General features: G+C 48.6%; 3 protein-coding genes and 1 long non-coding RNA gene across 10 annotated transcripts; 2 read left to right on the top strand and 2 right to left on the bottom strand.

The window, feature by feature from the left end:
* Positions 1-19,000: 19,000 nt before the first annotated feature.
* LOC140579740 (uncharacterized) lies at positions 19,001-27,619 on the bottom strand. The gene is made up of 3 exons (XR_011983617.1): positions 26,723-27,619; positions 26,517-26,615; positions 19,001-21,543 (listed from the first exon to the last, which is right to left on the bottom strand). It is a non-coding gene; the product is annotated as an uncharacterized lncRNA (long non-coding RNA).
* Positions 27,620-27,648: 29 nt separating this feature from the next.
* nfe2 (nuclear factor, erythroid 2) lies at positions 27,649-35,921 on the top strand. 4 transcript variants are annotated; one of them, XM_023798852.2, is made up of 4 exons: positions 27,649-27,853; positions 30,737-30,815; positions 31,035-31,166; positions 34,146-35,921. In XM_023798852.2, exons 2-4 carry the CDS (start codon positions 30,768-30,770, stop codon positions 35,457-35,459), a joined length of 1,494 nt encoding a protein of 497 aa, XP_023654620.2. In that variant the 5' UTR covers positions 27,649-27,853; positions 30,737-30,767; the 3' UTR covers positions 35,460-35,921. The 4 variants fall into 4 exon arrangements, with proteins under 4 accessions (XP_023654620.2, XP_023654624.2, XP_023654625.2 ...); XM_023798856.2 differs by having other exon boundaries at positions 30,716-30,815; XM_023798857.2 differs by lacking the exon at positions 27,649-27,853 and adding an exon at positions 30,113-30,369.
* Positions 35,922-37,198: 1,277 nt separating this feature from the next.
* Positions 37,199-40,182, bottom strand: LOC111837071 (heterogeneous nuclear ribonucleoprotein A1-like). Of its 3 annotated transcripts, none has more exons than XM_023798859.2 (11): positions 40,029-40,182; positions 39,415-39,531; positions 39,181-39,327; positions 38,879-39,089; positions 38,699-38,791; positions 38,528-38,614; positions 38,377-38,430; positions 38,161-38,295; positions 37,951-38,067; positions 37,778-37,874; positions 37,199-37,500 (listed from the first exon to the last, which is right to left on the bottom strand). In XM_023798859.2, exons 1-10 carry the CDS (start codon positions 40,038-40,040, stop codon positions 37,789-37,791), a joined length of 1,059 nt encoding a protein of 352 aa, XP_023654627.1. In that variant the 5' UTR covers positions 40,041-40,182; the 3' UTR covers positions 37,199-37,500; positions 37,778-37,788. The 3 variants fall into 3 exon arrangements, with proteins under 3 accessions (XP_023654627.1, XP_023654628.1, XP_023654626.1); XM_023798860.2 differs by having other exon boundaries at positions 38,597-38,614; XM_023798858.2 differs by having other exon boundaries at positions 38,161-38,430.
* A 576-nt stretch (positions 40,183-40,758) lies between these two features.
* LOC111837072 (chromobox protein homolog 5-like) lies at positions 40,759-44,384 on the top strand. Of its 2 annotated transcripts, XM_023798861.2 has the most exons (6): positions 40,762-40,863; positions 41,762-41,853; positions 42,838-43,051; positions 43,377-43,605; positions 43,686-43,786; positions 44,178-44,384. In XM_023798861.2, exons 3-6 carry the CDS (start codon positions 42,912-42,914, stop codon positions 44,317-44,319), a joined length of 612 nt encoding a protein of 203 aa, XP_023654629.1. In that variant the 5' UTR covers positions 40,762-40,863; positions 41,762-41,853; positions 42,838-42,911; the 3' UTR covers positions 44,320-44,384. The 2 variants fall into 2 exon arrangements, with proteins under 2 accessions (XP_023654630.1, XP_023654629.1); XM_023798862.1 differs by lacking the exon at positions 41,762-41,853 and having other exon boundaries at positions 40,759-40,863.
* The last annotated feature ends 18,228 nt before the right edge of the window (positions 44,385-62,612 follow it).

Below are 62,612 nucleotides of genomic sequence, written 5' to 3'. Positions count from 1 at the left end.
TCTGAGCCGATGTGAGGGGCCGGATTTGGAAGGCGGCTATAGCGAGCTCAGTCGTGTCTGTGGGAATGTAAGGAATGCCATATACTGACATAACTGAGTAATAATAATAATAAGACTACTGCTACTATTACTACTACTAATAATAATGACTAGTATGAATAATTATTGTTATTGTTATTATTGTTGTGGCTTTTTTCCTTTCCATTTCCTATTAAAATTCTTTATAAATTGTGTAACTTATTCTGAATGGGTTCTCTAAAAGCACAGGTGAAAAGTAAAAAATACAGACATCATATCTATATTCAGTGGAAACATTTGAGTATTTTTCAACTGCATTAATTGCTAACAGCTGGAAGCAGGGATGATGAATGTTCTGCACCAGTGCGTCTCTGCCCTCTGCTAGCATAGCGGAAGCCATTTTGTGGACCGTCCCTCAGTGCTGCCACCTAGGGGACAAAATGGCTTCCAGCCAGCAGGGCTTAATGACTGAAGAAAGACAAAGGCGGCGAGGACAAAGGCGCAGGGCCACAAGCAGGCTGAACGATCAGCTGCGCTATAAAAAGAGCTACAATATGCAGTAAAACGTTGTTGTTTCCTAAAAATCACAACCGTGAACCACAGTTGCTGGTGATTTAATGAGTAGTTTGACTAATAAAATTCCTTTCAAGTGGGAAGTATAAAGCTGTGCTTTTAGCGTCGCTGCTCATCACCAAGTAAAACAAGCAGTGAGAAGTGTACCTCGTGACACCTCCATGAGAGGAAGAAGTCTGCCAAACTGTGCCGTTTCTCACAGAGCGGTGACCAGGCAGACAGGCTGCAGCGCAGGGAGAGCTTGCCAGTGTTCACTTCCACTGCTTTTAGGAGGCACTCAGGAAATTCCAGCAGATCTCCAGATGTTGAGCTCGGTGGGGAAACGCATTCCTTCACTGAACACACTGTCCTCTCAAGGCTCAGTCCACGCTGACCAGCCCAGCGCGCCGGCAGGGGAATGGCTGTGCCAAACAGCTCCGCTGTTGAAATGTGGGGCTCTTTCCCTGGGGGAGCTGAATTTCAGGGGTCTCTGCTCTGATGTCCTGAAGTAGGGTGTAAATAGAAGCTTCTTCAGCAGACTGATTCACGCACGAATCAGACAGCAGTTTTGAATCCACACTAAGAGGTGAGACTTATCGCTTTCACTCTGTTTGGACGCAGCGATTTATGGAGATTCTACCAGGCCAAATTCAAGGAAATACCTCTGCGCCCCCCCCCCAGCCCCCAGACTGAAAACAAAGTGAGTAAAATCACTTCACAATCATCTGCTCTGTCTGCTTTGCGATTCATTTTGTGCCTCAACTTGCCCTTATTTCAGGATGACTCTTCGCTCTTGTCTTGCTGGGAATGTTTGATCCCTGTAGACCAGCAGGGGCAGTGCTGAGGCATTTTGGACACATCCTCACACAGATTTGCTCATACCTCTTGAAGCAGCTCTGCAGCGTAAACCGGAGCCTGCATCAGTGACTGCAGCGCAGAGAGACTCTGAATGACACAGCAGCATAGTGGGACAGGCTGGTCTGCGTTCGAGTTCCTGCTGTACTGAGGAAAGTGCCATTAGGGTCACATTTGTTGAGAGCATCAATGTCCGAGCAGTAAATTTAATGTGCAGTAATGTGTATGAACTGTGACTAAAGGAGGAAGAGGAGGACCCTACAGGCCACCGAAGAGCCTTGCTTTGCTTCCATGAAGTTTAGTTAGAAGGTTTTTCGCTGAGTCTCCTGTTTTTTTCGTTTCTGTAACAGCCAATGACAGGCTACTGCCGAATGTTGGTGCCTAATTAAGCGTGATGGTGATGAATTAGCCAGCGTCTGAAATCCCAGCTCGCCCTCCCTACACAGAGCAGCCCACCTGACAGCAGCAGCGGGACTGGGACACACACATCGCCCCCAAAACCTGCCACACGTTACATATTCATGAGCCCCCCCCCCCCATAAAGTGAGTTGTATATTAAAAACACAAGTAGGTCAGGCCGTCGCTGTTAGAGCTTAATGAATGGTGCCCTAATTATCAGAGTGAGGCTCATGCTTTGTGTGAGTGACCGTGTAGGGCACGGCTGCAGCTCACGTGTGACCTCTGACCCGAGAGTGGATCCTGAACACGAAGCTGATTCTGAGGCCCTGGGTTAACGGTCTTGATGTTGGTCTGCAGAGACCCCCCCCGGCCCGGTGAGGATGCTGATGGTGCGGGGATCACCATGAGCAATGGCCGTGAGACATGCCAACCCCCCCCACCCCGAGCCATGCTGACGGTGCTGGGATCACTGTGAGTGACGACCACGTCGCCATGACTGATAGGTTAATGCGAGGAGGCCGCCCCCCATCAATCTGAAGCCAGTTGGGGCATCAGCAGTAGGCTACTGTCCCCCTGCCTCCACCCCCCCATCTCTGCCTCCTTCTCCCTGCCTCTGTCCTTCTGCCTTCACCCCTTTGCCTCCGTCTCCCTGCCCACAATCCTTCTGCCTCTGTTCCCTTACCTCCACCCCCTGCCTCTCTCCCTCTGCCTCCATCCACCTGCCTCTGTCGCTCTGCATCCTTCCCTTTGTCTCCATCCCCCTGCCTCCTTCCCTCTGCCTCCATCTCCCCCACCTCTGTCCCCCTGCCTCTGTCCCTCTGCTTCCTGATACAGGTCCTCAACCAAGCAGCCAACTGAAACATCGAATGATAAACAGACAAGGATTTCAGCTTAAGTGAGGATTTCGTCCTGGGGAGGACTGGGAGGTGAATGGAGAGACGCGGCCTGGCCTGTACCTGCTGTACCTGGATGTCACAGCCTTCCTGAAGATGCGTCTCCTCTGGGTTTGGTCTCTGTGGGACATGCAGGGTGTCCGTGTTCAGCCAGACAGGAACACGAAGTGCACAAGCGGCACATAAGCAGCGCAGATTGATGAATAACTAAAGCTCAGCCGCCACCATTTCGCTGTCGATCAGCCGTGGGGCTCAGTGATTTATTTCATGCAGTTAAGAGACGTTTGACGTGCGATACATCACACATCGCCTCGCTGATTCCCGGGACGCCGGGTGGGGGGGGGGGGGGGGCGGGGCTTATTTCAAAGCGGGTGGCAGCGCGGATCCGCGCAAGATCGCCTGACAGCGACACAAACAGATCCCCGCCTTGTGGGGAGAATTTAATCTCCCACCGTGTCATAAAATCCCACCCTGGCTGCTCACTTATGAAGCATGTAATGTGCTTTCATGTTATTTGACATATTAATAAGCTGCCATGTTGGGGCGGGGGTGACGCAGCCGGCTCGGGGGTAAAGAGGCAGCCGGGGGGGCAGATGAATGAAGTCAAGGCAATGACAATGGAAAGGCTTGGGGGATCCTGCCTGTCTGGTTAGTAGCTTGGGACCATTTGAAGGTGCTCAGAATTCACTGGGCTCGAGGTGGGCTGGCCTGGGGAGGCCATCATTTAGGCGTTTGGTGACACGCAGCCACACTTGACCTTGTCAAACCGCTGAGTCTGAGACGTAGCTGTGCGGCCTGATAATGCATTTTAATGACAAAAACCGTAAAGCACGTTTTTCATTATAAAGGATGTTTTCAAGCCTGTGCCTTAATTATTTGCATACATAATAGTACTTATTTATTTACATCATGTCATGCTCTACTCTCGTATGTATAAAGAATAATTCTGTATATGTAATTGTAAATATAAAGAATATTAATACATAATACAGTATTGCTGCGGTGGGCTGGCATCCCAACCTGGGTTATATCCTGCATCTGTTGTCTCTCGACCCCTGTGACCCTGAATAGGACAAGCGGGCATAGAAGATGGATGGAAAACAGCATAATAGTACAAGCTGAAGGAGGGCAGCTAGTTTGCCTGGACTGAAAATTTTCACTGAAATCCCAGTCATCTATACTGAAATAGGATTGACTCAGAGTGGCTATTAAACAGCAGGGGGTCCAGCTGATATTCACGTTTACGAATAGAGACACACGGGCACACAGATACACACAAGCTGTAACAAATGTAATCCTTGGTGACAATGAGGTGAAACATCATCCAGTCCATCACAGTCAGCTTCACTGGCATCGATTCACTGTTACTAAAGCACTTTAATACTTTATCACAAGCTACTCATCCTCCCTGTCTCTCTCCCTCCTCTTTGTCTTTCTTACACTCTTAAACCCTCTCTGTTACTCATGCATCCTCCCTCTCTCTCTTACACCCTCCCTGTCTCTCATATACCCTCTCTGCCTCTCTTATACATCCCCGTCTCTCGTACACCCTCTCTGTCTCTCTTACACCCTCCCTGTCTCTCATATACCCTCTCTGCCTCTCTTATACATCCCCGTCTCTCGTACACCCTCCCTCTCTCTCTTACACCCTCCCTGTCTCTCATATACCCTCTCTGCCTCTCTTATACATCCCCGTCTCTCGTACACCCTCTCTGTCTCTCTTACACCCTCCCTGTCTCTCATATACCCTCTCTGCCTCTCTTATACATCCCCGTCTCTCGTACACCCTCTCTGTCTCTCTTACACCCTCCCTGTCTCTCATATACCCTCTCTGCCTCTCTTATACATCCCCGTCTCTCGTGTACCCTCTCTGTCTCACTTATACCCTCCCTGTCTCTCATATACCCTCTCTGCCTCTCTTATACATCCCCGTCTCTCGTACACCCTCTCTGTCTCACTTATACCCTCCCTGTCTCTCATATACCCTCTCTGCCTCTCTTATACATCCCCGTCTCTCGTACACCCTCTCTGTCTCTCTTATACCCTCCCTGTCTCTCATATACCCTCTCTGCCTCTCTTATACATCCCCGTCTCTCGTACACCCTCTCTGTCTCTCTTATACCCTCCCTGTCTCTCATATACCCTCTCTGCCTCTCTTATACATCCCCGTCTCTCGTACACCCTCTCTGTCTCTCTTATACCCTCCCTGTCTCTCATATACCCTCTCTGCCTCTCTTATACATCCCCGTCTCTCGTACACCCTCTCTGTCTCTCTTACACCCTCCCTGTCTCTCATATACCCTCTCTGCCTCTCTTATACATCCCCGTCTCTCGTACACCCTCTCTGTCTCTCTTACACCCTCCTTGTATCTCTTACACTCTCCCTGTTTTTCGTTCACCCTCTCTCTCTCTCTTACACCCTCCTTGTATCTCTTACACTCTCCCTGTTTTTCATACACCCTCTCTCTCTCTTACACCCTCCTTGTATCTCTTACTCTCCCTGTTTTTCGTACACCCTCTCTGTCTCTCTTACACCCTCCTTGATGTCTCTCTTAAACCTTCTCTCTCTCTCTATCTTTCTCTCACTCTCCTTCTCTCTCGCTATTTCTCTGTCTCCCTGTCTCCTCCCCTTTTGCTCCATACCTGTATCTCTTTTCCCTAACCCTCTCTCTCTTCTCTCTCTCTCTCTCTCTCTCTCTCTCTCCCCTCCTTCATTTGTTCCCCAGCCTCCTCCTCCATGACATCAGGGCCGCAGTGGTCTCCTCCTTCAGAGGCAGAATTTTATGACCATAACGTGACGCTGTTTCTGTGTCCTATAAGCCACAGGGCCGTAATTCACATCAAAGTCAGCCAGCAGCCAATCACAGTGCAGCCATGAATTTTCCTGTCACAGCTGCACCAATGAAAACACTGCATTAAATCAGTGCTGTCACACTGCTGGCCAATGGCAGGGCGCTGGCTGTAAATCTGTCAGGTAGAGGTCTGTTAATGGGTGTCGCTTGGCTGCTGGGGAATCCGGGGAGGGGGGGGTTGATGGGGTGGGGGAAACAGGCCCAGGCTCACATTGGAAGATGAGAAACAGGCTGCCGATAAAGTGTATCTGTCTTTGTTACTGAAAAAGAGAAGCCAGTCCTAACCCAACCATAACCCAACCGTAACCCAACCATCAAAGACAGCACACAGCAGGGCGATGGTCACACTGCACCCAACCTGAGGTACATTAGCATGGTCAGAGGGCCCTGGGCTATTTCACTTGTCAGATGTGGAGGGGTGGCCATGGTCAAAGGCTTTTTGAGGCCCCTTCATAGAGGAAGCACTCCTGATCAAACCCCCCCACCCATAACCCAACCATAATAATGACCGTCGCAGACAGCAGGGTGGCCGGCAGGCGGTGACATGTTTGGAAACAGCGCGGGACCTTCTTATGTCCCCTGCATACGGCCTCACCGCTGTCTGCCACGTCTGCACACACGCTGGGCCGCGGGACCTGCCCCCTGCACACGGCCTCACCGCTATCCGCCACGTCTGCACACACGCTGGGCCGCGGGACCTGCCCTGTGACAGGAAGGCTTGGCCGCTTAGGGCAGCCAGGCTGCGCCTAGGCCTGTAAATCATAGGGGCCTCATGCTGCGCGAACCCCGTAAAAAAGGCCCGTAAAGTGCAGCGTGGCCACTCACCCGCTATCCCTGCCACTTAATAATGAAAGATGAACGTCTATAGATGACTGAGAGATGGGGGTGTCTCAGGGAAGCTGTGTGTCCTCTGCGGGATTTAGTAACCTCACTCAGCCTGGCCTGTCCACTCATTTCAAAATGGCCGCCTCACACTGTCGTCCTCTGCTGTTATATTTCATTCAGGCGAGCCAGAGAAAGGTCCGGAATGAGCCGTTAATGCTCTGCTTTCGGTTGTGCACACGCTCCCTCGCTAATGGACGAGCTGTAAATTACAGCCACTCATACAGCCACTTATGGGCGATTTGGCCGGGCTGGAACGGGTCGGATTGCGGGGAGCGGGTCGCCATGGGAACAGGGATTCAGCCAACATGACTACCACCAAGTGATCTTGCAGTGAATGAGGCTGAGGCATCACAGGGAGTGAGTCAGGGGGTATGTACTGTGCATGTGTACGTGTGTGCGTGCATTGTTTGTGTGCATATGTGCGTGCATGTGTGCGTTTGTGCATGCATGTGTACGTTTGTGTATGCACGTGCTGATATAGTCCGCTTTGAAAATTGTGCGAGTTGGAGTGACGCTGTCTTTCTAGAACCATTCACAAGGTGCTCTGTTGCGGTAAGCGTGACTGTAAAGCTGCCCCCTCCCGTAGGTCACCTGACTCCGCTCCTTCCCCCCCCCCGTACAAACACACAGTTGCTGTCACAGCCCCTCAGACTTCCCGCCTGTCTGCGTGTGTTTCCTCCAGCTACATATGGCCACCATTATTCACCGTTATCATCATGTCCGGCCATGTCCCGCTATCAGGGACGCCATCAGCAGCAGGTCGGGATTATTCACCGTTATCGCCACGTCCGGCCTCCCTCCGCTATCAGGGACGTTGTCCGCGGCGGGTCGGGATTATTCACCGATATCGCCACGTCCGGCCTCCCTCCGCTATCAGGGACGTTGTCCGCGGCGGGTCGGGATTATTCACCGTTATCGCCACGTCCGGCCTCCCTCCGCTATCAGGGACGTTGTCCGCGGCGGGTCGGGATTATTCACCGTTATCGCCACGTCCGGCCTCCCTCCGCTATCAGGGACGTCGTCCGCGGCGGGTCGGGATTATTCACCGTTATCGCCACGTCCGGCCTCCCTCCGCTATCAGGGACGTCGTCCGCGGCGGGTCGGGATTATTCACCGTTATCGCCACGTCCGGCCTCCCTCCGCTATCAGGGACGTCGTCCGCGGCGGGTCGGGATTATTCACCGTTATCGCCACGTCCGGCCTCCCTCCGCTATCAGGGACGTCGTCCGCGGCGGGTCGGGATTATTCACCGTTATCGCCACGTCCGGCCTCCCTCCGCTATCAGGGACGTCGTCCGCGGCGGGTCGGGATTATTCACCGTTATCGGCACGTCCGGCCTCCCTCCGCTATCAGGGACGTTGTCCGCGGCGGGTCGGGATTATTCACCGTTATCGCCACGTCCGGCCTCCCTCCGCTATCAGGGACGTTGTCCGCGGCGGGTCGGGATTATTCACCGTTATCGCCACGTCCGGCCTCCCTCCGCTATCAGGGACGTTGTCCGCGGCGGGTCGGGATTATTCTCCGTTATCGTCACGTCCGGCCTCCCTCCGCTATCAGGGACGTTGTCTGTGGCGGGTCGGGATTATTCACCGTTATCGCCACGGCTGACCTTGTTCCGCTATCAGGGGTGCCGTCTGCCACCACTAAACAGAAGCCGTAGCACGGTTACACTCTGAAATACTGGTTGTCACAAATGTGCGAACAATTACCTTCTGCCTCCTGTGAACTTTCTCTAACTTCAAAGAAGTTCAATAAGTTTTATTAAGACTCTGGAGGCAAAAGGTGGTAAAAGAAGGTAATTTATGGATTTTGGATTGCACCCCCACTCACAGGCACACGGGCACACGTATAAAGTCGCATGGGCACTTGCACACACACAGTAACCCACACTGAGTTTCATGCATGCGTCTCTCACAGGTTTCATGCATGCGTCTCTCACAGGTTTCATGCATGCGTCTCTCACAGGTTTCTCATTCACAGGCTTCCGACACTTTAATGGCACCTTATCATGTCATGTACGGCCACTGCAGACCGTTACACTCATTGCTCGATAATTGAAATCAATAAACCTGTTTATGGCTCTCTAATTAACAGATGGAGGCAGTTCCTTGGCTGCCCAAAGTGTCATTGTTTCCTTCCTGATGAAATGGTCAGAGTCTCCTGATGACTCTTCACTTTAACCCTTTCCGCCTGGTCTAGTGTCCCTGCTAGCTTGTTTCTGTCAGTCAGCTATATTTCACTTCTCACCCCATCGGAGCAGAGCTGAGACAGATTCCCCCAGAGGGCGATGATGGTCGACGTAGGTAGCAGGAAGAGGTAGAGCAGTCGATTCAGGGATGTTTGCTGGTTGTATTTTCTGTGTTTATTTGGGGACTGTTTCACCTCATTTCACTCTGCCCCCCCCCGTCACCGATCCCTTCTCTTTCCTGTCGTCTATGACACCGTCTCTCTGCTCTGCTCCTTCACTAAAGCAGCCCAATCGATAACCTGATGTTTTACCTGTTTTTTTTTTGTCTCTAAAAGTCTGCAATCCATTTACAGGTCAGGGACCCCCCTCCCGTCTTAAACTAACAGTGGGGGGGCTTAGGGGTCAACGCCATTGCTAATGAGCTCATACCGGCCTAATGAATCACTTCCTTTGGACAGAACCACTTCCCTCAATCTTTCAGATTAATTAGGGGCCGACCCTCAGCGATTCTCGGGAATCTCGCCCTGCTCATGAATCAAAATACACGTTCAGGTGACATTTACCTCATGACATGTGGCAGGATGATGAATGAAGCACATTTTATAAATATGACTGAAAAACGTTTAGCTACTTGTCCATGCAGGAGTAAGAGAACAGACTCCAGAAGAGTAAAGCTGAACTGAGTGTGTTTTTACCGTGGGCCAGGCACCCTTTAGGACAGACTCTGAACCACAAATAGTCGAGGCTATAAAGGCACCCTTTAGGACAGACTCTGAACCACAAATAGTCGAGGCTATGAAGGCACCCTTTAGGACAGACTCTGAACCACAAATAGTCGAGGCTATGAAGGCACCCTTTAGGACAGACTCTGAACCACAAATAGTCGAGGCTATGAAGGCACCCTTTAGGACAGACTCTGAACCACAAATAGTCGAGGCTATGAAGGCACCCTTTAGGACAGACTCAGAGCCGCAAATAGTCGAGGCTATGAAGGCACCCTATAGGACAGACTCAGAGTCATAGATAGTCAAGGCTACGAAGGCACCCTTTAGGACAGACTCTGAACCACAAATAGTCGAGGCTATGAAGGCACCCTTTAGGACAGACTCAGAGCCACAAATAGTTGAGGCTATGAAGGCACCCTTTAGGACAGACTCTGAACCACAAATAGTCGAGGCTATGAAGGCACCCTTTAGGACAGACTCTGAACCACAAATAGTCGAGGCTATGAAGGCACCCTTTAGGACAGACTCAGAGCCGCAAATAGTCGAGGCTATGAAGGCACCCTATAGGACAGACTCAGAGTCATAGATAGTCAAGGCTACGAAGGCACCCTTTAGGACAGACTCTGAACCACAAATAGTCGAGGCTATGAAGGCACCCTTTAGGACAGACTCAGAGCCACAAATAGTTGAGGCTACGAAGGCACCCTTTAGGACAGACTCTGAACCACAAATAGTCGAGGCTACGAAGGCACCCTTTAGGACAGACTCAGAGCCACAGATAGTCGAGGCTATGAAGGCAACCTTTAGGACAGACTCAGAGCCACAGATAGTCGAGGCTATGAAGGCACCTTTTTGGGCAGATTCAGAGTCACAGATACTCAAAGGCACCTTTAAGGCTCTTTCAGCATTTCAACCCATTTTCAAATATACTGTTCACTGTCAAAGTGACATCTTTATAGGCTCAGATTTTGCAAAAAAAAAATGCAGCATACTTCTTTAATGTTTATGTAAAAATGTGCTGGATCTTTTTCCAACGACCAGAAGATGGCACCATTGCTTATACTGCACATTATTATTTAAAAATGTTATTTCTGTTACTTGCCGCCACTTGAGGAGAAACCATGAACAAGACATAACCACTGGCGTGCAAAATTCACACATTAAATGCTAAATACAAATGATGAGCTACGACGATCAGTGTGCATTCAGCAGAGGGTCACACAACAGCTGCTGTGCCCTTGAGGAATTGGGAGATGCAGCCTTCCAGAACATTCTGTAACCTTTGACAAGAGATACCTGTGTTGAGCCGGCATGGTGCCCTTACTGGAAATCCCTGACTGAGCTTGACACACATTTTCATGCTTCCTCAGAATGTCTAAGCAGCCGGGGGTGCAGTGTGATTCTGGCTGGGAAAGTGGGCGGGTCCTGCCTGGGGGTGTGTCTGTTCAGCTTTCTATTTTTTTCTTGCCTTTACCTTGGAAAGTCAGTGCTTCCTCTGCTCCATTGTCCTGCTTCCTATTACTTTCGTGCACCAACCATCACGCCACATTCAAAACAGATCAAGTGATTTAGTCATTCTAAGGCTCAGTCACTGCTAACTGAACCTACTGCCCCTGCCTATATGTGTCATGTGTTCAGGTATAGCCGCGTGATTGGCTGTTTGGAGGATCAGACTGGACCCTGATGAACTGGTCACTGACCATATGGCTGTTGGCTTGTTGGCTGTATATTAAGCACTCTGGTACCATTTGTCAGGGGAGAGTGGGATGAAAACAAAGTGAAAAGTCATGGCTGCTCCAGAGTTGGTCTGCAGGGGTGGGTGGGTGTGAGAGCAGCTACCCTGGGACACAAAGTAGTACAAAGGAAAAACAGGGGGTCTTTGGGTGAGAGGGGGTCTTTGTCAGCCAAACAAACTTCTGATGCTAAAAACAAACCAGCCTACAAACAAAGAAACAAACAAACAAATAAGGAAGATGAAATATAACTGATATAATTAAACTTAAAGGAGCAGAGGATGAGTGATAATAGAAAAGGGAAATATCTACAAATTAATTAATCATTTTAATTCCTCAGATGAAAGGCAAACCATAACCGTAAAGTATGGGGACGCGGCCGGCAATTAATCACCCACACAGAAGGGAGACTCGCAGCCCGTCAGAAGAATCTTAAACGAGATCATTAATCAGGAGACACTCACAGCAAACGCTCACATCTGCCACCGGAGAGCGCTGGCGACCCATAATTAGCGATGATACCTCGCACATAAAGACAGGATCCTTCATTAAGCAGTAGAAAGTGTGTACACAGGCAGGAAACGGGAGGAGCCAGCGTTTTAGGGGGTCATGGGCAGTGCAACCTCAGGACAGCGCCCCTGCTGGGCTGGTGGGATCAGAGCAGAAACTATGTCACAAAGGGTATGTGTGTATGCACCTGTCTCCCGGCTGCGGTGAACTGGCATCCTGTTCAGGGTTTACTGTGTACTGTGCTGCCCAGGATGGGCTTGCAGCACTGACCCTTTCAGATAGAGGCTGCCTGTCCACCCCACTGCCATTTAAAGGGAATGACACACTGTGACTCTTAGGTGCAGCACTTACCCTTTCAGATAGAGGCTGCCTGTCCACCCCACTGCCATTTAAAGGGAATGACACACTGTGACTCTTAGGTGCAGCACTGACTCTTTCAGATAGAGGCTGCCTGTTCACCCCACTGCCATTTAAAGGGAATGACACACTGTGACTCTTAGGTGCAGCACTGACCCTTTCAGAGAGCGGCTGCCTCTCCACCCCACTGCCATTTAAAGGGAATGACACACTGTGACTCTTAGGTGCAGCACTGACCCTTTCAGAGAGAGGCTGCCTGTCCACCCCACTGCCATTTAAAGGGAATGACACACTGTGACTCTTAGGTGCGGTACTGACCCTTTCAGAGAGAGGCTGCCTGTCCACCCCACTGCCATTTAAAGGGAATGACACACTGTACATTTCCTGTCCACTAACTCTTTTGCATTGTGAATTTTTAGAGTAAATTCAGCTCAAGGCATTCATTTACTGTCTTGCTTGTCATTTTGTGTTTCTCCTGTAGAGGGTGGCACAGAGCTACTATACACACCAGCCTCATCAAATGAGTGGTTTTGCAATGTAGGAATAACAAGAACATTGATCTGCAGTGCTATCCTTGAGATGTATAGTGAGAATACTGTGTCTCCTCGAGGAAAGGCATGTAGATATTAGGTCATGTGATCTGTAGCCAATCACAGAGAAGTTTACATGTCAGCCAGAGAAATTTGAGATACACATTATTACTGACCACATTGTAGCTAACTCATCCATTATAATGGATCACACAGCAATCAGCTATATTTGTTTGGAAATCCATTTTTAAGATTTTTTAAAGTTTTTATGAATGTCATTCAAATGATTTAAATGAACAACTTAGTGGCTGAATGATTTAACTTCTTTGAGATGCTTTGTGCTGTATCAGACATACCTGACGGAACACTGGAGTTTTCTTTCCACTTTACCCCATTTTTTGTGTTCCATGGGGGTCACAGTGACGGGTCAGCCACCTTGTGGCACCGGGGGGCTGGGGGTTATGGGCCTTGCTCTAGGGCCCACGGTCATGTGACTGTTCTGATAGGTAACACTTAGTGCTTTATTTCCACATGCTGAACCTGTAGCTCTCTCTGCAAAAGTCAATAACTGTCATTAAATGGTGACATGGGTCATTTTATGATGACGTACTGGATCAGAACTGAGATGCACTAAAGCTGAAGCTGTGATCGTCTGAGAGGAGGCAGCAGGGGCTGTGATGCTGGGGGGGGGGGTAACCTGGTCCCGGAGGCCCTCTTCATGTCACGCAGTGATGTGCGTTTTCAGCACCGTATCACTAACAGCCCCAGCAAAGACGTGTGACACCGCACTGTTTCCTCCCCATTCCTGTCTACCCCTGAAGGGAATCCCCCAGGTAAAGTTCCACCCGTGCAGCATCCGGGGTCTTCCAGGGTTGGGGGCGCTGAGCTGAGGGTGGATGGATGGATCCTTCAGCTCCCAGGCTTTTGCCGCTTTCGTAGAAAAAGTCCAAACAGCCTCCGCAGGGCAGTAGGACCAGCCAAAGACCGCGTGTCACCGGCGGGGACTGTCACTAAGCACAGGGTGACAGGGATTCCGTAAACTCAGGGGGCGCGATGGCGAGGCGTTTGGAGCATAAACACCATAAAGCTGTGAGACTTTCGTGGCCTGACTCACCCCCTGCCTGTCTAACCCTAACAGCCACTGGAGATGAAGTTGATCAAGGCTTTCTGCTGGGCATCATTCACAGCAGAAGGGTGGGGTCTGGGGGGGGCTTGCCTGAGTGTTACTGCCCCACCTTTCCCTATGTCAGTGTGCGTCCTCTGGTTTGGACAGTAACCACAACACCTGTGACACTGACTGTTTGCCAGTTCTTCTTTTTAACTTCCTGAATTCTATGCTTTCCTCTTCTTTGAAGAAGAATCCGAGGTCATTCACAAGCTCCTCCTGGCCCTCGGCTCAGTGCCCCAAGCAGCTCAGGGACCCCCACCCCCACCCCCACCCCCCTGCTTGCAAACTCACATTTAGAAGCACTTGATAGATTTCCTTAAATGATTCTGAAGGCGTCCTGAACATCACTTCCTTCAAAGGTTTCCCCTCTAACTGCTGGAATCCAGACCAAGACTTTGTTCCAACTAACCAGTTGAGTTCTCTGTGACTGTGGCTAAGCTGGTTGGTTGAAACAAAGTCGTCGTCTGGATTTTAACTTTCTTGACCTGAACTACCCACCTCAGCCCGCTGGTCCACAGTAGTAGGTTTTTTTTACTCTCCCCTTCTACTGCTTTTTCTGCTCACACAAATGTGCTCTATATACATGTAAATGATAATAATTCAGGGTGAATTAGTCCATGGTGGTTATTAAAACCGAGCAACTAGAGTTCTTATAAGGGTTTTGGTGTTGGTGATTACATTTTCTTATGGAATTATTTAAACCAGGGGTCTCCAACTCCGGTCCTGGAGAGCTACTATCCAGTAGGTTTTCTGTCCCACTTGGCTTCTGATGAGTTGCACCTGTTCCTGGTATTTATCTGAGAACAGGTGTGGCTCATCAGAAGCCGGGTATGATAGAAAACCTACTGGACGGTAGCTCTCCCGGACCGGAGTTGGAGACCCCTGATTTAAAGAGTTTTTAGCTTCTGTCTAGTTAAAATAAAGATTTTCTTGTTTTCTTACTGGCCTTTGTTGAAGTCAGAAATGCCCTGAGGCCATGGCTAATAACACGTTTGTAGGGCCAAGCAATTACTGGGAAAGTCCCCTTGCCTTTGTGCTGTCAGCTGAAAGAAACCGGTATCAGTCCTCAGGTCTGGAGTTTGATGGGCTAGCCCTCATCAGGCCTGCTGAGGGTGTCAGGGTTTGGAAGATGATGGGCTAGCCCTCATCAGGCCTGCTGAGGGTGTCAGGGTTTGGAAGATGATGGGCTAGCCCTCATCAGGCCTGCTGCTGGGTGTCAGGGTTTAGAAGATGATGGGCTAGTCTTCATCCGGCCTGCTGAGGGTGTCAGGGTTTGGAAGATGATGGGCTAGTCCTCATCAGGCCTGCTGAGGGTGTCAGGGTTTGGAAGATGATGCGCTAGTCCTCATCAGGCCTGCTGCTGGGTGTCAGGCTTTGGAAGATGATGGGCTAGTCCTCATCAGGCCTGCTGCTGGGTGTCAGGCTTTGGAAGATGATGGGCTAGCCCTCATCAGGCCTGCTGAGGGTGTCAGGGTTTGGAAGATGATGGGCTAGTCCTCATCAGGCCTGCTGAGGGTGTCAGGGTTTGGAAGATGATGGGGTAGTCCTCATCAGGCCTGCTGCTGGGTGTCAGGGTTTAGAAGATGATGGGCTAGCCCTCATCAGGCCTGCTGCTGGGTGTCAGGCTTTGAAGTTTGATGGGCTAGTCCTCATCAGGCCTGCTGCTGGGTGTCAGGCTTTGGAAGATGATGGGCTAGCCCTCATCAGGCCTGCTGCTGGGTGTCAGGCTTTGAAGTTTGATGGGCTAGTCCTCATCAGGCCTCCTGCTGGGTGTCAGGCTTTGGAGTTGGATGGGCTAGCCCTCATCAGGCCTGCTGAGGGTGTCAGGGTTTGGAAGATGATGGGCTAGCCCTCATCAGGCCTGCTGCTGGGTGTCAGGCTTTGGAGTTTGATGGGCTAGTCCTCATCAGGCCTGCTGCTGGTTGTCAGGGTTTGGAAGATGATGGGCTAGCCCTCATCAGGCCTGCTGAGGGTGTCAGGGTTTGGAAGATGATGGGCTAGCCCTCATCAGACCTGCTGCTGGGTGTCAGGCTTTGGAGTTTGATGGGCTAGTCCTCATCAGGCCTGCTGCTGGGTGTCAGGGTTTGGAAGATGATGGGCTAGCCCTCATCAGGCCTGCTGCTGGGTGTTAGGCTTTGGAGTTGGATGGGCTAGCCCTCATCAGGCCTGCTGCTGGGTGTCAGGGTTTGGAAGATGATGGGCTAGCCCTCATCAGGCCTGCTGCTGGGTGTCAGGGTTTGGAAGATGATGGGCTAGCCCTCATCAGGCCTGCTGCTGGGTGTTAGGCTTTGGAGTTGGATGGGCTAGCCCTCATCAGGCCTGCTGCTGGGTGTCAGGGTTTGGAGTTTGATGGGCTAGCCCTCATCAGGCCTGCTGAGGGTGTCAGGCTTTGGAGTTGGATGGGCTAGCCCTCATCAGGCCTGCTGCTGGGTGTTAGGCTTTGGAGTTGGATGGGCTAGCCCTCATCAGGCCTGCTGCTGGGTGTCAGGGTTTGGAAGATGATGGGCTAGCCCTCATCAGGCCTGCTGCTGGGTGTCAGGGTTTGGAAGATGATGGGCTAGCCCTCATCAGGCCTGCTGCTGGGTGTTAGGCTTTGGAGTTGGATGGGCTAGCCCTCATCAGGCCTGCTGCTGGGTGTCAGGGTTTGGAGTTTGATGGGCTAGCCCTCATGAAGTGAACAGCATTGATAATGTCATTACAATGGCACCTGTCAAGGGTACCATTATATATTAGGCAAGTGAACAGTCAGTTCTTGAAGCTGATGTGTTGGAAGTAGGAAAAATGGGCAACGTAAGGATCTGAGCGCCTTTGACATAGGCCAAATTGTGATGGACCGACAACTGGGTCAGAGCATCTCCAAGCTGGCAGGTCTTGTGGGGTGTTCCCAGTATGCAGTGGTCAATACCCACCAAAAGTGGTCCAATGAAGGCCAAGGGGTGATCCAGCGACAGGGTCGTGGCACCTAAGGCTCATTGGCGTGCATGGGGAGCAGAGGCTAGGCCTTCTAGTCTAATCCCACAGGAAAGCTATTGTAGCACATATTGCTGAAAAAGTTAATGCTCACTATGATAGAGAGGGGTCAGATCACACAGTGCATCACAACTTGCTAAACCTAAAATTAGCTACATCAAAGTGTCTGGGTAGTTTGCAAACCCTAAAGACTATTTACAAGATAATAGAACTGTTACATACATGCAAATGCATTTGCAGATTTGTCTCAAATTGAAAATCTCACGCCAGCCAGCTGACCTAAGTTGGCAACTCTGATGTGGGATATACTGGACAAATAAGTCCGATCCATGAAGGCCCCACCTTGCAACGTGCAGGACTTAAAAGATCTGCTGCTGACGTCTTGGTGCCAGATACCACAGGACACCTTCAAAGGTCTTGTGGAGTCCATGCCTGGACTGCATGTTTTGGTAGCAGGAGGGGAACCTGCACAACATCAGGCAGGTGCTTTTCATGTTATGGCTGATCTGGGTATATATGGCACAAATCAGCATAGGAGCACAGTGTGACATACAAACAGCAGTGACGGGGAGGGTTTGCACAGGACTTATAGTGCAAAACAGGACAGTGTGAAAAGGCGGGGGGGGGAGGGGGCTGGATGCAGGGCTTTATATATGTAGTGTAATGTGTATATAAACAGGAAGCAAGACATCAGCAACATAACTGCTTGGAACAAATCTAGAGGCTAAAACAATAAATATATTAATAATAAGTAAGTACATAGATTAATAAATGATGTAATGTTAATGGTACATATTGGCACTATGCTTCTGTATGTCCGGCACACCTGTGATGTTTCCTTGCCTGTTGTTCTTGTACGGGGGGGCAGCATGTGGCTCAGTGGGCTAAGCCTCTGTGCCTGTCATCAGAAAATCACCAGGTCAAGTCCAGCCTTAGAAGAACAGTTACTGGGGGTCGCCCACCAAGCTTGCTCTCACCTACATACATGTCTGTGTCTTTATGCAGAGCAAGATGGGGTGGACAAAAAGGGAATTTCCCCACAGGGATCGATAAAGCACTATCATTTCCTGTTCGTGTGTCATGTGTCCAGTATATAATGACTACATGCAAGAATTACAGAAACAGAGCGCTATTTAATCCTCTGCAGTTATGAAAGCTAAAGTGAGTAATGACCAAAAGTGTCCCTCCTGTTTCAGCCATTTCTGCTTCTGACCACGTTCGCAGAGCTGCCGTAACCGGCCACGGTTCACCGTATACGTGGGTGGTTTGATGCTCCTCGCATGGAAGCAGTGAGGTCAGGGCATGGGGGCAGAGGACGGTACGCTCCACGTTCCCAGCTGCTCTGTCACGGCTGACGTGTGCGGTGAAGGCCAGTCCCGACCAGCCTCGGGGGCACGCGGTCCCTTCTTTGGGCAGGGACTCCTCTCTCAGACCATTTGTTTTCAGTTTTCTTATAAACCTCGTAGGAAATTCGCAGCAACGATGCAAACATAACTTGTGCTATCTGACCACCGAATTTCTCTGCGCTCTTATTTAATGCCAGAAAGACTGATCTCTGCCTGCTCTTATTTAGACCTATGTATCACCCTGCACTGAGCTCGCGGTATTGCCTCTTTAGCAGGCTTTTTTGGCTTACTCTGATTGGACGTCCACAGATACCAACAGCCAAACTTTAGCCGCAGAGAAAAGTCAACAAGAGCCGCCCACCTCCACTCCACAGCTCCTCACTCACGCGGTCACCCTTCTGGGAAGCAGTCGCGTCCAAAAAGGATCCCCGCTGGGTTTTCCCCGGCCTTTTAAGGCGGACTGAAGCAACACTCCGATGACATCATCCTTGCTCTTTTTAATTGGTCTGGAAGCAATTATGTGGTGCAGGGTCCGCTTTTAATTGCTGAAAACCCTCTATTCTTTATTCCCGTTATTATGCCCCATTGTTTGTTTTCAATGGTCCACACTTAGCAACATGCATTCGGAAAAGGATTTAATGCTAAATTTAACGGAATGATTGTTTGTAACAGAATGATTGTTTGTAACGATGTGATCATTGTTTATAGTATTAATACATGAGTATAGCTAAAATCCCTTCCGTGGCACAGGGCCTCTAATTCTGGTCTCTTTTCAATAGATGAGGTTCAAAACCGCTGCTTTACTGTTGTACTTCGATTAATTACATGAAGTTAGAAGCCAATAAAATGGTCACCATTCAAATTTCAAAAACAACTCAGTCATTTTTATCATGAAAGTCATGTTCCCAGTGATTTTTATCATAAAATAAATGTTATCAGACATTTTATAGAGGTTATAATACAAGATTTTTTGATAGATAGATATATAGAGTTATGTTCCACAAATGTGTCTTTTATTTAATAACTTGAAAAGAAGGCGTTAATCAAATATATCCCATCAAAACACACTTGCATCAGTGCTGTGGCTAACCATCAGGTTTTGCAATGTAGCGAAGGGCTTTCACAATTTTACCACAAGAAAATTTCGAAATGTCCCTTTAGTTGAAAGGGAAGAAAATGTACACAGAGGTACCAAACATGTTTCTGAGGAAGGCTACAGTGTCACCTCTCAGCTCCCTGTGCGGGAAGCTCACGTCGTCACACTGGATCTTCTCAGGTATTTAGCTCAGCCTCTTCTGTAAACAGGCGGTTTACCTTCTAATGGCACATAAACGTGAGCCTGTCAGTACTGATGCCATATATTACAGTTTGTGTCTCAGTGGGTTACAAGGTTGTGCCTGTAATCACAAGGCCACCGGTTCAAATCCTAAGGTCAGTAAAGTGAAATGACAGATAGGCCACTAAGCAAACCCTGTGACCCTCGGTTACTCTGGGATCTCTCAACAAAAAAGCCAGATGTATGTTGCTTTGGATGTATCTTCTAAATATAAATGGTCATGTGCAAATTTATCTAATAATTAATTAGAACGTGATCCACAGATACTTGGGGAAAAATTTAATGCTACATGAAAATTTGACCAATTAGTCATAACAAACACTCGGTTCCACTTAGTGAATAACCTCAGTGCAAATCAACATTTTGTGTGCAAAACAAACTGTTTGAGAGGCGGTGATGTAGATGCAGGTTTTCCATGGCGGTCACGGTTAGACATACTGTAGTCTGCAGTTTCTATTCTCTGCTTGTTGTCATCATTGGCACTGATTCAGCGTTGTCTGACAAACCCTTAGGTCCGCTCTGAATTACTCTATTTAAATCCCACAGGCTTTGCCGTAACTATAAAATGACATTTCCTGTGTGAGGTGCTGATTGTGACCACTTAAAACCCAAAGTTCTGGTGGTCTTTACTCTCCTTTACTTAAATGCCTGGCATCACCAGCTCAGCCCAAAACCAGAATAAGTAATTTCTACAAATTCTACAGCAAGCTGGTGGAGTCGTGCAGCTCAGCAGCTTTGGATTTGTAAGCCCAGGTGTTGGTTCAAATCCCAGTGTTGGCAAAGTAATTTCAGAATTGGTCCCTGAACTCCTAATTGCTCCAGAGATTTGGGCAGACCCTCAAAAAAAGAGAATGTCACTTTAGATAAATGTGCTAAATAACGATTTCAAAAATTTGTAAAGCATAGTTTTAATTTTTTGCCAGCTGTGTATTAAATTCCTTTGGCTTTCTAGTCTCAAACAACATTATAATCCTTCCATCCTGTAATGGTGAGTCTGCAGCCAGGAGCATCCGGCTGTCACTCGTGGAGCACACAGCTTACTCACACACTCTGGGCACTGTGAGTAAGATGCCAGTGCATCTAACTGGGGGGCAGGAGGAATCAGGACCCAGTGGAAGCCCATACATACACATAGCAGAGGTGGAAATCCAACTCACAAGCATAGAGTGGAGCAGGGAATCGAACCCACAACCGCAGAGGTGTGAGATGACAGGGCTCGTTACAATCATCCTTGTACATTTTTACAGTTTACTCTTTTTGGAAAAGCTTTGAAAGTTAATCAGGATTGGAGTAGTTCATTCCAAATGGACTTTTTTAGCCAGTCAGGTAGTCATGAATTCAGAAAACATAATGTTGTTTTTCTCAAACTCATGTGTTCAAATGCTATGGTCATATCACTGTCGGACAAGGAGCTTGGACAGGGGTGACTCGTGAACAAGACCCCAAAATACTTAAACTCTACCACTTCATGCCATCCACCCTTTTCCAGTTAGGAAACGGCCTTCGACTTAGAGGTGCTACTCCTCACCCTGGCCACTTAACACTGGACTGCAGACTGCCCAGTGCACACAGCAGATCAAAGCCCAATGAAGCCAACAGGACCACATCTTCTGCAAAAAGCACAGATGTGATCCTGAAGCCCCCAAACCAGACCCCCTCCACTCCCTGGCTACACATAGAAATTCTGTCCATAAAAGTTATGAACAGAACTGATGACAAAGGGCAGTCCCGGAGGAGCCCAGCAACCACCCGTTAAGGGTCTGACCTTCAACTGAACTGAATTTTTATATAGCGCCTTTCACAACAGAGTCAACGTGGTGTGTTGTGATACATTGCAACATCATTAAGAGACAATAATACAAAAACAGAGGAAAGGAAAGACAAAGAAATGAAAGAAAGAGGGCCACAGGACAACAGATGAGAGGAACCAAAAACTTCCAAGCAGGGACAAAAAAACCTCTGGGGGTCCGAGGTCATCTGGCTGCCCTCCCCCCCGGGCATGTTAACATTACTGAAAACAGGAAAGAGTGGCCTTGCTTGCTATAAGCAAGGTGTAAGCTGTGATTACGGTCAAGCGAAAGTACATCAATGAGTCAGATCTCCACGCCGGCCTGAACATGGTGCAGATTGAAGGCCGCACCCATAATGTTGCACTTTGTAAGTCACATCCACGATGTCACCCTTCCATGGGACTGAACCAGGGCTCCAGCTCAGATGGTGCCCCCCCTGACATCCATCCAGACATGTGGGGAGGAAGGCAGAGAGCATTGGTGGTCAGAACATGCACTGACACATTAAGGGACAAACACAGTACATAAAAATTGCATGTACAGCAGCACTAGCAGCCATAGTTAAGGTGTGTTATGTGTTAGGTTGTGGGTAAGCTAAACTGAAGTAATAGTAGTAATTTAAAGACTGACACTGATTTGGCATCCAGAACATAGGCTGGTAAATAAACTCCACAATATAGGGGCCCTGTAGCAAAAACCTTTACCGGCTACTGTTACTCTATTTATACGTGGAACGACAAAGAAACCTGCATTCTGTGATTTGTGTGGACGATGCGGCCTGTTAACTTGAAGTAATTCTGTCAGGTAGGCAGGAGCTACACATTTAAGTGCCTTATATGTAGGTAGGAGAACTTTGAAGTCAGTTCTAAACCTAACAGGAAGCCAATGCATGGAACTAAGAACAGGGGTTACGTGTTCAGACTTCCTGTTCCTGGTGACAGTTCAAGCTGCTGCACCTTGAATACGCTGCAAGGTATTTACTGTGCAGCATGTGCTCCCAGATAACAGAGCATCACAGTGGTCTAACCTACTGTATACAAAGGCATGGATCAATTTCTCTGAATAGTAAGAAATCGTTGTAGTTTGGCGATGTTGCGTAGCTGCACCTTTTTTAATGCACTTACATTTGATTTGAATGAGAGGCTTGTATATAAGATGACACCTAGATTACAGGCTGATCTGCCTGTAATGCCTGACAATTTCACCTCTTTGGAGTGGAGTGTGGAGATGATAAAATTCTTATCTGCAGACCCGCCTCCAAACAACAGAACCTCGGTTTTCTGAGCGTTTAGTCATTAGTTTAGTTACTTGATTAACGTTTAGTTTACTTGACTTCGTTGAAGCACTTAGCTAAAGAGACAATAGATCTGGTGTTGTTAGGCATAACTGAAATGTATATTTGGCAACATGTAGAGAGAAAACAATAAAGGACCAAGCACTGATCCCTGTGGTACTCCATATTTGACTGCTGACATAGACGACAGAGTACAGTTGTTTGACATTTGAACATATTGATAACGAATAGTCAAATAGAATTTAAACCATTTCAACTCCATTCCACACAACCCGACTTAAGTCTTTGTAACAGGGCAAAATGGTCAACTGAGTCAAAGACTGCATTAAGGTCCAGAAGCAATAGCCCAGTCGCAGTGTCAGCATCAGTTGCCAATTTTATGTCATTTATGACTTTAGTTAAGGCAGTTTCAGTGCTGTGTCCCGAACAGAAGCCCGACTGGAAACAATCCAGTGTCTCTCCAAATTTGAGTGAAGCTGAGCAGCAGCTACCTTCTCTAGAACTTATGACAAAAATTGTACATTAGAGACAGGTCTGTAATTGCTAAGCTCTTGTGGATCCAAACTTTCTTCAGTAGTGGTCTGATTACCGCTACTTTAAATTGGTCAGGCACATCACCTGAGGACAGGAACACAATCACTATGGCAGTTACAGGTCTTGCCAAAACTCCCAGGGATTCTTTAAGAAGCTTAGTGGTGACTGGGTCCAGTGGACAAGAGGTTGGTTTGATTTTAGTTATAATAGTTTTTAGCATTTGTTCATTAATTCATTCAAAAACATCAAGGGTGTGTTCACGTTCCATTTACATTTACATTGAACATGTTTGAAGCCTAATGTTTGTAATTTTGTCATTAAAGAAGTTCATGAAATGTACACTACTGAAATGATTCAGTTGCAGAGGTTCAGCCTTATTTGTTAGATGAGCTATTGTTTTAAAAAGGTAGCGAGAGTTATTTCTATTGCCATCAATAAGGTCAGAGTAACAGGCTGAATGTGCCCTACAAAGGATTTACTTGTATTGTTGCAGGCTGTTGGACCATACCGACTTGAACACTTCTAAACCCGTGGATTTCCACTGGCGCTCCAATCTGCCACACTGCCGTTTGCAAGAGCGTGAGTGATCATTAAACCATGGGGAGTGTCTGGTGGTTTTTACCTCTTTGTTTTTCAAAGGCACTGTTGCGTCTAATATCTGACTAATCACTGTATTGAAGTTACGGCTGACTTCATTGACATCTGTACTAGACATGTGCAGGGATCAAATGCACTGGGCCTGGCACCCCATACTCCCGATGCCCCCCCCCCCCCCCAGGGTCCTCCAAAGGACACATACCTTTTCCAGGTCCACAAACATGTAGACGTATGGGCTTGAACCCATGAACCCTCGAATATCCTCCTGACAGTAAAGAGCTGGTCCAGTGTTCATAAGTGCAGCTGGCACCAGAGGATTCCATCCTGGATCTGAACCTCCTCCTCTCCAGTGCCCAGGCCTAACCCCCCTCCTCTCCAGTGCCCTGGCCTTACCCTCCTCCTGAAGCTGGATCACGCCCTCCTGTCTCCATTCTTAAAGATTTGACGACCACCCCAGTCTGCTAAATCAAAGGCACTGGACTGGCAGACCTCCATGCAATGCTGAAGAGGCGTGTCAGCCAAGATAGCCCAACAACCTCAAGTGACTTTAGGTACTCAGGGCAAATCTCATCTACTCCTGTAGCCTTATCACCAAAGAGTTTCTTGACCACGGCAGTGACCTCATCCCTCGCGATGGGTAAACTCTCCGACTCTTCTTACTCAAAGGAAGGTGTGTCAGCAGGATTCAGGAGGTCCTTGAAATGCTCCTAGGGTGCTCTAGGGTCAGATGCATGTATGAACACCCCTATGCTCAAACAGGGTGTTCATTATGGACAGACTATGATTAGCACAGAAGATCAAATAACTGATTACCACTCGGATTACGATCAGGCGAGCCATTCCTCCCAATCACTCCCTTCCAGGTTTCACTGTCATTACGTACATGAGCGTTAAATTCCCCCAGCAAAATAATAGAGTCCCAAGAAGAAGAACCTTCCTGTACCACATCCAAGGTCTCCATGATAGCTGGATACTTTGGACTGGTATCCAACAGTCAGAGCCTGTCCCCTGACTCGAAGCTGAAAGGAGGTGATCCTCTCGTTCACTGGGGTGACCTCCAATGTATTGGCACTGAAGCCTCCAGGGCTGTAAGTAGACCCATCCCTGTCTCGTGCCTCTCACTATGGGCAACACCAGTTTGGATTAGAGTCCAGCCCCTATCCAGGAGTTTGGTTCCAGAGCCTCTGTTGTGTGTTGAGGTGAGCTGGACTATGTCTAATCAGTATCTCTCTACTTCTTGCATCAGCTCAGACTCCTTTCCCAGCACAGAGATTACATTCCATGTTCCCAAAGCCAGTTTCGGTAGTTGGGGATCAGTCCACCAAGCCCCCTGCCTTTGACTGCCACCCGATCCACAATGCATTAGAGCTCCATGGCGTCCCCTTCTTGTGGTGGGCCTACAGGAAGGCAGATCCATGTAGCTCTTTCAGGCTATATGCAGCTGAGTCCCATGGGTGCAGGCCTGACCCTCAGGCTCTCACCTAGGTCCACCAAGACATATAGACCCTTCCACCACAGTAAGGGGGGCATCCATGGAAGGGGTAGGATGTGTGGTTGGGCAGATGATCAGTGTCAAATACAAAGCAGCCAGAAATAGCTAAAAGCTGCTTAACATCTGCACACTACATGTTGGACTGCACAGTCCTGAGCCGATGGTGTGAGATTAGCAGCCAACGCCCTGACATGCCACCATTTACATTGGCATTCTTGTGTCATGGCAGTTTCTTGCTACAGTTGAGAAAAATGTTTGTCATCACTGAAACCCTCCACCTGGTAAACAGTGAAGGAGGAACTTCTGCACCAGTATTGCGCACTATACATCAGAAATGTCTCAATAAGCTGTGCGATTAGATTCACTGATTGTCTGAACGTTACACAACCAGATGTGTCCAGGCTCCCCGTACAGCTTCCAGGAAGGACCCCTGGCCCTCACACACCCTCAGGGGCCCTGTGGGGCCCCACGTTCATCCTGGAAGCAGTACCTCCCGCATGCTCACAGTCAGGCTGCAGCCTGAGGCTCCCCGGCGGGGCGTCTGCAGGAGGGGAGTGGAGGGGGCTGGGAGGCGGAAGTGCTGCAGCGTGCTGATAAATGTGACTCCGGCCATATGCACGCAGGGAGCTGCTAACTGCTGTGGTTTCTGTCAGGAGCCGCCCGGCAGGTCTGGGCCCCCGCTTTTGCCGAGCCACGGCCCCCATCCCTGCAGCATTGCACAATGGCACGGGGCACACACACGACTGCGAATATGCACGCGCCTGTGCAGCCAGGCGCACAGACGCTGCCATCCTTTGCCCACTCACACGTGGATGTTTAGGTCGCAGGCATGCATGCGGATAAAATGCATGGATGCATGTTTGCGCGAAGGCACTGGTGTTGACCCTTGCAGGGCCAAGTTTTTCAAAACGGATTTCCCGGCAGCCACTGTCTGTAATCACATTCTATATGCGACCACAGACCATAGCAGCGAATCCTCGCAGGAGCACAGCCCGGCTGCCCTTTTCAGAGCAAAGCATTTGTTTTCCTCCACCCTCCATTTCTTTCCACGGGCCGCCAAGCAGCCCAGGGGTGAGGGGGACCGTCCTGTACAGACAGAGAGGGTCGGGCCCTGCGGAGAAGCAGGGGCCAGGGAAAGAGCTGGGGGTCCAGGTGGGAAGGTTCCGGAAAGAGAGAGAGCAGGAGCAGAGGGATATAAATAAAAACATGGAGGAGTGGGAGGGGACAGGGCCGTGGGTAATGGGGGGTGGGGGAAAGGCTGAAATTAGGGGGCCGGCAGAAAGCCACTCTGGGGCAGAGGGAGACAAAGAGAGAGTGGGCGTCGGGTCACATGACGGGCATTTCGGAAAACCTCTGCGGCCTGAGGAATAACAGAGCTGCCACGCCAGCTTTAGGTGGGGGGGGGGGGGGTTAGCAAGGGGGTGGGAATCTGGGAAGTTCCCTTTCTGATTCCTGGTAGATACCCACCACTCGCACTCTGTCAGCCACCCACCTGACCAAAAGGAAACAGCAGCAGCGTCGTTATGGAGCCAGCTGGGGGAGGGGGCTTTCCGGGGCCTTGGCTGCAGCTCTGTCCAGGGAGGGGGTGTGCCTGTGATCAGAAGGTCGCCAGTTCAAAACCCAGGGTCAGCAGGGTGATGTCACCAATTGCTCCAGACCCTGCCTTGTAAATAAATGCTATGTACATGTATGCATCACCTTCCCTCATCCGTACCCCGTGTTCGGGGAAGCTGACCGGCATGGGGGTAATGTTCGCACACGCCTCTGGAGATCGTTCCAGCCCGGGCAGCAGGTGATTTGGTTCAGGTGTTCTGAGGAGGAGCCTGCAAGTGTAACATGAGAGTGGCGTCACCTGTGGTGGGCCAGAGATGGTGGGCCCCACCCCACCCAGGGCTGAGACCCCCCGCCCCCAACATATCACATAGATGCCTGTGCTGGGTAGGGGGAGCAGCAGAGGGCTCTGATGGATACCTGCAATGTAAGACATGCCCCCCTAACCCCCACCAGACTGCCCTGCCAGATAAAGGAACAAAGCAGGCTTTCTTATGGCAGGGAGGTGTGCATTCCAGTCCCATGGCCGTCGTCACCGCGCACCCCCTACCAGCTCCCGGCCCACTTTAACTCCTGGGGCCCCTGATCACACCTGCGTCATATATCCAGGGGGTCGTGCGTCCCCCATGATCTTTTGAGCCCAAAAGGACCTGGATCCTGGACCCAGAATGACGAAGTGTCAGGAGCAGGTGAGATAGATGCAGGCGGACTTGCAGAGGGCAGCTGATGGCGGAGAAGCTCTCCTACCATCTGTCTCCTGCTCCTCTTCGCTCCCTTACAGTTACAAGTGAAGGAGGCAAAGAGTTGGGGGGGGGGGGGGGGGCAGAGTGAGGGCCATGGTTAAATTAAGGACACACGTCTCCGTTTGTGGTTTGCACAACACACGAGATGCGGCTTGGTGGCTAAAAGGGAAGGGGCTCGAACCTTGAGACTCGCAGGAGAACAGGGACACACTGCATGGCCAGGCAGTTTGTGTAGATTGACTGAGAGAGAGAGAGAGAGAGAGAGAGAGGGAGGGACGGGGAGATAGAGAGAGAGGGAGGTAGAGGGGGAGAGAGAGGGAGAGAGAAAAAGAGAGAGAGGGAGCAGGAGAGCACATGCGGTCCTGGGACTTCAGCACCAGTTAGTAGCACTTTGAGCTCCACTGGTTTCCAGCAGCACTGACAGCGAGCAGTTCCCATTTGCCAGTTCCCCCAGCCGCTCCAAAGGGATTATGGGCTGCATCTGAGGACCCGCCTGACAGGTCAGCAGCAGACGGAGCACGCAGATGTAGCTCAGGTATGCTGCTGCCGCCTCACTCCGCGCCTGTCTGCGAGAGCGCCAGCGCCTGCCCCGGCTGCAGGGGGGGCATGGAGCTGTCGCCTGGGGGGGTCAGAGCTGGGAGTTTGACAGTGCTGCTGCTTTCTTGTGCTTAAAACGTCATGAATGCGCGTGTAGATGCACCTTCAGCTGTTAGCCTCAACCTAAAGGAACCTTCAGAATAAGTTCACGCTTTGCAATGAGATGATGTTTGCTAAGTTAACGTGTAAGACAGAACTTATAGCTGCCAGCTTGGATTTAAACCTAATATTAGAATGTCGGTGTCCTGCCCTCGGTCCCGTCCCGGGGCTTCACGGACATTCGCCATGTTTTGTCGTTGCTCGAACCCCAACCAAGTCCTGATAAAAGCCGCATGACTATTTGAATTCTGTCAGCTTTCAGAAAGTACTCCTTTTTTAATTTTAATGTCAAACTTAGTCTCATCCCATTGCCTCGGCTAGGATATCACAACAATAATTTGTTTTATGTAATAAAAAATACAAACAAATATCAGTTCAGATGTCAATCTTAAGATATTAACTTTAAAATAGTTTAACATTAATGTCTTTATTCTGTGGCTCTGTACAACTTTTTCAATCTGGCTGAAATTTACTTAATGAGCAGTTACATTTACACTTAAAATAATGTGCATCATCTGTCTTTTAACTGCTCATCTTGGTCAGAGTCACTAGGCTTTCAAATAAAGAAGACACTGCATATATATGAAAATGCATATGTAAAAACTGTAATACTCAAAAGTCATTCTTATAAAAACGTGTAATTTTATCATTTGAAAAGTTTAACTGTCCTTAAAAAAATACTAATAATAATTAATTGGTGCAAGTGGGGGATGTGTTTCGAGCGCAGTGTGTATGCATTACTGCTGCTGGGTCTGCAGACCTCCGATAGCTTTTTAAAAGGTGTCTGGGGGGCTCTTTAGCAGGCTGGCTACACCCCCCCCCTACCCCACAGAGCTGCCCTCCTGGACCCCCCCTGCAGAGGGTGCCCTCTCTCCCCACACTCTGCCAGCTGCCTTGCAACACGTGGTGAAGAAACAGCACTGCTGTGCCTGGGTTCTGCGCTCCGCCCCAGAGGAAACGGTCGAGGAGAGCTCCCCATGGGGGGGTGGGGGGGGGGGCACATGTGTACAGATGAACATAAAGATGTTAACAAGCTGCCCCGTCGCTCTGTGTAGAGAAGCAGCCTGGATATCAAAGGGCACAGCGCCAATCCCAGACTGCCGGGGGGCCCGCAACGCTCACAGCACAGGAAAGATATCGCCAAGCGAAGTGACATTCCATCGTTTGGGAGATGAAAACGCATGAAAACGTGGTTATGGAGCCACCGCCATTAGAGCAGCTCGCGTCTCCATGATCAAGAGGCTCATATCGAGAGGCAACGTTTGCAAAACATGCGGGAGGAAGACTTGGAGCGACGTAGATCAGCCTCTTTAAAGCAAAGCAAAACGGATCATCGGAGCCACTTTTAGCAGAATGCAGAGTGCGTGCTCGACTTCTGTGTGATGCAGTGTAAATTTCACAAAGATAAATGTAACTGTAAATAGAACGAATAGCCGCAGTGGCACAACACCTCTACTAATTAAGTTACAATTGCAAAATCTGAGGGACACTGACAGTTCATCATCAGCTAAACCTGCATTCATTCCTCACAAACGGCCCACGCTGCTGCTCTTAGACTCATCCTGTCCATCCCACATCTTACTCAGTTTAATAGAACATGAGCCTTCAATGCTTCAAAGTAGCCAGCTTTTTTTTTCATAGCTGTACAGTAAATGGGTTGGGAACCTTCTACAGACCAAAGTCAGTCTACCATGGGTGACAGAGCGTGGTGCCTGTGATCGGAAGGTTGCTGGTTCAAATCCTTGGGTCGGCAAAGTGATGCTCAAGCAAAGACCCCTGAGCATGGCCCTTAACGTTCAGTTGCTCCAGGGAATATCTGACCCTGCTTTCTCAAAAAAGCATATGCTTTATATAATGATGAATTGGATAAAAGCGTGGAAATGTAATGTGAATGCAGTGTAAAAGGCGATATATACATCCTAAACGTGTGTATGCAGGCGTGAGCGATTCCAGCTAAGGGGACGGGCAGTGGGTGTAGGGTTGGCCTGCAGGCCCAGTGCACTGGAGCAGTGCTCAGGCACTGCCCTGGCACACCGAGCCGCCTTCTGGCTGCCGGGAGATTGGCTTATCAGCAGGGGGCAGAGTGTGGCCGCAGCGCGGCTGATAGGAGCTGCCGCGTAACGGAACTGCAGAACTGTGTCCTGCGTGGGAGCACAAACACGGAGCAGGCAGAGCGGGGGCCCGAAGGAGGCAGAGCGGGGGCCCGGAGGAGGCAGAACGGGGGCCCGGAGGAGGCGGAGGGCGGCACGCTGAAGCCGTGCCCCAGGAAAACGGCCAGTGCCTTAAAGGCTGCCTGCCACTGCTTAATGCCACTTTCCCAACTGCAGCTGCACAGCATGTATGGTTGTGTCACTGGTATAGTGTGTTTACTGCATCTTGATTGTTGGGGAAGCTGTTAAATGTGTAGTGCAGACCTGGTAACATTAGACAGACTCATAACTATATGAGTATGAGTATAATTGCCTTGCTGTATGGTGATTGGTTGAAAGGCTAGTGAGTATGAATATAATGACTTTGCTGTATAGTGATTGGTGGAAAGGCTAGTGAGTATGAGTATAATGGCCTTGCTGTTTGGTGATTGGTTGAAAGGCTAGTGAGTATGAAGTGTAATGACTTTGCTGTATAGTGATTGGTCGAAAAGGCTAGCGACTGGATGACAGGCTGGTGAGTATAATTGCTTTCCTGTATGGTGATTGTTCAGTCCCCCTGTCTACCCCTCCAGAACACGTGTTTGCCCAAAGGCCCAGCTCTGAATGTGTGCAGCAGCCAACTGTGTCCTACGGCAGCGGGGGGGCTGTGAGGTAAGCATCAGCAGCGGGCGGGGGGGGGGGGGGGAGGGCGGTTTGTTGTGGGAGGAGCTTGGTGTGGGAATTTTCATTCACAGCCAATCAAACGCTTTGTTCATTCAGTCGCAGGTGATTCAGGCTTGTGTGCATGTTCACTACGAGATGCCATCTCTGTGCTTCCGTTCTGTCTTGAGATTATAGGCTCAGTTCTGGAACATTCATCTTCTCCCTCAGGGGCTGGCCGTTCCAGGAAGGCTACATGGGGGGGGGTCGGTGCCGCTGTTCACCCCCGGATGCCGCCCACAGCGGAACCCCCATGATGCAGAGATGGACTTGACCTGGCTGGAGCTTATGTCCATCACAGAGGTTCATTACCACAAACTCATCATTAGCTTCAGCTTGCCAGCCTGCTTCAGCTCTGCAGCTTCCACCCGAAGTACACTAGTGGCCAAACCTGTGGAAACACCCAGCATTATTGGCACTACGCTTTAAAAATTATTACAGGGATATTGGCGGTAATGTTTATAAACAATCAAAGAATGCTGGCAAATATCATACACTGGGACGATTAAATAAGTAACTGGAGTAACCGGAATAAAGCTCTGCAATCCGTAAATATTGGAAGTGTCTCCACAATTTTGGCCACTAGTGTAAAAGCAACGGGAAATAATTTGCATCGCACTGCAAACACGTGCCACAAACTGTGAATTTGTGTATAGCTGTGAGTGCCTGCTGCACTTTAAAGGCCTTCCGAATGACAGGTAGGCATAATTAGATGTTATGCTTCTGACTAATACTTAAATGGCCCCGGAGCAAACTCAGGTAAACTGTACAACAAAGGGCCAATAGACTGACAGGAGGATGAAAGGGGGGGGGGGGGTCTCAGCATGCAGATAGCATGCACCGCACAATGGCCATCTGTGTCCTGGAGAAACCTGAGCACAGTTGCTCAAGCTGGGGGGGGGGGGCATCCAACAGGTGACTGGGTAGGGGGATCTCACTAATTCACTCTGCTTTGCCACTGTAATACATAATATGTCTTATTTTCAATTATTCATCTGCCCCCATTATGGCTGCAACCTGGCTTTCCCCCCCAAATTCTCACGTGGCACTAAAACGGCACTAAATCGTTTAAAGCTGTAGCTGCTGTCCTTAGATCGGAAAGATGAGACACTGTGAGAGCGGTCGATTTACCTCCACATCGGGGTCAAAACCAATGCAGCGCTGATGCGTTTAATATCATTAGTGCGATTATGCATTTAGTAATGCGACTCTCCGATCAACTGTAAGGGGAAAATGACTGTTTTAAATGTCTATAATTAGCCGGATTGCGTGAATAGGTATTGCGGAAGTTATTGTACAATCCCTGGAATGAAGACCAGAATCAAATGATTCCGATCTAAGACAGGAATCTTCCCTTTAATTAAACCATGTAAATTAAAAGATAAATTAAACATCCTAACCGTCGTTATTATTTTTATGCATTTCTAAGGACGCAGCTGATTATTTGGTCCGGGGTCCATTAGGGCTTCTTACCTGTCTATTAGCGCCGAATTGACGACACAATTTACTTAATTACTGCACTTAATTTCGTTTAATCTCCTGTTTCGGAAGCCGCAGCTGCCGCGTGCCAGTGTCATTCTGTAATTACATCTCAGTGTACACAGCAGTCTGCAACACTCTAGCTGCTTCGCCCAGACATTAGCGTATGTCAATTCGACCAAAAGTTTTACTGGAAAGCAAAATTATTTATTGTGTTATTTAAACCCACTTGATGTAACATTAATGCGAAGTGAATACGCCCTTGTGAAAAAAAATAGTGTACTAAAGTATTTACTTAAAAAAATACACTTCAAAAAAATATATCCTTTCAGCAAAGTCTATTAAGTGTGTTATATCCCTAAAAAATGTACTAAAGTGTATTCTTTTACAGACATACATTTATACAAGTGTGCTTCGGTGTACTTATAATTATGTTTAAATGCAAAATTTATTTTCTATAGGTTCTATTTTTTCACAAGGGCGTCTGTTTTCGTGAGCTCTTAAACGCCTATGGTGTAGTCTGTCCGAAACATCGCGTAACATCATTACATAAACATTAATACATAAACGTAACATTGGCACTTTCATATGGAATCCCCAGTGTTCTACATATGTTTATTAGGGTGTGTATTGTTAAAATAGGACACCGGCCAACATGGGACAGCTCTGTATGTGTTTAGTAATAGGTCTATTTTGTTCTTTCTTCTATATAGTGTTCAAGGAGCATTAATGTATTTAGAATGATATCATAGTTGGTATTAAAGACATTAGGATGATTCTGTAATTTTTTCCAGAAAGCAAATTTCCAGAAAGCGTTTTAACAATATTGATTCCCGGTACCTCTATTGTTGTGTCTAATGTGGCTATTCTATTCTATTCTATTCTATTCTATTCTATTCTATTCTATTCTATTCTAATGAAACCCACTAAATCGGCTATTTGAAGAAATAATAGTTTACCCGTTGTTGCTATAATAGACATATGAATATATCGTGTTCCATTTATTTATAAATTACCGATGGAAGTATAGATCAATCGAGCTTTTATATAATTAAGAACGTAAGAACATAAGAAATTTACAAACGAGAGGGGGCCATTCGGCCCATCAAGCTCGTTTGGGGAGAACTTAACTATAATAGATCAGAGTTGTTAAAATCTTATCCAGCTTTGATTTAAAGGAACCCAGGGTTTTAGCTTGCGCTACACCAGCAGGAAGACTATTCCATACTCTATAACTACATGCTGTGTAAAGAAGTGCTTCCTCAAATTCAGTTTAAAATGTTCTCCCGCTAATTTCCACAATTGTTCATTATAATAAGAATGACTGTGCCCTCATCGAACACCTCCTGGTTTAAAATTATTTGAATGATGGATTCATTACACCAATAAATCAAGTGAGACTAATTAATCAAGAATTCAGCTGTAAAAACGGAAAAAGAATGATGCTGGGAAACCGGGGTCTGATCACCGTCCCAGTCTCTCGGGAAAAACGCCTTTATCTGTCAGACGCAAAGCAAGGTTTAAAACTTTCATTTGTCAATGAAATAAATAGCTAGTGAGTACAGTCAGAAGATCGTAGCTAGCTCATTGGTTAGCAGAACATACTGCTTCAGCATCTCCTACTTGACGAACATGTTTAATTTAATGATTAGTGTAGTGACTGTTTGTGGCCAACAGGGGGCCTATACAAATGCGTGCTTTGAGTTGCGGTAAACACTGCTGGCTCTATTGCTAAAAGTAGGTAATGAGTGGATAGCGCTGCCTTCTCTTTCCTTTTTTCATTGTCTTTCTTCATCTTTGCAGGAGTTTGAGACTCCCAGTGAACACCAGTTTGAGTCCAGCTCCTACCAACCAGTTGAGCCGGCAGCGACCATGGGGACCTTTGGGATAAGCCAGTCCCCGGCAGAGCCCCTCCTTCCCAGCTGCGGGCCGGGCCCTGTCACCACCTATGATGGCTCTTTCCCTGATGCCATGCCCTCTTGCCAGCGTGTGGGGAGCAGCATGGAGACTCTGTACGAGCGCCCGGCCCTCCACCTGACCACCAGGGGAGTTCCAAACCAAAATGCTCTACAGTCACCGCTGATGAACCTGCTGGACCACTTGAGCTTCACTGGGGCCAGCAGTGGGCCCCCGAGGCTGGACGGCATGGGCAGTGCCCAGGTGCGCCTGGCAGCGGGCCACAGAGAAACTTCCAAACTGCAAAGCGCTCCCGATGACCTCGAATCGGACTCGGGTTTGTCGCTTGGCTCCACCCCTCCACTGGCGTCGCCAGGGCACATGGTGACAGGTGGTGCTGCCTACGTCGGAAGTGAGGTCACTCAAGGCTATGGTGACAGGGAGCCCCTGGAGAACACGGCGGAGCACTGCAGGGTGAGGCCTGACCTCTATTACCCAATGGAGTATCAGCATCCCATAAGTAGCTACCCCTACCCTCCAGCCTCCTCTTCTTATTACCCAGTACCAGATAACTACCCCATGATCCAACACCAACGGCTAGTGCAGCCCAGCTCCTTGAAACACCAAATTCTGGCACCTGGCTTCCACGACTTGCACCTCAACGGACCCGGATTGTCGGGCAACCGAGGCGCTTCCTGCCGGACCACTTACGGCAAGCAAAAAATCGCGGCGGGGGCATCGGTGGCGCCGCCCAGAGGAGACAGCCCCCTGAGCAGAGATGAGCGCAGGGCCCTGGCACTCAAGATCCCATTCCCACTGGAAAGGATCATCAATCTGCCGGTGGACGACTTCAACGAGCTGCTGGCGCAGTACACGCTGAACGACGCCCAGCTCACGCTGGTCCGGGACATTCGCCGGCGAGGCAAAAACAAGGTGGCGGCGCAGAACTGCCGCAAGCGCAAGCTGGAGAACATTGTGCATCTGGAGGGGGAACTGAGCCAGCTACGGGTGCAGAGGGAGCACCTAATCAGGGAGGGGGCGGAGTTCCAGCACAGCCTGGCCCTGGCCCGGCGGCACCTCTCAGACCTTTACGCCGAAGTGTTCTCTCAACTCCGAGACGAGGAGGGCCTGCCGTACTCGCTGGAACACTACTCTCTGCAGCAAGCCAATGACGGCAGCATCTTCCTGGTGTCTCGTAATGCGGCAGAGGCAGGAGACTGATCCTTGGACATTTAAGTGAAGTTTTATAGGTCGGGTTTTTATAAAGAATTCAGTATCATTAAACAGTCTGACTCAAGACAAATTCATTGCCATCCAGGACGTTGCAGGGTCGTTTTATTGCAACTGCAACTGAAAGCCTCCCATTCGAGATCTGGAAGTCCAGATGCAAACAAGAACTGCCTTTGGTCCCCGGAAACCCCATCCTGTTCTTTTTTTTTACCTTTGATACATTTTGTATAAATCTTATATGCTTTAATAGGCACCGTCTAGTTTGCTATGCCGTTAACTGCTAATTACTTTTCAGGTCAAAATGTAAGAACTGGGCTGGTCCACAAAGAAAAGCACCAAGCGGAGTCTGTTCTGATTTTTATTGGTAAAACAAACTTAGAAATAGGGCTGTACCAGCAGCCTTTAGTGTTAAAAAAATAAAATTCTTCCACTTTAAGATGGACCTGCAAGAAAGGAGTTTCAGCATCGTACAGCATATGCAACTACTGGGGACAGTGTCACTCCTAAGGACGACTATGCCACCACCAAAAACAAAGTATATTTATTAGAAATTGGGCCTATAATAGTTGATGCCGACTTACCTGTACATTTGTCACGTTGTCACACCCCGAGACAGCTCCTCGAAATTTCCTACAACGATGTTAGGAAAACAACAGATGTTAGTGACCCAACATTCAACAAGTATAAACAAGGGCACCAAAAACATTTTAAAACAGACAGAATACATACATTTAAACTTAACAGGGAGCTTTCAAACACTGAGTTATAGTAAGATGGACTTTCTATAGCTGTCCCCATTGAGAGCAGCATGCCACCACGAGCTGGTAAGTCACTTTACAAGCTCCAAAAACCGGGAAACAGGATATGATGTGGATTTATGAGGCAGACATCCAAGCGGAGAGTGATTGGGTGAAGCAGAATGAGGGGCACATTACTGGGGCGTTTCTGCCCTCAGGAGACCAGGTCCCTGTCAAAGGCCTTTAGTAACTGAATCCGGCCCATTTGGATGAACAGCTGACTGAAGGAACACAGCAATTTCAGGGTGACGACCTTGGAAAGCAGGCAGAATCTGTTCTTACCTAGCAATAACCCTCTGCAGCTCCTGCCTCCTAGTCTGGGGGACCCGCTGTCCCCTGTCTCGGTCCCCTTCTGTCCCTCAGCTGGTTTCCATGGCTACACTCTGCATTCTCGTCTCTCCTGTGGCTGCTGATGTGGTCAGCGGATCTAGACCTCCACGCGGATCTAGACCTCCACACAACTCTGTCCTCCTATGAGCAGCCGATGCAGGCTCCACACGCGCTTTTGGCACCGATGTTCAGATTACGGACACTGTCAGTCCCTTCTCCTCCTCAGCATAAACAGTGTGGAAAGTGTCGGCAAGTATGAGCGCTACTCGGTTGGGGGGAGGGGTAGGGGGGGCGCAAGCTCAGGCATCAATGATCCCATGGGCTTGTAGCTGTCATGGAAGGTAGAAAGTGACCCCCTACTGGCCTGGCAGAACAGGGTCCAGCTCTCCCCTTGCATGAAGCTGGTCGCCAAACTAGAGCAGAAATGCCAAAGCCCAAAGGTCATGCCTACACTGTCCTCTGAGCTCAGCCATGGTGACAGCTGAGTCTCTGGGTCACTGTGGGACACCTGAGAGCGCTGCCTGGATGGACTGTGCAGACCAACTAGAGCCACGGCGGACATGGGATCACAACCTCACAGCCATAAATACAAGAACGCACAACTCATAAAAAAACGGAAAGATGGTTTATTTCCACTTGATTGGTTGCAGTTACATTAAAACCACCACAAGGGGTGCCAAACAAAAAAGGGTCTACATTTAAAAACGTATTGGAATGCTTACTTTTCACAGAAACAAATAGCAACTATAAAAATGCTGCTTGACAGCAGACACACATGAGCTCTGGCTATTGCACGTGTCTTGGTGAGACCGCTGTAAGCAGCCAGTGGAGTCTGGCTGAGCAGATCTATGGTTTAACCTGCATCTCGCCTGTCCCTTCCCTCGCTGCCTTCTAAGTACTGAGTCCTGTTGAACAATATGGAACAACATTGTTAAACTGGGCACTGAAGTCATCAGGTCTTCAATAAGCAACAGCCTCAACTCATTCTGTTAAGTGTCAATCACTCGTTGCAGCCGATTGAGGGTCACATCTACGCTAGCTTTAACTATTTCATATTGCAGATCAAAGTGGTTCCAAGTTTACTCCTAGCTATCAGTGAGTGACAGTCTTTGGCAAAGACCCCTGACCGCAGTCATGTGCAAGTCTGCATCTGCTAGAAAGAGGGAGACTGTGCGGACTTACCTCCAGATCACCTAGAACCTCCGGCCAGAGCTGCTGCCATAACCACCGCCGCCACCACCACCACCGCCGCCGCCGCCACTGGACCCACCATAGCCACCTACAGAGGGCAGCAGGTTAAGCTACTGCAGACGAGCAGCGTCTGCCGGCCAGAGTCGTGCTCGCGGGGGACCTACCGCCATACGGACCGCTGTTCCTGCCCCCAAAATTGCCTCCTTTCATGGGGCCATAATTAGAGGAGCCCTGGCTGTTGTAGTTGCCGAAGTCGTTGTAATTGCTGCCCCCAAAGTTTCCTGTGTAGTACAGACAGGTCATGTAGGCCCAGTGGCAGCATAGCACTAAGCCAACATTAGCTTAGCCCCGGCGGCTCCCCAAGCATCACTCACCACCACCAAAGTTCCCTCCTCCGTTATTGTAGTTGTCGTATCCCCCGTTTCCGCCATACCCGCCCTGGCTACCGTAACCCGGGCCTCCGCCGTAGCCACGGTTGCCGGCGTAGCCGGGGCCGCTGTTGTAGCCACCTGAGATATTCACGGCAACATCAGACATCTCGTAGCATCGCAGCAACTCGGCACGGGAGCAAAAGTCGGGACAAAGCTCACCATCTCCGCCAAAGCCGTTGTATCCATCTCCGCCACCATAGCTGCCGCGGCCACCTGGGGGAGGGGGGGACCGCAGTCAGGTCAAGGTGCCCAAAAACGGAGTGGGGGGGTCAGAAAGTCTAACACACACTGCGGCGGCCTGAGGACATACCACGGCCACCGAAGTAGCCATCGCGACCAAAGTCGTTACCTCCATAACCACCACCTCTGCCAAAATTACCTGCACCACCCCCACGGCCTGCGAACAGAAGGGAGATTAATAAGGTGAGCTCACAATAAGAGCGGATAGGATGCAGCGGGCCTGCGGGTGGCTGTGTCTTACCCCTCATGCTCATGCCAGAGCTGGCCATCTCTTGTTTCGAGAGCGCCTTCCGCACCTCACAGTTATGGCCGTTCACTGTGTGGTATTTCTGGACTGTAAAAGGGTACATTCGCAGGCGGTGAGTATTTGAACGAGTCAGCATGAAGAGCCACAATATACCGGTGGGCTCGGTGCACTCACTGACTATCCTGTCCACAGAGTCGTGGTCATCAAACGTAACGAAGGCGAAGCCCCTCTTCTTGCCGCTGGCTCTGTCCGTCATGATCTCGATGACCTCGATCTTGCCGAATTGCTCGAAGTAATCCCGCAGGTGGTGCTCCTCTGTGTCCTCTTTGATCCCGCCCACAAAGATCTTCTTGACGGTCATGTGGGCACCCGGTCTACTCGAATCCTAATGGGTGCAGGGCATAAAGCCATCACTGAAGCCCCGAATCCACACCTATGCATACAGCACCCCCAGGTTTGGCTGCCCCGGGACCCACCTCTCTGGAAACCGCCCTCTTGGGCTCCACCACTCTACCATCCACCTTGTGTGGACGTGCCTCCATGGCCGCGTTGACCTCGTTCACAGAAGAGTAGGTGACGAAACCAAACCCCCTGGACCTCTTTGTGTTTGGATCCCTCATCACCTACACAAAGAAAGGTGTCCGAATGGTTTTAACACACAGTCGGGTCCCCAAAGTATGCAAACGCCGCCTGATGCAGGCGCCACTCACCACACAGTCTGTAAGGGTCCCCCATTGCTCGAAATGCTCCCGCAGACTCTCGTCGGTGGTCTCAAAGCTCAGGCCTCCGATGAAAAGCTTACGGAGTTGCTCGGGTTCTCGGGGTGCCTGAGGAAGGAACGGAGCCGCGTTAAAGGAGCTTGGGAGCAGCCTCAGACCATTCAGAACGGCCAGCTGATCTCAGTTCAATGCATTTACGAGGTTAACAGTTATTGCGCCTGGTGGAGACGCGCAGCCGGCGACGGAGGGCTCATACAAAACGGACCGGGCTGGAACAATGGCCCCGGCCAAGGGGGAGAGGCGACGCCGACAGCCAGTACTCAGCATGGCCACGTGGGACGATTTAAACAACACATCAGCCAAAACCACCACATTAAATATAGGAGGTGCGCGGTAAACCGCGGTCGGAACTTGCTCAGCGTACGGAGCCGCGTTTTCAGGCTACGCAAAGTACGGCCCGAAATCAAAATGGCGCCGCATGGTCTACGCCTGCGGGCGGACCGGCAACAAAGGCGCCCGCGAGTGCCACCTTGATTCAACATACAAATACAACACGACATGCTCGGTAAATAATTTCCATTACACGAGTATACGCAAACACTCACCTCTTTCGACATTTTGCGTTAAAATTACCGTGCCGACAACCTCGCCTACTTCACGCAAAACAGATCGCTCGTCACCTACGGTGTACGCTATGTAGAAAGGAAAAGCCCGCCCATCAAGCACTCCTATTGGTCATCTATTCCCGCTGTGTCAAGAGTGGTGCACCCTTGTCGAACCTGATTAGTTAAAATCTTCATCAATTACGCCCCTAACTGTTTATCGATCCACTAATATTACGTCTTTCAAATATGTTCCCGCGCATGTAAACGCTGATAGGTCAGTTTACAAGTTCAGGGGGGTTGGTTTTGAGGGAAGTAGTAGTAGTAGTGTTCAGCCGAAAAAGCTTGTTTGGTTTGTGTTTGGAATCGCAGTTACATTTTATAAACAGATACATGTCTCAAAAAATATTCGTTTGAATTTCATTTAAACAATGTTCAACCAATGTTCATCCCGGCTCTTTTCCCATATGAGAGATTACTTTCATTAACCTTTAGTAAACTTTAACACATAATGTCTCAAACTGAATGAAAATAGACGATATAAGAGACAGGATGCCCATGCCGTACATAACATGTAATTCTCCTTTCAGAAGCATGCTACTGATTAGTATAATGCTTAACTAAAATTTGCAGCTATATGGTCACGTTTCTCAGTCAACAACAGACAATGGCGGAGCGGCACCGCGAACATTGGTGCGTGCGTGTGGACGTATGCACGTGTACACGCGCGTTCGCGTGGGCGTGCGCAGCCCATCATTGTGCGTTTGGCGCGTGCACATACGGAGCGCCGGTAACTGCAGCGGTGGAGGGAATCAAGGAGGGAGCCGGGCACAGCACGGTGAGTCAAACGCCCGGGCGGATCAGCATGCCATGAAATGTGCGCTGCAACGTAAGGTTGCAGATATCTTATGGGTTTCGGAGCATTAAACCGATGCGTTACACGTTGGTCGGTAATTGAAAGAATACGGCAGAATCTGTAGCTATATGCGGCGGAGCGGCTGGGGATGAGAACAAAAAAAGATGGGGGATGTTAGACAGGCCGAGTGGCCAATCAGAGCCTCGTGTAGGTCGAGATGGAGCGGCAGATGATTCGTGCTAACCAATCACAATTTTAGTTGGGGGTGGAACTTCCTGAGAGGGATTTAGTGGTTACCATGCGTGTTTGTATGGAAAGGGGTTCATATTTATAAACTGCAATACATATGTTTTTGTTTTGAGGGGGAACTTGAGTTGTTGAACGAACTACACTATTGTACCTGTCATACAAATGTGCATGAATACATGCGCCCTGCGTTCTCAATCCTGCGCTTGTTTGGATTTTGGTCTGTACTTGCTGCAGCCACTAAGGCGGGATTTACCCTTTAATAAGAAGCACTGTGACACCATCTGACCAGAATACAGCCCACAGATAGTAGCTTTTAAACGCTAACGCGTTTTCTTTTAGGAAAGCAGCGTGATCGCTGGTCCCTTTTCTGTAACTCATGTTTGAATACGGAAGCACGTTTGCTGCGTGTCCCCTACTTTATAAATAGACAGGGTCTCTCCGTCGCTTCTTTAACACAATATATTACTGGTTAATAAACAGCAATATATTTCTCAATTCATTGCCAGCTACTTTCATCGGACATGCTGGGTTTTAGTCGTTCTCGGGAAGTGGAAAAGTCAGGATGAGGTCCCTGAAACTCAGATGAATGAGACCTCGATTGTTGTGTCCTCCTGACTTTAATCTGTTTTAGTGTGAAGCCGAAAGCTGTTCGCTCTACATTGGCGACCCTAAGCACCTGATCCAGCACTCATCTCTCTGTTAATCAGGCACCTGAGTTCTTTTGTAAGTACATTCATGTCCTTAAAATAAACTTTGATCCTGGAGGCTGGGAACTTTAAAAAATATTGGAATTGTTAGTCACTGTGGCCATTTAAGTCAAGGTAGCAGCAACCTGGTGAGTTTAAACAGTCGGTGTTGCTTAATCCTCACTCTGGCAGCCACACTAGGGGTGGTCATAACATAATACTAGAAAAAAAACCTCTTCCTCCCTTGTTCTTCCTAACTGCCAGATCCAGACGCACCGCATAAGTTGTTAATGTAGGCGACCAAAAAAAGATCTTTATTTCCTTAGAGAAACCACGTTTTTAAGAAGTGGGCAAGGCCAATGTAACAGACAAAATGATATTGCCAAAATGCACAAAGGAACTTTAATTTAAAATGAAAAGTCATCGCTATCCTATTCCTTATGTAACACAGAACAGTACAGTACACAAATTACTATAGGTTTATGATCAGTTGCCGTGTGAAACAGTTGCTGTGTTTTACGGTTGGCAGACACATCGATAAAACATCGTATAGTGATTATGAACGTTCATAATCGTCATCAGTTTGAGCATCCTGAGTATCGTGATATAGCCTAAACCCTTGTTTCCTTGCATAATAAGCAGTTATAATTTTTACATGTCTTCCATCAAGGTGTCAATCTGTTGTTGGTGTCATTTATCAGTATAACTGTCAATGCTCTATAAGTATTAGTAAAACAATTCAGTCATTGTAATCAGAAAAACCTGTCATAGTTTACTGTTCTAAATTACTTTTTAAATATTGTGATAAATATCAATATCTGCAACTCTTAAAATATTGATTTTTTTTTAGGTTATTATGCCCAGTCCTACTGTTTTTATGGTTGTAGATGTTGATATTTGAAATGTCCTGTAGGTGTGCGCAGGTATAAGGGCACTGATATGCCTGTATCACTTGTTGAAATGCGTCAGTAAAACTTAAATCATTCTATTTTTCTCCCCCCCCCCCCCCCCATTTCTATAGCCAGGAATTTTTATCTTCCCTTCGTTTGCGAGAGGGTTCTTCGCTCTACACCTTACTGTTTAGACTTGTGAACCATGGGGAAGAAGAGCCAGCGACGCCCAGATGAAGATTCGTCAGCCTCTGAGGAGGAGGAGTATGTCGTGGAGAAAGTGCTGGACCGCAGGATAGCGAAGGGCAGGGTGGAGTACTTCCTAAAGTGGAAAGGCTTCACAGAGTAAGGTGGTCTCCCTCTTTCTATGCATGGCTACTGTGTGGGATTTGTGGACATTGATGCATCTGAACTAGTGCTTGGACAGAGAATTCAGGGGGGAAATTGTATATTTACGAAGGCAGCTAATACTTCTTGAAAGCCTACAGAAACTTGGTCAAGGAACCTACTGAGGTCTTGCATACAATTTGAATAAATGAATTTGCTGCACTGAAGGGAATGTAATGTGGAAAAGACTGTTACCTGGGGTGATGGACATAGCCCATTGCCCCTGTTAGTGTCTGCACCCCTCTGACCCTGCGTGCCCTTTTCTGGGACATGGTGTTTAAAGGAAACACAATACATGGGAACCAGAGAAGAACCTAGACTGTCCTGAGCTCATAGCTGAGTTCATGAAGACCTACAAGAAAAGTGGCAGTGGAGATGGCAAGTCCAGCGGAGGGGGGGCCCGAGCCACCAGCACCGGCTCGTCGGGGGTGCGGTCCAAGGATGGCACCGCCTCCAAGAGGAGGAACTCAGCTGAGGAGGAGGGTAGCAGCAAGCCCAAGAAGAAGAAAGAGGTATGCTGTGATTCGGCGCCCTCTAGGGAGCTCTGAGAGGATGGCAGGGGATGTGACCGCTTTTTATCCCCCTCATTCAGGATGAAATTCTGATTGCGAGGGGATTTGAAAGAGGCCTGGAGCCAGAGAAGATCATCGGGGCCACAGACTCGTGCGGTGACCTCATGTTTCTCATGAAATGGTCAGTGTCCCACAGTCACACAGTCTGACAGACCACACCAGCAGCAGGCATGTCTGCTTTTTCCATAGCTGCTATTAGCGCCGTTAGCACTGATCGCCTGCCATCTTGCAGTGGTGGACACGGGGCCGCTAGCTGCCATTAGCGCCGTTAGCACTGATCGCCTGCCATCTTGCAGTGGTGGACACGGGGCCGCTAGCTGCCATTAGCGCCGTTAGCACTGATCGCCTGCCATCTTGCAGTGGTGGACACGGGGCCGCTAGCTGCCATTAGCGCCGTTAGCACTGATCGCCTGCCATCTTGCAGTGGTGGACACGGGGCCGCTAGCTGCCATTAGCGCCGTTAGCACTGATCGCCTGTAGTCTGAGAGTCTTCCCCTTCGTCCCCCTTGCAGGAAGGACTCGGACGAGGCTGACTTAGTGCTGGCCAAGGAGGCCAATCAGAAGTGTCCGCAGATCGTCATCGCCTTCTATGAGGAGCGCCTGACGTGGCACGAGGACGGGGAGAAGAAGGAGAAGGGAGCTGTGAGCGTGTGAGTGGGGGCAGGCCTGAAGACGGACTCGCCCCCTCACCGCCTGCCCAACCGCCCCCCACCCCCACCCCCCACCCAAAGACTCCTTTTTATTACTGTATAAAAACAGGAAACCAAGCTTGGCGATGGAGGCCCCCGTACCCCCTCCATGGCTGCAGCATCCGCGAGCCTGGGGTGGGGGTGGGTCCATGCCAGGTCACCTGATTAGATTAGTAGGTTAGTTTGTCAGTGTTAGGATTCTCTGTGTGAATGAGGTAAAAACGGCCCCCCCCAGGCCTGAGGCGGCATGCGGCGACCCGCCACCAGGTGTGGGACCGTCTCAGTTACTGTACCCATGTGGCTCTGGGGGCAGGAGGGCCGGCCCACTTGTTCTTTGAGAAGTTCCTCTCACTCTTCTTGTTTCTTCTCTCTCATCTCTCTCTGTTGTACCCGCCATCGTGTTTGCCGAGATTTCTTAGTGGGTATCATCCTTTATGTTAAAGGAGCAAATCAAACCGTGTGGAATTTGGTGGAGAGACTCGTCACGTAATCTGATGTCTCTTGGAGGAGGTTAGTGTTTCTCTGGAGGTTGTTTTCGTTTCTGTGACCGTGCTTGCACATGCTTGTCTTGTGATGTCATACAGGGCAGAAGCAGTTCAGACCTCCAGCTCCGAACCAGGGGTCCACGTGGGGGTGCTGTTTTGCATGCAGGTTTATTGGCCCAAACAGGCTTCCGTCTCGCTCCCTCTTGTTGAGCTGGTCATGTTCATATTGGCAGTGATGAGACTTTGACAATCAGCATGAAAGTCGCAACTGCCTTGGTTACTATGCCAACAGCAGCAGTGCAGAGTGCAGTCGCCTGCAGGGGGAGTGCTTAGACCTTAAGGCAGGGGTGGCCAATCTTATCCGCAAAGGGCCGGTGTGTATGCAGGTTTTTGGGATAACCTGTAGGTCAGCTGTTCAAACCCAGGTGTGAAGACTCTTTCAGCCAATCAGTCCTCTAATTAGTAATCTAATTAGGGAGTTGCAGTGAAAACCCGCATACACACCGGTCCTTTGCGGATAAGATTGGCCACCCCTGCCTTAAGGTATGCAAACCTCAGCAGCGTGTGGTTTGTGGGGCCCTGTCAGTTACAAATACCTTTGCTTATAGGGTTCAGAGCTGCCCCCCCTCCCCCCCCCCCATACCCCACACAGCCCCACTTCCTGTACACTGAGCTGCCGTTAGCGCATTAGCATTCGCTAGTGGCGCTTCATCGGCGCCGGTTTCCTCTGCTCTACAGTCTGACTGTGCCGATGCCCACTGTCGCTGTTCGTACAAGGTCAGCTCCTCCCTCTGGGGGCAGTGTTCTGGTCTGTGACAGTTTGAAATCCTACAGCCCCCCCCCCCCCCCCCCCCGTTTCAGGACAAACACGGGGTCGCTGCCCCATGCGGCCACTTTGAACTCGTCTTTTTGTACCATGTGACGTGACATCATCCTGTCCCCGTCTTCCGTGTGCTGTGTTCAGTACCTTTTATTTTTTTATACATTTATACTCTAGTGGATACAAAAACCCACTGCGTTGATGTATGTAAAGCACCACATCCAGCCTTCATGCATTTTATATGTCTTGTATCAAATCCTAGTAAATAGTTTTCAACATTGTAAATCTGTCTGTGCTCTCCTGTTTCTACAGTTGTGTCTAGTGCTTTTTTAACAGTTAAATGCTCTATGACTTGAATATACAGATAGATTTCCTTTATGGTAAACAGTTGAACATTGTATATTTCTGTATAAACTCCTTATTGTTGGTCTCCTGCCTATTTGCTGTTTGCTGTATCATTTTTTTTAAATGAATGAAGATAAGTTTTCGTGGTTTTTACTCAATCCGCTGAAGAATATGCAGGGTTTGCCTGTAAGCACCAGTAGAGGGCGGACTTGGTCAGTTGAGCCAAAATGGAGGGAAAGCGCATCCCTGATGGAGGCCAGCTTACTGTCTTCTGCACATACTGTTTGTGTGGCTTTTCCATGTGCTAATACTCTCCAGCCTCTCGGTACGTCGGAGGTACGTCGGAGGCCTCACAGGCTAACCTTGTGAGGTTAGCCTGTAAAAGGAGGGCCTTATTTGCCAAACGCAGGAGAACTCTGGGTTTAGATGAATCTCGTGTTGTCCCTTTTTCTGAGGGGTGCAAGTGAGGTTTGAAATGTAGCTTTATTTGCCACTTGTACAAGTAGAGGTACGTTGAAGTGTGTTAATTTTCACATCCCATCATGCTCTGCTTTTTAAAGACACACACACACACACATACAGAGGTGAAAGTGAAGCTTGGGGTCTGAGCCACAGGGTCAGCCATCCATCCTCGAGCATTTTTTGGGGGTTAAGGGCCCAGTGCAGAATTGCCCCCCCCCCCCCCCCCCCCAGCAGGCGATGGAGCCGGCTCAGTGCTTTACTTAAGGCTGCAGCAGCTGTTCTGTTTGCGGGCCTCGCTGCTGGTTGGCCCAGTGCACCGTGGCCTGGTGAAAGCTGGGGCGCTGTCTACAGCAGCGGCTGGCCTTTGGTTCAAAGGGGGGGGGTTTGTTGCATTTCGGGAGCATCTCTGGCTGATATCGGCCCCACCTAGCTTTTTCTGCTTGCGTTCACCCTGTGTCGCCTGGGAAACGGCTCTGCTGGTCATGCATCCCATGAAGAGTCGTGATTTGGCCTCAGTGACGCCCCCCGCCCCCCCCCTCCAGGAGTGCCGTATGCCTCTGTCCTCAGTGTGTCCGCACTGCGCTGGTCCCGCTCTGGGTAATTCGACGCCCAAATTGAAGCAAACACAGCTCGCGTTGTCTGCCCGCCTCGCGGCGCCTGTGGAATTTTCTAGAAAAAAAGCCGCCACACTGAATGGAATGCAAGACTCGGTCGTAAATTAGCCACCACAGGGTCTGGGGCCCCGATGTGGGTTTAGTGTGTCAGACGGGTGGGTCAGAGAGGACAGAGAACCAGCAGGGGGTGCTGGGCGTGAGGCCCCAAACGCTCGTCCGGATGTTTCCCTGCCGGCCTGCTCTGCCCTCCCCCCCCCCCCCCCGCCGCAGTGCCATGGCCGTCTCCCTCACGCTGCGCCTCCTTACTAACAGCGGCCCATTACCATAGCAACCACCCAGCATCAGCTGCAAACAGCAGCGTCGCTGAATGGCTCCCCGCCCTCCCTCCGTGGAGCGCTTCACTGGCTTCACTGGCTTCTGTTGGGCCAGAGACGGGGAGCTTTTCTCCTGCCTCTGTAGATGTTCCTCTATAAACTGCTGTGAAATGTTTAATAAAGGTCTTATGAATAAAAGAGCAGCCATTAAAAATGCATGTGCTGATTAGGCCCCCCTGGGCCAGGCTGTGTTTATTTAAGGGTTTCAGTGAGTACGCCGCGCTATGTGGATGTGGCCCCCTGCAGGGGGCGCTGGCTGGCATGGCCTGTGCCACACTGCTGGGGTGATGCTGCCTTCAGTCGGATGCCCCTCTTCTGAGCGTCGTTCTCTGCTGTGTACAGAGGGCTAAGCCTGCAGCCTGCTCCCAGTGGTGTGCTGTAAAGCCGCCGGCCCCTCCCTCTCCCTCCCCGCCGTCCCCCCTTCTGCGGGGAAGAGTTACAGCCGCCATAAAGAGGGATAATGCATTGTTAACTAATTCTGTCTGCTCAGCGCTGATATATCCTCCGCTTTAAATCTCTGCCGCTGTAATAAAATGCTAATGCTAATGCTAACGCTTGCCCTCTGTGAGCTGATGTCATTATTTTTTACGGGAAGAGGTAAAAGCTGGTGGGGGGCGGGGTTCACTGCAGACATCTGCACCCTGCCAGAGGCTCGACAAAGGGGTTTGTAAATAGCAGCAGTTTGAAAAGCTCAGACTGCCAGTTGGACGCCAAACAGGACAGCAAGACCCATGGAAGCTTCCAGAAAAACAGCAGACTCATGTTCTTGCCCCGTAAAGTCGTCGTTGCGTGATGCCCGTGGCACGGCGCCCGATATGGTTTCCATGGTGACCGCAAAGTGGCTGTTCTTGTTGCTGAATATTGCCCTTTTTGTTGAGGGAGCTGTTTTTAAGGATGGGGAGATTATTAGACGTGTTCCTATTTGCTGGGAAAGCAGTGGAGGTGCAGTGTGAAGGGCCACCCGCTCCCAGATCAGTGTCACTGTTCTGTGGTTGTCATTGTCCTACCCGAAAGTGTCGAGTGCGAGTTTGTGTACACTTACGCAGACGGGAACCCCCCCCCCCCCCCCACCCGTCTCCTCACATGTGGTCTGACCTGCTGCCAATTCCACATATTGATTCACTGCCAGTGTTCAATTACCCAGTGACATTTCCTCCATCTGCAAATGACAGATAATTTATGGCCCGTCATAACTCTGTGCCTGTCCAACAGCTGTAATTAGCCCATAAATTCATTTTCAGAAAAAGAGATAAAAGGCCTCAAATTAAAACCACGTAAGCACTGATAATGGCATATCGCTCGTGATAGGAGTCTGTCCGGGAGCCTGTCTGTTTCGGCTTTTAGGTTCCTTGATGCTAACACCCCTCCCCACACGCTGAAAGCTGTGTCCGTTCACATGCACACAGTGTGCGGCAGGTTTGATGTGACGGCTGAGGTGTGAGAGATGCTGACAGCGGGCTGCTTGGTTGAGATTCACGCTTTCCCAGTCGCTCCTGTCCTCACGTTACTATACCTCCAGATGGTCATGAGCTGTGCGCGATCACAGAAAAGGTCGTCAGTATAAGCCGGCAAAATGAAGCTCCTTTGCCGGGTTCACTGCGTTCAGAGTTCTGGGAGGAGCCATACAGCTGTGAGTGGGGTGGGGCGTCGGGGAGAGACGCCCAGGGCAACCTGCTTAGCCTGGTGCCGCTGTGACCTTCACCGCCAGCTGCTGCCTTGTGCTGGCCGGGTAGCAGCCTGGCTTGGACCTGCATTCAGTGCTGGAAACGGACATATGGTCCTCTGGCCCTGGTGACGTGGCGACACAAGCTGACCAGAGAAGAACAGCATGAGCTCCCCTCCCAGCTGAGCCTCTATTTCCCTGCATGCTCTCCTTGGTACAGCTGTGTTCCTCTTGGGAGTGTGTCGAGCATATCTCAAACGATCCCCGAAGCGGCCCTGAGCATGTCCCACGCAAGCTCCAGGCTGTGCCCCGAGTGTGAGCATGCACCAAGCACAAGCACGCCTCAAGCATGTTTTGAGACCCAAGAGAGTCCCGTGCGAGGCCTGACTGTGTCCCAAAAGAATCCCGAGCTCACGCTAGGCGTATTGAGTAAGCCCCAAGCAGTATCTGAGCGTGTCGACCAAAGTGCATCCCAAGCAAGTCCTGAGTGTGTCAGACCAAATGTCTGAGTGATTCCTGAGCGGGTCGAACATCCCCCGAGTGAGTCCTGTGTGAGTCCGAAGTATAACCCTAGTGTGCCCTGAGTCAATCCTGAGTGTACCCCTAGTGTGTCGAGTTCCAGGGGTGTCCCAAATGTTCACCGAATGATTTCTGAACATACCCCTAGCATTTCGAGTGTGCTCCAAGTGAGTCCTGAGTGTGTCCCAAGCACGTGAGGCATGTCACAAGCATGTCAAGCGTGCTGTCTGTCTGCCATTCTGCTGTCACAGTAGCCGGCCCTGAAGGTGCCTCTCTTTGCTCTGACTCGTCAAACCGGATAGGAGGCTGTTTCTAGCTGCCTGATTGGTCGTAAACTGTGCAGGATCATTCCAGGCTCAACAAATGCCATCCATAAGGGAAACAGACATATACTGTAAAGGCAAATGTCAGAGGTGTCTTTGAAGATAATGGGAAAAATACCCTCGGTGTTCAGTTCTGATAAGCACTCGCTTCTAAACGCTGACCAAATGTTACTGGATTCCATGTGTACCTGGTAAGAAAAGATGAAAGGAGAGCAGTGAGCCCAGTCAGCAGAGCTGCCAGGAGCTGGCCAAGCGTGACGGGTCGTGGGCTCATTATGGGAAATGGGGGGAGGGGGCTTCCACTACACCATAGTTGTCTGTGACCTGAGAACTTTGTTCGAATGAGGATTTGTTTGAAAATAAATAATTTGGTCTCTTTCCTTCTACAAGCACCTGCAGTAAAATCAGATAAGAACATTGATATAGAAGAGATATTTTAGTCATCGCCTTGGACCAAAAAAGTTATTTAGTTAATAAAGACACTTCAGAAATCTGCAATATTATGCTTTGGCCAGCAGGGGGCAAACAAACAGACATACTGTATGTACACCAGGTGACCAGACTCAGCGGTGTGCCGTTAGGAGCCACCAGCTGCTGTGACTCGGGGGCCCTTGGAATCATGCAGCTTCAGACTCTCACACATGTCCACAGTCCTTATACACGTAACAGAAGCATCAGTCCCGTCAAGTGTTGAGCCGCCAGCTCAGAGTTCAGTTACAGCCGGGACGGAGCTTCCATGTTGCTGGGACATGTCGGACTGGGACAGCTGTGGCCCCTGGTCTGATGTGAAGTCGTGTGTGACGTGCGGAGCAGCAGGAAAACATAGATGCGAGAATACGCCTGTCACACGGCCAGCCTTGCTGATGAAGACGGCAGCCGCGGGGACCTGCTGCCCCGCCTTCCCAGCCCATCTGGTAGCAATTCTTACTGGAATCAGTGGAGGGGGGTGGGGTGCTCTGACCAACCCCCGCCCCCAAATACTCTGCACCTGCTGCTCCTCGTTCCGGCACATAAATCCAGGTGGTCCTGGCAGAGCCGGAGGTGCAGGGGAGAAATTTGTGGAGGGGCCAAAAAACACAGAGCATTATACCCGTCTGTCTGCGGGCATCTCTGCTGATCCACAAGACAGAGGGCATTATACCCGTCTGTCTGCGGGCATCTCTCCTGATCCACAAGACGGAGAACATTATACCCGTCTGTCTGCGGGCAACTCTGCTGATCCACAAGACGGAGAGCATTATACCCGTCTGTCTGCGGGCATCTCTGCTGATCCACAAGACGCAGGGCATTATACCCGTCTGTCTGCGGGCATCTCTGCTGATCCACAAGACGCAGGGCATTATACCCGTCTGTCTGTGGGCATCTTTCCTGATCCACAAGACGCAGAACATTATACCCGTCTGTCTGCGGGCATCTCTGCTGATCCACAAGACGGAGAGCATTATACCCGTCTGTCTGCGGGCATCTCTGCTGATCCACAAGACGCAGGGCATTATACCCGTCTGTCTGCGGGCATCTCTCCCGATCCACAAGACGGAGAGCATTATACCCGTCTGTCTGCGGGCATCTCTGCTGATCCACAAGACGCAGAGCATTATACCCGTCTGTCTGCGGGCATCTCTGCTGATCCACAAGACGCAGGGCATTATACCCGTCTGTCTGCGGGCATCTCTCCTGATCCACAAGACGGAGAGCATTATACCCGTCTGTCTGCGGGCATCTCTGCTGATCCACAAGACGCAGAGCATTATACCCGTCTGTCTGCGGGCATCTCTGCTGATCCACAAGACGGAGGGCATTATACCCGTCTGTCTGCGGGCATCTCTCCTGATCCACAAGACGCAGAACATTATACCCGTCTGTCTGCGGGCATCTCTCCTGATCCACAAGACGGAGGGCATTATACCCGTCTGTCTGCGGGCATCTCTCCTGATCCACAAGACGGAGGGCATTATACCCGTCTGTCTGTGGGCATCTCTCCTGATCCACAAGACGGAGGGCATTATACCCGTCTGTCTGCGGGCATCTCTGCTGATCCACAAGACGGAGGGCATTATACCCGTCTGTCTGCGGGCATCTCTCCTGATCCACAAGACGCAGGACATTATACCCGTCTGTCTGCGGGCATCTCTGCTGATCCACAAGACGGAGAGCATTATACCCGTCTGTCTGCGGGCATCTCTGGTGATCCACAAGACGCAGGGCATTATACCCGTCTGTCTGCGGGCATCTCTCCTGATCCGCCTGCAGGTTGTAGCAGGATGGTAAAAGCCCTAACTGTGATTCCCCGATAGGAGGGTGTCTCGCAGCATGTGAGTAACTCACACAGGCTATTTCCTTCCACATGGATATGAACAGGCATCTTGAGATATCAAAGTCTTATCTGTGACATACCTGTGGTCCTACAGGCTGCGGTAGCTGTGAACTCGAGCCACAGGAGACTCTTATCAGCCTCTCTGACTCTGAGGAAGATCGACAAGCAGTCCAGCTGCGATAACAGGCCATCAATCCATTGGTCTGACTTCACAGTAAATTCACACATTTGAAAGAACACAACATTGGTTGGAATTGAACTCTGCCATGTGATATGTTACTGACAGTATGTTACTGACAGTATGTTACAGACAGTATGTTACTGACAGTATGTTACTGACAATATGTTACTGACAGTATGTTACAGACAGTATGTTACAGACAGTATGTTACTGACAGTATGTTACAGACAGTATGTTACTGACAGTATGTTACAGACAGTTTGTTACTGACAGTATGTTACTGACAGTATGTTACTGACAGTATGTTACTGACAGTATGTTACTGACAATATGTTACTGACAATATGTTACTGACAGTATGTTACTGACAGTATGTTACAGACAGTATGTTACTGACAGTATGTTACTGACAGTATGTTACAGACAGTATGTTACTGACAGTATGTTACCGACAGTATGTTACTGACAGTATGTTACCGACAGTATGTTACTGACAGTATGTTACTGACAGTATGTTACTGACAATATGTTACTGACAGTATGTTACTGACAGTATGTTACAGACAGTATGTTACAGACAATATGTTACTGACAGTATGTTACTGACAGTATGTTACAGACAGTATGTTACAGACAGTATGTTACAGACCGTGTGTTATTGCCATTATGTTTTCTGACATAGTTATTGACAGTATTATAACAAATCCTCTGCTGGGGGGAAAGCTGCCCCCACCTTTTATAACTTGGTATGGTCTAGGCATTATCTGTCAGAGGATTTAAGCAAACACAAAACTGCTTGTCCAAATTCAATTTCTTTACTCTAATACAAAGTTAAATATGAGAAAAAAACACTTAAGAACTTAGGGCCCAGTTTACACCCTGAAAAGTAATGACACACCCCTACCAAATTAACCCCTCTATATTGACTATACACAACTCGCTAAATACACTTCAAACATTACATAATGTAGCACCACATGTGATAAATGGGAATGTAACCCTGTGCCCTAGGTACTACAGTGTAAGCTCCTATACACAATTTACAATATTAGACACACAAACAAGACTGTATATACACAGACACCTGCAATAAACAATTTAAAAGTACTGGGCTCACATTCTGACTTGACAATAACCCACTACAGGGTCTAAGTTAACAGACTGTATGATGCCCCCAGTCTATGCCAGACCTGTCTTTGAAAGGACAGCAGCGGCCAAACTAAGTCCCTCATCCCGGCACTATGCTAAACTGCAAGCGGTAATCATTCCTCCCTCCTCACTCTGGAACAAAGCCCCCCCCCCCCCATCTGCCTCTACAAAGCTGTGAAGGGCAACCACCCACCCCACCAGGAGCCAGAGTGTCCAGGTTCGAACAGCTCTCTCTCTCTCAGTGACACCAGCTCCATTTTTCAGTTCTCCATCTCCCATCACAGAGTGAATTACTGGTGTAACTCATTAGTCACATGTTTAGTACAGTAGCTCAACCAACCAATCCTCCCACTGCACTATTACGGTATGTTATAGACCATATGCTGCTGACATTGTTACTGATAGTATGTTACGGACAGTATGTCAGTGACAGTATATTATTGACATTTTTACTGAAAGTTTATTACTGACATTATTACTGATAGCATGTTATAGACATTATTTTACTGTCAGTATTTTACTCACATTGTTACTGATGTGTTACGGACACATACTGACAGTATGTTACCATTTTGTTACAGACAATCTTACTGACAGTATATTACTGACTGAATGTTACTGACATTGTTACTGATATGTTACTCAGGTTGTTACTGACATTGTTACTAACAGTATGTTACAGACATTATCTTACTGACAGTACGTTACTGATATTGTTACTAACAGTATGTTACTGACATTGTTACAGATATTATCTTAAAGACAGTATGTTACTGACATTATGTAACTCAAAGTATGTTATTGACATTGTTACTGATATGTTACAGACTATCTTACTGGGTGGGGTGATGCACTCTTGAGGGTGCTGTTATGCACTGTGCTGTTTTATGCCTTAACTCAGCATCATGGTTATTTCCAAACGAGAGAACACCACTCATTTAGGGAAATGTGAAGAATGTCTCATTTTAAGAGACATTTACCAGTGTGTCAGGTCACTCCTTTCCAGTCTCAAATGGCTGCATTTATTAAAATATTTTTTGTACTGTATAGCACATTTACCACCTAGTTTATTTAGAAGACACAAATACACATTTTTTTCCTGATAAAACAGGGCTGGCCATTCCCTGGAGCACTTGGGGGTTAAGGTCCTTGCTCAGAGTCCCAACAGTATAATCATACTCTTGACCTTGGGATTTGAACCAGCAACTTTCCAATTAAAAGCACAGTGTCTTGACCCACTGAGCCACACATTGCCCACAACATGTTTCATATTTATTGAAATTGTAAGAACTTCCCCTTTTGCCCTCTTGCTTGCCGATTCCAGCAGTAAGTCCAGCGTCAAGTGAGCGCCAGATTTTGTGAATGGTCCCAGCGCCCTCTAGCGGCAGGGGTTTACTGCACGCATCCCTGGCGTTTCACATGCCTTTTCATTCACTTTTTTGACAGTATCGAGTTTTTTGGGCGTGATATGAATGTGAATTTTAACTATATATTTCGCTAAATATACCTTTGGGCATACGACTACAAAACTTGGTTATACAAAAAAGTGGTGAAAGAGTAAAAGGTTCGGAAAGACTGGCAATATGGCAAAATTGAGCTCTGTTATTCTAATAGGGGCAGCCAGTATCTTTTTGGCATGCATCTCCTTTAAGTGGACTGGCTTGATGGAATCGGGCTGCTGGCTTTAAACCCGAAGGTTATTCTTGTATCACAGACTTCTAATATTAACCTGCCATTTCAAAATGAAACTTTTATCTATTTAAAATAAGTTTCTTTCTACCTAATTATGCCAATAACTAATGATGCCACCTTAAAATCATAAATTAAAGAATTTAAAGATGAATACCACTGGTCAGTTGCGAAAATATGCCTAAAAAGCAGGATAACAAGCGTGACGGTCGTAATAGCGCTGGGATATCACAACTCTCTAATGCCGTATGTATGATCAAAAGATAATCTGCTAGCTGATTTATCCAACATAGTAATCAGTTAATTCAGTCACCTATTGTGCTCAATATAGGCAAGTACCCACGATCCCCAAGATAAATCACATACGTTTTCCAACCATTCCAGTACGGGGTAGTGAAAGCGGGGTGCCCGAGCTGATCTCGGGAAGCACTGGACACAAGGCTGGGGGTCACTCTGTACAGGATGCCCGGGCACACACGCGCGCACAAAAACGCCAATTAACCTACCTGCTCTTTCATTATCCCGATAAGTCGTCTTATATTCATTCTACCACATGAGGGCGACCTTAGGTTATGAATGGCGGGAAACCAGCTTTGCTAAGATAAAAGTATAAACTCAGTGGTTCTGTTAGTCTTTTATCGTTCACTTATAGTAATATAATTCAACTCATATTTTATTATTAACCTCAGTGCCATATTGTTCTGGAAACTGATATGAATGTTTCTTTGTTTCTTTCTGAACTGGCGCCATGACCCTGAAGCCTGTAAAAAAATAGAAAACAAAAAAGAAAACACAAGTAAGGTCTTGTAACGACAAAGTGGGCGAGCGGGCAGCTCCCCCTGCCCGTGCCTGGGGCTCAGGCACGGCTGGCTGTCTCCACACTGTAATCATCTCATTGCTTACGCACTCTGGCTAGCAACGCAGAAGTCAGATAGCTGTCGAAACATGCAGGCAGGAGCCTCAGCACTTGTTGCCAGATGAGATGATGCATTTTCATGGAGAACAGCCCCCAGGCATCGGAGGGGAGGTGCACCTCGCAGATAAAAGCCAGGCTCCTGTATTCAAAGGCAGCTTCTGACATCGTCTGACTGCAGTTACTCGCTGAGACTTCAAGCAAACCACATGCATCACAGTCAAAAATATGTTTAACTGCAATGATTATCAATTATACTTACATGAATAGACATGGAGGATTCTGCCATCTGGCAAATCTGTTTGCAAATTGATTATGACGTGTGACCTTTTGGCTCGTGTGTCTGTTCACTGGAGGTCAATTCGGCAGCAGCTGAAAGTGGGAGAGAGAGAGATGGGGAAGAGAGAGAGAGATGGAGGGAGATGTGGAAAGGGATGGAGAGGTGAAGGGAGCTGGGGAAGGAGATGAGAGATAGAGGGAGATGGGGAAGGGAGGGAAAGATGGAGTGAGATGGGGAAAGATGGAAGGAGATGGGGAAAAGGATGGAAAGATGGAGGGAGCTGGGGAATGGGATAGAAAGACAGGGAGATGGGGAAAGAGACCAAGAGATGGAAGGAGATGGGGAAAGGGATGGAGACATGGAGTGAGATGGGGAAAGATGGAAGGAGATGGGGAAAGGGATGAGAGATGGAGTGAGATGGGGAAAGATGGAAGGAGATGGGGAAAGAGATGGAGAGATAGATGAAGATGGATAAAGAGACAAAAGATGGAAGGAGAATGGAAAAACGATCCAAAGATGGAGGGAGATGGGGAAAGAGATGGTGTGGGATGGGGAAAGGGATGGGAAGATGGAGGGAGATGGGGAAGGGAAATGGGGAAAGAGACTGAGATCGAGGGAGATGGAGAAAGGAATGGAGAGATGAAGGGAGATGGGGAGAGATATGGAAACATACAGGGGAAGAGACAGAAAGATGGAGGAAGATGGGGAAAGGGATGGAGAAATGGAGGCAGATGGGGAAAGACAGAAATGGAAGGAGGTGTGGAAATTGATGGAGAGATTGAGGGAGATCAAGAATGGGATGGAAAGATGGAGGGAGAATGACAAAGAGGTGGAGAGATGGAGGGAGATAGGAAATGAGACAGAGATGGAAGGAGATTGGAAAGAGACAAAGAGAGAGATGGGAAAAGGGATGGAGAGATGGAAGGAGATTGGGAAAGAGACCTAGAGATGGAGGGAGATGGGGAAAGAGATGGAGAGAGAGTTAGCCCATCAGAGCTCTGCCTTACTTACCATCTTTGGGCCTGGGAAGAAAAATATAAACATCAGAAACAAAATATAGAGAGCTATGAGAGCTATGACTGTGATGGATGTGGGGTGGCATGTGACTCGGGGGGTTAGACCTTGGTGCCTGTGATTTGAATGTTGCTGCTTTGAATCTTGTGCTCAGCAGAGTAGCTACATCTTCAATTGGGTTCTTGGGCATGACCCTTAACCCCTTGAAAAATGCTCCAACGGTGTCCGACCCTGTGCTCATGCCCCAAGCTTCATTCCCACCTCTGCTTGCCTTAGGAAGGAGAGCATGATGGAGTATGTGAAAAGTAAGGAATTCCTATATGTATTTGTATGAGTGGCCAAAAAAAAACACTTTTTTCCATTTACTGACAAACATCCACTGAATATAGCTTGTATGGGAGGCTTATTAACTTGGGTTATATCTTAAAATGTTTAACATCAGATGTCATCAGTTAACTACTTAGTCAGATAAACATGCTTGTGCTGCACTGTTTGCCTCCCATATATGTGGTTTTGGAGAAAAGTATCTGCTAAATAGGTGAATTCCACTACTGGAAAGTTTCATGGACAGAAGAAACTTTGATAACGCTATATATACTTGATGGGGCACATATAATGTAGTAGTCCATGCTTAATTAATGGATTATTTAACCAGCATCAATGATCAATGATGATGGTTCGTGAGATATTACTTACTATATTAGTTCGGAATTTGTTCTTGAGTATTAACCGAGTAACTAAGTTGTTTGTGCCCCCTCAAGTGAAGTATCACCAAAACTTTGAACAATTCAAGTTTTTTACTTTGAACTTGAACACACACCTACAGGTGTACTAACAGCTGAAAGACAAAGGTGCTTTGCTTTTGTACCATAAATCACGGTGTAAACTGCTCACTCTGACCACCCTTAGGCCAAAATAGCGAAGCCAGCATGAACGTGAAAAGAGAATCAAAGCTGGACAGTGACCAATCGGATTCTGCGAGTCCAGTGGCCTCATCCTTGGCGATACATTCTGAGAAACAACAAAGGCTTCATATTGACACCATCTGTTCATCACAGGACGCGATAGAGTTTGCAGAAACCAAATGTGCTACATTTTCAGGGTCAAAAGATGGAAGGACTCAAAACAACAAAGACATGGCCTGGGGCAGATTGTGGAAGAGATCATGGGCTTCTAACGTCTAAAGCTCCAAGTGAACCCAGGAAAGATCAACAAGGCCGTTCAGCGTCTAGGAATGACCTAGAGCACATACCCACGGTCAAGAACCCTACCAGGAACTGATGCAAGGTGGTGGACCCCAGAGGAACTGTGGATGGAATTCCAAGAAGTCAACCAAGAGGAATGTGAGCAATGTAAAATAGAAAGAGCCAAAGAAATCCAAGCGGATGACAGAAGGTACAGTGGAAATCGCAAAGATGGGAGGAGAGGGAAAGATCACTCAGACAGGATTCTAATGCAAATTTCAGAAGCTACTAGCAGGGACAATGGCCAATATTATAACACCTCCAAAGTACCTGAAGAAACTGCAAGTGCTGTTTTTCAGAAGGTCCATGAGAGTCAAAAAGCAGTTCCAGGCTTGAACGTGTTTGTTGGAGGACGTCAACAGGCAAATAACTAACAGGACAAGGATTTCTACAGGAAAGATGTCAGCCACGGAGGTGAGATACATTTGAGAATCTTCAGCAATGGAAGTGGGAGGACTGACTGGCCCTGTGATGCACCCAAACAGGAAACCTGCAGGAATGGGTGACATCCTGAAGGAAAGGGTAAAAGGAATTGAAGAAGAATCTATCAGTGCTGAATAGACTTTGGCAAAAATGGTGAACAGTTTGGAGGAGATCAAATAGGCTAATATTCCAATACCAGAGATAGGAGACCTGGCATAGTGTGCAAACTGTCACACGATTTCCATTATATATCACACGCCAATAAGATTTTGCGTAATGCAACTCAACATAGAAATAGAATCACTAGATGTATAACTTGGTTTCAGGAAAGTTCAAGGAACAAGAAACATCTTTACTAACACCCAAAGGGTAATTAAGAAAACAACATGGAAAGACGTAAGCATGTGTTTTATTGATAATTAAATCCTTCAAATGCAAACTATGGGATGCTTTCTGGAAACCTTTTATTGAAGTATCTTTTGAAACAGCAGTACATAGACAATAAGCAAAAGTAAGGGCAGGATATGGAGAAACTGGAGGGATATGGGGAAAGAGAGACTAGGTCAGTCTGACTCGATGTTATTGTTCTGTTGGGCTGGATTCACTTTACAGCACCATTATGACCGGATTGGTCTAACTTGATCTTCTGGTTCTGTTGGGCTGGCATCTCCTTGTCCCACTGGCCTGACTGCATTGGTCTCATTTCACTTCTATAATATCTCTATAGTGAGAATGTGGTAATATTACCCTTGTGTTCGGGGGACTTGACACCCCCAGGCTGGTAAAGGAGTTAGGCAAGCATGCAGAATATCATGTCCCTGTTCATGTGCATGCAGAATGTGTAGTAACAGACGGAGGGGGAGAATAAGATGATGGTGGACTCAAGATTAGCTGAAGAAATACCAAGAACCTTCAATGTGCTGGTGACATCATACTTAAAGTGCAAAATTAAGAAGATTAGTAGAGTTATAAGGAAAGCTAGTTTCAGTGTTGATAATCATCACGGGAGGGTACAATCTCCTTGGAAGCATCATCTACAAAGAAGGATACAAAAATTCCAGAGGGAAGCTTCACCGCCAGCATCGCCCATCTGAGACAACGTCAGACTGGCTGGCTAAGTCAGCGCCCTTTGGAAGACGGCGCCACAGGTGACTGGCTATTGGTGCTTTTCCACTGGCATACAGGAAACAAGCTGTACCCGAACTGCACCCCCCCCCCCCCCCCCCCCATATCACGAAGAGGCTCTACTTACAGCATGGATCTACCTCGCTTCAATTTCCCACTGCAGAAGGGTCAGCTTGGTAAAGATGTTGTCAGGTTTGGAGAGTGACAGTGACAAAGCATGAACTGCTTATTTACTGTGTTCTAAGTTCCGCTAGCAAGTCTGTGAGAATCACTGTCTTGTGTTAGCATCACATGAGAGTGGAATTAGCATTTGCTTGCGTAAATTTGGATTATGAAGCTGTTCTGTTCAGCTGATCTATAGTACTATTGTAAGTAGGTGGTTGGAAATTTTCAAGTTGCAAGTTATCAGGAATGCTTCAATATACTGTGATGTGCAATACTGCTACTACTAAAAAATAATACACTGCTCAAGACAATTAAAGGAACACTTTGAAAACTCATCAGATCTCAATGGGAAAAGAAAATCATGCTGTATATCTATACTGATAGGGACTGGGTGATGTGTTAGGAATGAAAGGATGCAACATCGTTTGATGGAAATGAAAATGATCAACCTACAGAGGGCTGAATTTAAATCGTCCATTTGCAGAAATTTCATTGCAGCAACTCAAAATTGTACTCGGTAGTTTGTATGGCCCTCACCTGCTTGGGCATGCTCCTAATGAGACGACGGATGGTGTCCTGGGGGGTCTCCTCCCAGATCTGGACCAGGGCATCACTGAGCTCCTGGACAGTCTGAGGTGCAACCTGGCGGCGTCGGATGGACCAAAACGTACAAACAACTTCGGTACTAAGCAGGGCCATATCAGTGTGAGTGCAGCTTGGGAACGGCTCGCATACTTTACAATGGAAAACCATCAGTTCATGGTACAGCTCAGTTCTTGGTAGCAGTGGAAAAGCTCCATATGTCACCAACTGGACTGACTGGCCCTGATAGGAGTTCACCTTGATGGTACATAATAATAATAATAATGTTATTTTTTTATTTAAATATAAACTATGTTCTCCACTGACAGTTTTATCTGTTTTGAAAATCGTCCTTTACATTGCTAAGGTAATTATTTTATGACATTATTTGTGTTGGCCCAGGGCAGATATTTAAACTTTGATTTATTATTAATGATTACCCAAAATGAGACAAAAACCAGACATAACCTAAATGTTTACATTAATATATATATTGATATTCTCTGCCAGATAATAGTTTTTCCTAAGCATGTCTCAATTCTCAGGCCATTAATAATCGACCAAATAAAAGGTTCCATTTCTTAGCCTCTGCAAAGACAGACTCTTGGCACAGAAGAGGAACATAATTTACCCGGAGGTGGATCTAGATCAGCAGAAGCTCGGAGCGGAACCCAACCAGCATTTTCGCTGCAGCTAGACTCACACGTTTGTCTCTCTGAAGACACACGGCTCACACTTGGCTCTGCAGAGGTTCACCTGGAGGGCAGCTTGCCGGCACTGATGTCTGGGCGGAGTGATCCAAAGCCGTCACTCCGCAGAGAAGAGGGTGGGAATGCACGGCTCCCTGGATCTTTCCCAGGCCGGCCCTTCGTAGACACGGTCTCTCGCCGAGTGTTGACGGTGGTGGAGTGGGAGATCTATCATTCTTAATGGACGCAGATACATTTCACAAAGTGAGAGAGACAGGGTGGGGGCAGAAGGGGCCAATTTATGGCAGAGGGCAACCGCAAGCCTGACCTTCATCTTCTGATGCCTTTGAGCTGGGCTGTTATGACTGGGTCAGTTTCATTTGACCTCAGTGCTGTTGGGCTGGGTTCTGCTTACAGCACTGTTATGACTGAGTCAGTCACGCTGGACCTCAGTGCTATTGGACTGGGTACTGCTTACGGCACTGATATCACTGGACTGGCCTCACTTGATCTTGGTGCTGTTGCACTGGGTTCTGCTTAAAGCACCTCTTTTGATCTTCTGGTTCCGATGGGCTGGCTTTTCCTTACTCCACTGTTCTGATTGCACTGCTCTCATGTCAGTCCTACAGTGGGAGTGTGGTAATATTACCTCAGTGTGCCAGGGGGCTCCACACCCCCAGTTTTATTGTATCCCAGTGAGGCCCCCAGCTCGCATCCCCCTTACCCCCACATTACCCCCCTCGGTATTTCAGCCCCACGACCTGGCCTCTGCAGGTGGTGAAATACAAAGCAAAGAGCATTTACAAGGAAGCTTGGGAAATGGCCCAGGTATAAATTACCCAGGAGTCTCTGACTGCCTTTGTTTATGAAGCACCTGTCAGATGT

Source organism: Paramormyrops kingsleyae, chromosome 18 (assembly GCF_048594095.1).
Source record: "Paramormyrops kingsleyae isolate MSU_618 chromosome 18, PKINGS_0.4, whole genome shotgun sequence".
Classification (NCBI taxonomy): domain Eukaryota; kingdom Metazoa; phylum Chordata; class Actinopteri; order Osteoglossiformes; family Mormyridae; genus Paramormyrops; species Paramormyrops kingsleyae.
This window is presented reverse-complemented; position numbering and strand designations above follow the sequence as displayed.

What these genes read in the sequence shown, in the direction of transcription:
- nfe2 (XM_023798852.2), top strand. Translation starts at nt 30,768, where the DNA reads ATGTGTGCAGCAGCCAACTGTGTCCTACGGCAGCGGGGGGGCTGTGAG. An exon ending in GGCAGCGGGGGGGCTGTGAG is followed by an intron (nt 30,816 to 31,034) that starts GTAAGCATCAGC and finishes CTTCTCCCTCAG; the next exon opens with GGGCTGGCCGTTCCAGGAAG. An exon ending in AGCTTATGTCCATCACAGAG is followed by an intron (nt 31,167 to 34,145) that starts GTTCATTACCAC and finishes TCATCTTTGCAG; the next exon opens with GAGTTTGAGACTCCCAGTGA.
- LOC111837071 (XM_023798858.2), bottom strand. An exon ending in CTCTGTGGACAGGATAGTCA is followed by an intron (nt 38,792 to 38,878) that starts GTGAGTGCACCG and finishes ACCCTTTTACAG; the next exon opens with TCCAGAAATACCACACAGTG. An exon ending in GAACAGCGGTCCGTATGGCG is followed by an intron (nt 37,875 to 37,950) that starts GTAGGTCCCCCG and finishes TGCCCTCTGTAG; the next exon opens with GTGGCTATGGTGGGTCCAGT.
- LOC111837072 (XM_023798862.1), top strand. Translation starts at nt 42,912, where the DNA reads ATGGGGAAGAAGAGCCAGCGACGCCCAGATGAAGATTCGTCAGCCTCT. An exon ending in AAGTGGAAAGGCTTCACAGA is followed by an intron (nt 43,052 to 43,376) that starts GTAAGGTGGTCT and finishes TGGTGTTTAAAG; the next exon opens with GAAACACAATACATGGGAAC. An exon ending in AGCCCAAGAAGAAGAAAGAG is followed by an intron (nt 43,606 to 43,685) that starts GTATGCTGTGAT and finishes CCCCTCATTCAG; the next exon opens with GATGAAATTCTGATTGCGAG.